The 62,134-nt window shown below is 33.1% G+C and overlaps 6 protein-coding genes and 2 pseudogenes across 10 annotated transcripts; 4 read left to right on the top strand and 4 right to left on the bottom strand.

Moving 5' to 3' along the window:
• The first annotated feature begins 15,876 nt into the window (after window positions 1-15,876).
• On the top strand, window positions 15,877-18,518 carry LOC100807767 (L-type lectin-domain containing receptor kinase VIII.2). Its single transcript, XM_003544228.5, has one exon. The coding sequence runs from the start codon at window positions 15,952-15,954 to the stop codon at window positions 17,998-18,000; it is 2,049 nt and encodes a 682-aa protein (XP_003544276.2). The 5' UTR covers window positions 15,877-15,951; the 3' UTR covers window positions 18,001-18,518.
• Window positions 18,519-22,142: 3,624 nt separating this feature from the next.
• On the bottom strand, window positions 22,143-23,055 carry LOC100777832 (uncharacterized). Its single transcript, XM_003544810.4, has one exon. The coding sequence runs from the start codon at window positions 22,676-22,678 to the stop codon at window positions 22,304-22,306; it is 375 nt and encodes a 124-aa protein (XP_003544858.1). The 5' UTR covers window positions 22,679-23,055; the 3' UTR covers window positions 22,143-22,303.
• A 6,928-nt stretch (window positions 23,056-29,983) lies between these two features.
• On the bottom strand, window positions 29,984-32,424 carry LOC100807237 (UNC93-like protein 1; annotated as a pseudogene).
• Window positions 32,425-33,600: 1,176 nt separating this feature from the next.
• On the top strand, window positions 33,601-43,986 carry LOC100806706 (endonuclease MutS2-like; annotated as a pseudogene).
• On the top strand, window positions 42,596-43,199 carry LOC102665770 (uncharacterized). The gene is made up of 2 exons (XM_006596837.1): window positions 42,596-42,818; window positions 43,045-43,199. Exons 1-2 carry the CDS (start codon window positions 42,596-42,598, stop codon window positions 43,197-43,199), a joined length of 378 nt encoding a protein of 125 aa, XP_006596900.1.
• Window positions 43,987-48,109: 4,123 nt separating the features above from the next.
• Window positions 48,110-49,922, bottom strand: LOC100806179 (uncharacterized). Its single transcript, XM_006596348.4, has 2 exons — window positions 49,440-49,922; window positions 48,110-48,987 (listed from the first exon to the last, which is right to left on the bottom strand). The coding sequence occupies exons 1-2, from the start codon at window positions 49,599-49,601 to the stop codon at window positions 48,397-48,399; spliced, it is 753 nt and encodes a 250-aa protein (XP_006596411.3). The 5' UTR covers window positions 49,602-49,922; the 3' UTR covers window positions 48,110-48,396.
• Window positions 49,923-53,791: 3,869 nt separating this feature from the next.
• LOC100527772 (uncharacterized) lies at window positions 53,792-55,733 on the bottom strand. The gene is made up of 3 exons (NM_001250236.2): window positions 55,515-55,733; window positions 55,171-55,308; window positions 53,792-54,186 (listed from the first exon to the last, which is right to left on the bottom strand). Exons 1-3 carry the CDS (start codon window positions 55,690-55,692, stop codon window positions 54,038-54,040), a joined length of 465 nt encoding a protein of 154 aa, NP_001237165.1. The 5' UTR covers window positions 55,693-55,733; the 3' UTR covers window positions 53,792-54,037.
• A 2,063-nt stretch (window positions 55,734-57,796) lies between these two features.
• On the top strand, window positions 57,797-60,874 carry LOC100776767 (uncharacterized). Of its 5 annotated transcripts, none has more exons than XR_005888237.1 (3): window positions 57,797-58,095; window positions 58,812-60,450; window positions 60,535-60,874. XR_005888237.1 is itself a non-coding variant. In XM_041008948.1 (2 exons), exon 2 carries the CDS (start codon window positions 58,885-58,887, stop codon window positions 59,320-59,322), a length of 438 nt encoding a protein of 145 aa, XP_040864882.1. In that variant the 5' UTR covers window positions 57,797-58,095; window positions 58,812-58,884; the 3' UTR covers window positions 59,323-60,874. The 5 variants fall into 5 exon arrangements, 1 of the variants encoding a protein (XP_040864882.1); XR_005888239.1 differs by having other exon boundaries at window positions 60,532-60,874; XR_005888238.1 differs by having other exon boundaries at window positions 58,812-60,454.
• The last annotated feature ends 1,260 nt before the right edge of the window (window positions 60,875-62,134 follow it).

The following is a 62,134-nucleotide window of genomic DNA, read 5'->3' as shown; positions in this document are numbered from 1 at the left end:
CGCAATTGAACCCACCCCAATGGCTATAAATACAAGTGTATAACCTTAGAATAAAAAGAATAGATTGAAAGGCTGATTCAATCAATTTGAGTTATTGAGATCCTTATTGAAGATTCATCCAATCTAAAATGAATAGAATTATTTTGTTTAATAGTGATAACACGTGATTTATAATATACTTCTTTCTATAAAAGGTTTGTAATGTGTAATTTTTTTTTTTATAAAAAAACACTGATTAAGACTAAGAGGTGTTATGCACTCTTTCTCAAATGTTACAAAAAGGCCTGTAAGCATTGTTAAATAATAATACTACATACTATAAAAAATATTGCTTTCTAAAATAATATAACACTATAATTATGTAATTTAATTTACTTTTTTATACATTGTAAAATTTGATGAAGATTTTATAGTATTATATTAATAAGTTAATTAATAAATTATTAAAATTCCATACCATACCAAAACAAAACAAAAAATATTAATTTAGCTTAGCTTAAATTTAACATTGCATTCAAATCAAATAATAACCAGTCCCTCTCATTGGCCTAGTGATTCTCCTATATCTGCTTTGCATTATCAAGGTGTGAGTTCAAACAGGACATTAAAACAAAAATCAAATCAACATATGTTGATTTTATATTATTTTGTTTCAGGTTACTTTCTATATAAAAGCCAAACAAAAAGAAAAAACTAAAAAAACAAGAGTGCCCCATGAATGCTATTAATTTCTAGGGTATTGCTATTTGCACTACCAATTTTACTTTTACTAGCAGCACTACTCAATAGGTGCACTTTAGCCATATCCTAAAATTGCCCTTTGACAAATTGCACAGCGAAAACTTGGGAAAGATGATTTTCATCCTTTCACATTTTAGTTCTAAAGGTCTCATGGAGTTGTATGCAATGATTGACTGATCTCTAGAAGAAATCCATCCTTGCCCTATTGTGTAAATCAACAAAACTAAGACATTTCAAAGAGATAATTGCTTTGATGCATGGATTAACGGCAACAACAAGTTCTAATAAAGATGATAACTCCATTTAGTCATGTTTTTAATTGATGAGATTTATGTTAGCTTCTGAATTTAATCAAAATTTTATTTGTTATTACATGACTAGGCGTGTATCATATAAACATAAAAACAAAGCAAACATAAAAGGCTAAAAATAAGTTCATAGAACATAAAAATAGGTTCATAGAAAAAGCATCATAAGTCGAATACATAATAATAAAAACAATAATAATACAAAATGACAAATGTCCTCAAGTGCCCTTGCGACCACCTTTTCTTCCACCTTTGTTGGCTTTCTACGGTAGCATCCCTCCTCAGCTAAGCTACATCCAGCTACACGGCCCTCATGTGCCATCAACATAAGTTGTTGTATGACCTGATGATTATTTGCGCCTTTAGGTGCAACTTTCATATCCAATAGTCTCTACGTGGATGTTGACATTATCTAGAATCGATCCTACACAAATATTTAACAATACAATTAGTAATGATCTTTTCATTAAAAATAAAACAAAATGATGAAAATATTGTTTGCATCACCTAACGGGAGTAATCAACTCCAGATACATAATCTAGCATCTGACCACCACTAGGCTATGGCTGAGGTTAGGGTGGAATACGTACAAGACTATGTGGTGGTTCTCCCTCCTATGGCGGAATCATGTGTGGATGTGAATGTTTGTAATGCTAAGGTAGGTAATCAGGAGTGTAGGCCCATGGAGCCTCATGTGGAACAACCTTGCCCATCACCACCACATGTTGCTCCCACTCAGCCCATGCCTCACAACACTTCTCATATACAGTAGGGCACTTAAAGGTGGGTCCAAGGGAATCTTCTTTATGTACCCGAACTGCCTCAAAACCCTTTTCATAGATACGATCATATGCATGTCCAACCTCTAATGTAGCCATAGTATAATGTCTAATCCTCGAAAGGTCTAAGGTCTTTGTGTGATGCATATGGGGACCAAACAACATCAGTCATCTGTAGCCGATCCAACAATGCCTTGGTCCCATCAACCTTGCTGGTACCCCTCAAGGTAAACCACCTAGCCCTAGCAGTTTCTCGTAGTCATAATCCAACACCTTCTCACTACAAGGAATGGTCGACAGATGCTTAAACACTCATGCCTATAAAACATGAAATATAATTTTAGCATCAAGTAGTACAAAGAAAAGCAATTATGTCTACAAAAAAAAATTGTTCTTACCATGAGTAGACTCATATAACTTCTCATCTACTTGTTGTTATACTTGCAAGCATATGACAGTTGACCAGCAGAGTTGCCCCCCCAAGAGTAGTGATTCAGACCACTAAGGTACTACAGGTAACAGATGTGTACAAGCATTGAGCTTTTCTTGAAAAATATGGTATGGCCGAGCAAATATAGCAAATATGCCTTGGCAACCTAGATGAACAACTCATAAGCAACATAGTGCGATACAACTTCTCTAACAAAGCTAGAGCCATCGTGTTGCCTGATGACATCGTAACATCTACCTCTTGGTCTGTCATAATGCCAAGCTCTAACCTCAATATCCCTTTGATCTCCTTCCTTGTGTAGGTTGAGTTCATGTGATCAAGGAAACGACCTGTGATAAGAAGATGTAGAAGATGTGACACATCATCGACGATGATGGTCATCTCTCCAATTGGAAGGTGAAAGAAGGATGTCTCATTATGTCATTTCTTGATAAAGGCGTTGGTTACACCTTTATTCATAGACGTGTACCGTGTCTCATACATGCCCTTCATCCCTGACCTATCCATGTACCTCTTCACCATCACCTAGGTAGGGTAGGCAATAACATTGCCACCATGCTTGACCAACTTCAGCTCGTCTTTGGGCTGACCAATCCATACATGCCCAGTTGTGTGGTCCTTATAAAATCGAAGCAAAGTCAAATCCATAAGGCCTCCTTCAATTGGGGTTCGATGACACTGTTAGCAGGTGGTATATGTGCCTTTGCCTTTGGTTGTGCATGTGCATCTATATGTGGCTCTACTTGGTGTTGCTATTGTCAAGCCAACTTTGCATCACGATGTGTTGACGTAGTCACAAGTCATCTTCGTGCCTCAACATCTGAGACGTAAGCAGTAAACTTCATGTGAGCCATTAAAAAAACAAATTAAAATTAAAATTTGACGCATAAAATATTAATTAACAGTAAATTAAATAATTTTAAAAAATTAGCACAAAAAAATATGATTCCATTGTATTATTCATCAAATTTCACAAGTGGAATCATATTTTCATTGTGTTTTTTGTTTTGAAAAACTATACAATGGAAGTATGATTTTGTTGTGTTCTGGATTTTGAAACACAACGAAATCATATTTTTGGTGTTATTTAAAAAAAAACACACAACGAAAATGTGATTTTGTAGTGTTATAGGTTCAAAAACACAACAAAGTCGTATTTTCATTGTACATAAAAAATGAAATAAAATTAAGGTGTTCGAATTTTGAAGGGTTAGGGAAGAGAACAAAGATGAGGTAGGGAGAAGAAGGAAAGGGAAAGGGTGGGGGGTTTGGGCAGAGAAGACAAGGGAAGAAGGAAGAGGAATGAGGGAGAGATGGGAGTTTGGGCAAAGAAGAAGAGGGAAGGGGAAAGGGTTGTTGGATCAAGTGGTCTCGTAATAATTAAGAAGGGGAGGTTGAATTAATTATTAATGTGCCTTGACTAATTAAAATCTATCCTTCTTAATGTTACTAGATTTAATTAGACTTTTACTGCAAAGTTAAGAAAGTAAAGAACAATAATTGAAACTTAACCAAAAGTAAAAGTGATAATTAAAAGTGCACAGCGGAAATTAAAAGTGTAGGGAAGAAGAAGACAAACACAAGAATTTTATACTGGTTCGGTAACAACCCGTGCCTACATCCAGTCCTCAAGCAACCTGCGGTCCTTGAGATTTCTTTTCAACCTTGTAAAATCCTTTACAAGCAAAGATCCACAAGGGATGTACCCTCCGTTGTTCTCTTTGAACAACCAAGTGGATGTATCCTCCACTTGAACTGATCCACAAGAGATGTACCCTCTCTTATTCTCAGTTACAACAACCCAAGTAGATGTACCCTCTACTTGTATCACAAAGGATGTACCCTCCAATGTGTTAAGAAAAAGTTCTCAGACGGTTAGTCCTTTGAATCTTTGTAAAGGGGAAACAAAAGATATCTCAGGCAGTTAGTCCTTTGAAATCTTTTGTTTAAGGGAAAGGGAAGAATCAAAAGAATTCTCAGACTGTGTCCTTTTGAATTCTTTGAAAAGGGAGAAAGGAGACACAAAAGAATTTAGGCGGTTAGTCCTTTGTTCTTTTGGAAAAGGGAGAAGAGAGACATAAAAAGAATTCAGGCGATTAGTCCTTGTTGAATTCTTTTTAGCAAAGGGAGAAGAGAATGAAAAGATATAGCACACTTTTGTTTTCTGCAGAAGAACAAGGTTTGGAAAACAGAAAACTTAGAAAGCTTTTTGGCAAAGGAAGAAGAAGAAAGATGAGAAGCAAAGGTTTCAAGATATCTCAAAAGTTGTTCAAAGAAGTTCAAAAAAGTTGTAAAAGTTATTTGAATGCAAGTCAAGGTCTTGTTTTTATAGACTCTTCATGTCTGGTCAAGAAAACCATTGGAAGAGTTATAACCTTGAGAAAATCTTGAGAAAACCATTGGAAGAGTTACATCTCTTGACTTTTTATTCAGAACTTGTCACTGGTAATCGATTACCAAAACCATGTAATCGATTACACAATGCATTTTATGAAAAGATGTGACTCTTCACAATTGAATTTGAATTTTAACGTTCAGATACACTGGTAATCGATTACCAATATATTGTAATCGATTACATCATTTAAAAAAATATTTGGAACGTTGCAAATTCAATTAAAATCTTTTAAAATCAAACTTTACCACTGGTAATCGATTACAGGAAACTGGTAATCGATTAGCAGAGAGTAAATACTCTGGTAACTTAGAAAAATTTGAGAAAACTTTTCTTGTAAAACAAAACTATGCTATGTTTGGTTTTTGAAAAATCTTTTTCAATACTTCCCTTGTGAAGTATTGACTAGTTGCTTTTTGGTTTCTTCTCTTGAATCTTGAATTAATCTTCTCTTGAATCTTGATTCTTCTTCATGTCTTTTCTTTAATCTTGATCTTGAACTTGTTGACTCAATCTTGACATCATTCTTTTGGGCTTCTTTTTGTCATCATCAAAACTTCTTGAATCATACTTGATTCATCATCATGAAGCTTGCTTCTACAAGGATAGGGGTGGGGAGAATCTGCCTTAGGTGTAGTTTTGTCCTTTCACTACCATTTTTTAAAAAAAAAAAAAATAGTAATGTCAATATCAAGTTAGGTAGTGGAAAAACAATTTCCTAATTTCTATCCAAATCTTGTCCATGAGATTAATGCCCAACAAGCCATGGGCTCGTTAACTTCTAGGAGTGATATAGGATCAAACTTGTTGGACATAGTTTAGTTTTCAAATTGTATCAATTTTTTTTAGGTGTAATTCATGAATTGGTTTTCAATTTATATATATGATCTCTAGATTTTTTTCTTGTTATTTTAGGAGGACTAGAATCTTGAATGCCTTTTAAATTTATAAATTATATAAAAAAATATTGTGCAAAGATTAAATGCATTTTGTAGAATGGTTTTACCTAGAAGTTTTATTTTTGTTTTTATTTACCCCCTATTCTAAATTATTTTCAAAAATTTAATATTAATGTTATTATTTGTTTCCTTTGTGTGTTATTTTTGTTAGAGATCACAAATAGTCTCCCTAAAATAACAAATTGATCGAACACTTACTTCTCTGCCAAAGGGTCACTAGCTATGCCAAATGGTTCTTTTGTCGACAATTTATATGCTTCTTTCGTGTACATGAGGCCAAATAGGAGAGGTATCTGCAAAAGACACTCTAACGCTCAAGTAAGGATTCGGTTCAAAGCTATTAATAATATCAAGTGAATACTCAAAAGTGAAGTCAATCCTTTTACCTGGGGGGATCCTCCTCTTATATACTGACCTAACTGGGCCTTGGGTTTATGGGGATGCATGTTCCAATTACCAACTAGATAATATGTCTTTTAGTTTTGTTTAGGTGCTTTTGACCAAATAATTACCTTTTAAGTGGATTTATTGACTATAATCTTGGCCAAATGACACTCATCACTTATGTATATTGAAGGATACTCAACTTCATAGGGATATGTTACACTAGATGCTTACATAAGCGTCTTTTAATTCTGTCTGGATACTTACCTATTATATAATCTTTAATGCTATATACTCAAAACTCAAATGACTAATAATAAAACTAAAATGATTCAATGTGAATTAATTGATCACCTGATAGTATTTGATTCCTTTGTGTGACTACTGTACTTGCCCTTTAACTGTCAAAGAGTCTGAAATATATAAGATAAAAAGTTAGTGACAAATGATAGCATGCATGAATACCGAAGTTTTGAAAATAATTTAAAATACGCGGCCAAAAAACAAAAGTAAAATCATTATTTCTTGACCAACCCAAAAATTATATATATATATATATATATATATATATATATATATATATATATATATATATATTAAAAACGATAAAATTAAAAAGCATTCAACAATTCTAGTCATACATGAATTACACCAAAAACCACCATGATATGAAATAATTTGAAAATTAAACTACATCGATCCAACAAGTCAGTTTCCATATCATTCCTAGACGAGTGTTGCTAGGTGCACCCAGCATTATTGTTGGTGCACCCAGCAAAGCTCTTAAATGGCAAAATTGCCCCTGCTTGTTTTCCTTCTTATGGATCAAGGTGATCTGTACGTTGATCCATAAGACACTTACGGATCAAGTTGATCCGTAAGTGTCTTACGGATCAACGTACGGATCACCTTGATCCGTAAGAAGAAAAACAATTTATTAATTAGTTTGTTATATATAGAAATCTATTTTTTTAGTTGAGATTCTTGTAATTGAAAACGATTATGCAATACATGAATTCAAACAGTACATTAACTTCAACATAGTCGAACGAAATTAAATTTCCATAAAATACTACAACTAACTAAGTCATGTTAATTTTGCGACAAGGACAACTCGTCTTCCATTTGCGGTAAAGGTTTACTGAAAACATCTAAAATTTCTATTGGCCCAATCTTTTTCCAGTAGTTAGACTCAATGAGCACCTTCATCACGTCCTCGTTGGTTTTGAGTTCAATTATTTCAAATTTTATAACTTTTTCTGAATACTCATGGTGACTTGGTTTCCGAAAAAACAATCGCGTTACCATTTGTGTTTCATCAACACCATAAGGGGGAATCCCACGAGGCGCAATTTGTTTGATCAAATCCTTCAGTTCATCCATGGTACATCCGGTGGGAATGTCAAAGTTTTTGGGATTTTTTCCTGTGAACGAGTAACCTACAAACTCATTTTGGCGTGACATGTTCCACCTCCCATTGCAATATAGCAGGGCATCATGAGTAGGGGTCATAATAGTTTCAAGTAAGTTTAAAATACCATCTAGGGTTCTAGCAATGCTACATAATAACTCAATCGGACCAACAAACGAAAATTCATGATTACACATTAACATTGTGTTAACATCAGCGTCATCTTTCAGTTGCATACATTGAAACCGAAATTGATTACCTGCATACGTGAAAGGTTGCCGGTAGTAAATTTCATCCAAAAATTGCTTGTCGGTTAGCTTAAGGGTATTGTGTATTCTGGTTTTTAACGTTTGAAAATCACACCCGTTAGGTACTCGAATGGAAACTGGAGTGGAAGCTTGGAAGGAAACACCATTGTCGTTGTGAACAATGGATCCATTTGGAAAAATAAAACCTAATGTGGAGTTCACAACTGTCTGACTGCTTGTCTCTCCCAAGAATGCCATAGTCTTTTGTAAGACTTGGGTTGATACTGAAACTTGTGTTTTCTTACAAGGTTAGGTTGTGCCATATATATAGATGAGTTTTAATATTAGTGCTGCATTTTTTAAAGATTGAAAATACGCATGCACATGCTTTCTGTATGTGTTGTCAACTACACGAATGACATGACATGCTTTAGCTTGCATCAGATCTGCATGTGTAGTCATGCTGTGCAGGGTCCTTTCACGCGCTTTATGTTAATGCAGACAACAATTTATCAAACACGGTTTTCCACAATGTGTAGTCAAGTCAGATAACGATATATCATACATGCTTTTTTAGAATTAAGTAATAATTTTGTTGTGGACGTAACAAATAAATTACATGTTCAAAACGATCAGGCATTTATAAATTACATGTTCAATCATCATTTAAGTCAACATAGTCTCTCTTGAACATCATGAAGCTCTTGTAATGCTGCATTCTGCTAATATATGGATTTGGCCATGACTTCGCCTGCGGATGACAATTGCTAGACCATAACAATGATACAGGCGGTAAGGGACAACGTTCTTTTAAATAAACCTGTTGTGTATGCGAAAAAAATGTTAACTCAATCCTACAAAAGTCATTGCATAATCATAAAAAAAAACACTTCATATCTACAATGTATCTCACCAAAATGATTGTCATATACATGACCGATACAAATTATACGATGCAATGAAGAATTTGTCAGTGGTTGACTTCTAAGGGGAAAGAATGTCATGCTTTGTTGTTTAGACAAGGATACAACGATTACGTTATACCTTGATGCAATGACATGTCCCATGTCCGTTATATCCATCCACTTATCCGTTGTCACCTGAATAAAACAAATATACACGTCAAACTTAATTTCAAACTAAAGTCTTAAAAATCAAATTCATAAATTACATAACTTAATTTCACTGCATTCATCAATGCTTGGTCTCTGTCAGTGACAATAACTCCAGGGAGGGCATCACGCTTTAAAAAAAGGCCTCGGAAGCGTTGTAAAGCTCATACCAAATTATTAACGCGTTCACCCTCCACATATGCAAAACCGGCAAAGAATGTCATCCTAGTCGGTGTCATCCCAACAAAATCGAGCAATGGGAGTCTATACCGGTTTGTTTTATAGGTGTTGTCTATCAAAAACACCAAATTGCATGCGTTGACTAACTTCACTGAATCAGGGTGACACCAAAAGATATCACGAACCACGTCTTCATCCTTTATTCTGTGCCAATAAATATATTGATCACGTTCAAGAAGCTTCATCAGATGTTGCATTTCAAGATCGCTTCCTCTTATGGAAGAACGGAATGTACTTCTTGCATTGTATATCTGTTTAATAGTCGTACAACTATTGGCATTGTGTTCCTTCAGAGTTAGCAGAATGTTTCTTGGCTTCACCATGGACTTCGTCATATCAACAATAATTGTTTTTTCAGCTTTAGTCAATCGCCCCGCATATGGATGTCCAACTAATGACTTGGCCAATTCATGATTATGCACTCCACAAATCAACTTCACCATCCAGCCTTCTCCTCCAGCCACTGGCTTGCAACGAAGCTTGAAGGGACACCCACATTTCCTAGTCCCAGTGTCTCTTCTGATAAATTCTTTTTTCCTACACTTATACTCGTCACTCCATTCACAGCCAATTAACACAAACGTACTCCTTCCTCTACTACCTGTGTTTGTGTCCGACCTTAAAATCACCGCCACAAATCCGTTTTCATGAGCCACGGATAGAGCCCATCGCAAAACATCCTCTCGGCACTCAAACACCTACAAAATCCACATAATTTAAGTTTTCTACCAGTATTCATTTTATTAAATATGTGACAAGCATTAACATTATAACCTGAGAAGTCTTGAACGCATCCGAACAATCAACATGTGGTTCATTCGCACCATATGATTTTGCATTTTCATAATCCATATCCGCTCGTTCAGACATTATTTCATACATCCACTCATCTTCATCCATCTAACCAAATCAAACAAAAAATGACCATACAAAACAATTAGTAATTTAAAATAAAAAAGGAAAATAAATGAAAAAACAGATGCAAAAATGCAAAAACAGATGCAAAAACAGCAAATACCAAAAATAATACACTTATGGATCAAGTTGATCCGGAACTTACGGATCAAGTTGATCTGTAAAAAGATTACGGATCAACTTGATCCGGAAGCCATCCGTACGTCCGCGACGAACAAACGTCATCTGCGTACCTTGTTTGCCGTCACCGACCACCGCAAAGCTTGACGCTGGAAACTTCACCTTCACCGCTGCACTCAACCTTGCTACCCCCTCGAACCAGAGACAATGCCGCAGGAAAAAGTGAAAAACGAGAAGAAAGCTTTTTAAAAATGGAGTAAGAAGCTGTTCCGGAAAAAAAATGTCATTTTTAAGGAAGAAAGGTGATAGGGGCAATTTTAGCATTTCAAATTTTTGCTGGGTGCACCAGCAAAAATGCTGGGTGCACCTAGCAACACTCTTCCTAGACGGTGGGTCGAGCCCATGAGACGGTGGGTCGAGCCCATGACTTATTCGACACTAATCTCAGTTTGTCGTTTGCCTACCTTACAATCATCTTAATTTTTAAAATTAAAGGCCTTCCATCCTCATCATCTATAGTCTGATGGGAAGTGTTTGATATGTAATAAATTGAAGAGCTAAAGGAACTAGATTTAATTATGTTATAAGTATTTAAAATTTAATAAGTTAGTTGTATTTAAATATATATCTTGACAAGTGCTTATAAAATTTAATAAGTTATTTATAATTTATTATTTTAAATTTTTTAAATGAGACAATATGTCATAAGTGCTTTTATATATATATATATATATATATATATAACACAAAAATATTAAAAGCAAAAAATCCTAGTCACAATTTATCTATTTATAATTTTTAAATACAAAAGTTAAAGTATCATAAACTTTTTTATCCTTGGTTAGAAAATATGAATATTTTTCAATTCACTTGATCAAAAGATTAATTTTATTTGTAGTGGATGATTATCACTAATCTAAAAGAATTAATAATTATAATTTGATTTTTGTAGGAGTTAATAGTATATATATATATATATATATATATATATATATATATATATATATATATATATATATATATTTGGACAAAAAAATAAATGAAATAAAATATTTAATTTGAAGGAAGAAAGGAAAATAAATGTTCAAATTATACGATTAAATAACATGAAAAAAATGATTAGCTGATGTAATTGATTAATTCTTTTAAATGTGAAATTGAAAGTTATAAATGTTACTAAATTTGCAGGTGACATCATCTTCATTGAATTAATGAATTATTGTAGAAGCACGTTTCCCTAAAACCGTAAACGTCAACAGGAAAAATTAAAAAACAAAGAAAAAGCGATCGAGTCAACTTTCTCGTTGCATTTCATACATCTTAATATTACTATAGTGAAAGGAAATCAAAATGGCATAAAAAAATAAAATAAAACTGAAATAGAGAGAAAGACACCTCGTAGAACAAATACATTTGGTGAAGGTTTTAAAAAAATGATCTCTAAGCACAATTGTTGTCCTACTCATAATAACCTTGTCATAATTGGTGTTTGCATCAATGCCATCTCCATTAGCTTGTTTGCAAATTTCTATAATACGAGAATGGTAACAAACCGCAACCACATGGATTCATTTGACCAGGTTCTATTATTAAATTCTCAATTTCATCTTCTATTACTATTAATTTATCAATTAATTACATAGATTATTGACTACACCGATCAATCAGCAGATACCATAAAATAATAAGCAGATGGTGTTCTGCTTCTTTGTTAATTTGATCCACAATTAATTTTTCTCAATTATTATCATGCACATTTGATAGTTTTTTTTTATCGGCAAACGTTATTTATTATTTACTTTTGTTGTATTATAATTGTCGTGAAAAAAATGTTCCAAAAAAATTATTATTTTAGGTTTTAACGTATCCTTAATTATTCTTTTTCTATTTATATTCTTATAATATTAATTGTGGATAAAAAAATTTATAAATAAATTAATCATAATATCTATTATTTTTCATCTATTTTTTTTATATGTGTAAATCAAACTAAGATGATAATTATGTTGAGATGGAGAAAATAGGTTGTTAGTTTTTATTTAGAGCAGGAATCAAACCTATCATTTTTTTCTCCTTCTCTTTCTTTTTAACCTTTCAATCAAGCTTATATTTCCATGCGGGTGTCACGTTGAATAATATTCCTTAGACTCATGTTAAAACTTGTTTGATCTAACTATATATATATATATATAAATTATGGTCTTGCTGTCATTTTCGTTCGAGTTACGAAAATGGTATGATGGTCCAAATACAAAACGAGTGATGCTTTATTTGCAAATAGAATATTTGTTTACATGTGAGTGTGACAGTACATGCACTAATAAGATAATAAGTGAAACAAATCAGAACAGTTAGATCATTAAATCAGAGAAATTTTAGTATTACTCTTGCCAAGTTAAGAATATATTTAGAAGATATAAGATTGATTTGATGATAATTTTTCAAAAACAAAAATTAATAATTAATATTTATTAATAAAAAGCTAAAAATATATTTGAATAAGATATATGTGATTCAATGTGTGGGATAAATTTATAATTTACTTTTAGAAAAAATGGCATCCATGATAGCTATACATGGTCATAATGTAGTATGTATTGCTTATTTGAAATAAAAATATTAAAAGAGACATTTTACAATAAAAAAAATCACTCAAAAGAAAGACATTATTATTGATATTTAACAAGTTCATTCGTTTGAAAAATTAGCCAATCTTTTTAAAAAGTTGGTGTTAAGTAAAACATTTGAGCAACAAATATACAAGATGGACGACCTTCAACGTCTTAAAAGATAATTATCTCCGAAGGAAGAAAGAAATAAATACATTTTATATTCTTCTTTTTTTGTGATGATGTTGTTCCATTGGATTTTTTTAGGAGAATCCCATTGAATTTTATTGACAAGATTTTTAATGAAATAATATATGATAATGTATTAACCAAAGATGTAGTCTTTTTTCTTCATTAGATTTTTGTTTCACAATATTAATTTAGCAAGATTTGAATGAGACCCGTTACAAAAGTAGACATCTAAGAAAGATTATTATTTATGTTTTATCATTAATTTATTTATAAATTTTTTGTCCATAATTAATATTATAAGGAATATAATAAGTGAAAAATAATTAATGTTGCATTAAAAATAAAATAATAATAATTATTCTTGTTATACGACAATTATTATAAGGAGTATATAATTAAATTATTAAGTTATGTAATAATTATTTTAAAATTTATATTTATGATTTTTAATGGGTTGATAATGGTAGCATAAAAACTTTAATCAGATTATAAATTTTATTTTCTTTAGTATTTACTGCAAGGTCAGAATTCATGCTGAGAGAAGGTCCACCTTTGATTTGATGAATTACACCCGATGTCGTAAACAAGTGATCTGAATTTAAGAATGTGTTCCTTAGTCGGTTTGTGATAATTCTTTTGAAGAGATTTTCTTGCATTGTCTCTACCTTTTGAAGAGATGGCCCACCTTTGATTGAATCGACGATATTTTCTTACATTCTCTTAAATTTGAATACTTTATACACCATTACATTAAATACTTAAAAGAAAAAATTTATCATCCATATTAATTATATCTTACTTGAAAAGAATGAGAGTCTATAAGTAAATATAGCCTAAAGAAAAAGAATGAGAGTCTATAAGTATTTGTAGAGTTCTTTTAGTCGTTATTGTTTTTAGTTTTTGAAGAAAGTATGAAAACTAGCTTTTTGTATTTTTATGCTTTGGTTAACAAAATATTTCATTAAATTACATTTTTTAATGTACCTTTTAATCAATTTTTTTTTTAAAATTCGAACAAACGACCCTTAGTTCGTTTGTAAACTTTGATGTAATTCTTAATCGATAGGGATAAGTTCTGACATCTACACTAATGATAATCAAATTTGAGTTCACGTTAATAACTTTTTTCTTGAGGATGCACGTTAATCACATAAGTAAATCAAAAGTGTTGAAATAACATGAAGAATGGTTAGCTGATGTAAGTGAATAGTTCTTTTATTCTTTTAATATATTTCAAGTAAAATCAAAAGTTCTCCTAAAAAAAGTAAAATTGGAAGTTAAATGTTCTTAAATGAGATTGTATTATTGTAGAAGGCTCGTTTCCTAAAATGGTAAACGTCAACAGGAAAAATAAAAGAAAAGACGGAACAAGCGAGTCAACTTTCTCGTTGCGTAGCATACATCTTACTTCTCTAAAAAGAAAGCCCTTCAACTTACTATATTGAAAGGAAAACAAAATGCACTCGGTGTAAATTTAATACGTATAATAAGTTGGTTAACTTCATAATTATTCTAAAAATCACATTTATTATAATTTTGGATCATTATAATATTAATGAAAAATATCTTGTAAGTTTATTGATAATTATTTTAAAAATCTCTTCCATCAACTATATATTTTTTTTATCAAGATTGTTGGAACTTGAATATTTTGTTTAAGAAGACCATTCACAATGTGATTTCGACCGATGTGTTAATATTTATTCAAAATTTTTATAATATTCATGATTTTAAAACCCAATTGATTATTTTTATCGAGACCAATCCAACACATTCTAAAAGTTAATATGTTCTTAAATTGATTCAAAATCACGAATCATTCGAAAATCAATAAAACCCAATGGCTTAATCAATTTTATCGGTTTCACTTAAAATTGTTTTTTTAACTTTCAAAATGATGCCCTTTTGATTTAACAAAAATTATTTGATATTGGTAAACTTAAATATTAAGTTGGATTAAATTTGTTATATATTATAATATTTTTAAGTGAACTTTAATTTTTATTATTATCAATTTATATATATTATGTTATTTTTTGTTAAATATTATTAAAATATTAAAAAAATTATTTTATTAAAACCCATTCCACCTCAGTTTAACTCCAATTAAACTATTAACTCTTAAATCTCGAACCAGTGTCTGCTGGATTGGATCACCAGTACAGTTTTGAGAGAACGTTAATAAAAGACAGCAACAAAACCGCATATGCAAGTAGCAGCCTTATTTTGACGTGGTTCTATAATTGAATTCTCTATTCCATTCATCTGCTATTCTCCTAATCAATCAATTATATTGATTATTGACTACATCAATCAGATCCCGTAAAACAATAACCAGACGGCACTCTGCTTGTTAGTTTGATCCACAATTATATTTCTCAATTATTATCATGATGATGCACATATCACAGTGAAGAATATTCCATAGACACGTGTTAAATCTTCTTTGATTTAACTTTATATTATCTAAAATAAAATGCTGTGATCTGGCTTTCATTTTCATTCATATGGGTTACGGAATTTGGTATGGTTGAGCCAAAAACAAAACGTGAGTGGACCAGCCATTCTGAGGAACCAATTTTGCACCTCATATATCTCTATTGTCATATCATGCCCCACATAGCAGGTTGCATTGCTTCCCTAATGTGAGTGATATTAATCAAACTTACGTTGATTACCCTCCGTCATTGTCCTCTTCAAATAATTTATATCACATAATTTCAATTATTTTATCATCTTTTAAATCTAAGTGAGTTAAGTCCAAGTCATAATCTAGTCAGATTTGCTTTCTACTGTTTTGGTTTATTAACCTGCTTAAATATATTTTATTTTGGTTTAAACATTTATTATTATTCTTCATCTATTAAGTAATGATATGACAAACTAACGAATATTACATTATCACTTGACAAAGTTAGACTAACGGTAAATATTAAAATTAAAAGTTTGAAAATGTAGTAAAATAAAAAAATAATTTTTAGATAGTAATATATATATAAGCCTAATTAACCATTGGCACCTAATTCAATCATCTTCTTAGCTTTATCATGTGGCATTACTACCACCAATATTAGCACCAGCTGAATATGATTGGAATTTCGTTTGTTCTCTGTCATGCTGCTATGGCTTCCTTATCGAATATCTTACTGATGTTTTGTTTGTTCAATCTTCTAGCATACCCAGTTTCAGTTCATTCAGCTGGTGAAGTTCCAATTAATGTGACAAAGCACTTTTCCTTCTATAACTTCAGCTTCAGCAACAACCCCAGATTAGTCCATGATGTGAAGCTCCTAGGCAGTGCCAAGTTCTCAAATGAAAAGGGTGCTCTTCAAATCCCCAATGAATCAGAAGATATAAGACACCAAGCTGGTAGAGGCATCTATTCCTTCCCAATTCGCCTGCTAGATCCAAGCACCAAGACTCCAGCTTCATTTCAAACCACTTTCTCTTTCCAAATGAACAATTCCACTGCCTCTGAGCAAGCTGCTTATGGAGGAAGTGGCCTCACTTTCATCATTGTCCCTGATGAGTTCACCGTTGGAAGGTCGGGACCGTGGCTTGGCATGCTCAATGATGCTTGTGAGAATGACTACAAGGCAGTGGCAGTGGAGTTCGACACAAGAAAGAACCCGGAGTTTGGAGATCCAAATGACAACCATGTTGGCATCAACTTAGGTACCATAGTGTCTACTAAAGTCATCAATGTTTCTGATGTTGGATTGTCCCTTAAGGATGGTTCTGTTTACCGCGCTTGGATCACCTATGATGGTCCTCAAAGAAGAATGGACATTCGTCTTGGAAAGGCAAACCAAGAGGATTATCCTTCCAAGCCCATGTTCTCAGAATCTATGGATCTCTCTCCTTATCTAAATGAGTACATGTTTGTGGGGTTCTCAGCTTCCACAGGTAACCATACACAAATCCACAACTTACTCTCTTGGAACTTCACTTCCACAAGCCAAGCTTTTCTTCACTTGCCTTCATCTGAATCCTGCCAGGGTAAGATCTTACTTGAGAATAGCACTGCTGCCACAGAACCAACAAATTCACAGAAGTCTTCTAAGAATGAACCACCGCGAAGCTTTTTGATTTTTGTGGCAGCTGTGGCATTGGCTCTGGCTCTTTTCCTTGGCTTTTACTTCATCAGCAAGCACAGGAGAAATGCTGCCAAGTTGAACACTTCAGTGGAGACAGAGCTTCACATGCCAAGGCCTCCAAACAAACCACGGCGCTTTGCCTTTTCTCAACTTTCAACTGCAACTCGGTCATTCAGTGAGATAGAGTTGCTCGGCAGTGATAATAGAGGAGAGTACTACAGAGGGAAGCTTTCTGGTGGCAGTCAGGTGGCCGTGAAAAGGTTCTCAGCTCAGTTTCTCAGCACACATGGATCAGACAAGAAGCGTTTGTTGAAGGAAATCAAAGGCATTAGCCATGTTCGCCACCCGAATTTGCTTCCTGTTAGAGGGTGGTGTCAAGACAACCATGAAATCATGGTGGCCTATGACTTTGTCCCCAACGGCAGCCTAGATAAATGGCTATTTGGGGCCGGTGTTCTTCCGTGGACTCGGCGGTTCAAAGTTATTAAGGATGTGGCTGATGGCTTGAGCTTCCTCCATACCAAGCAACTAGCCCACAAGAACTTGAAATGCAGCAGTGTGTTTCTAGATGTCAATTTCAGAGCTGTTTTGGGTGATTTTGGGTTTGTGTTGATGGGTGCAGAATCAAAACACTTTGAGTCACAAGTGTGCCAAGGTGCTGATGTGTTTGAATTTGGTGTCCTTGTGTTGGAAGTGATAGCTGGAAGGGTAAGGGATGAGAAAGAGGAGGGAAATCCAGAAGAGAGGAACCTACTGGGTTATGCTTGGAACTTGCATCAGATTGATGAAAAGGTGAAGCTGGTGGACAAAAGGATGGGATCATTGATCAACCTGGAGCAGGCAATTCGCGCTCTTGAAATTGGGTTGCTTTGCACTCTAAATGAGAACAAAGGAAGGCCCTCAATGGAACAAGTGGTGGATTTTCTTCTCAACATGGATAAGCCTATTCCTGAGCTGCCAAGAACTCGCCCTGTTGCCTTGTTCCCCTATAATAGCGCCAACACGGGACTTTGCAATGCATATTCTTGCACTTTTTAAGTGGAGCCATGAGGTTGCTGAATGATTATGTGGGAGATGTATGAATAAATGTGAAAAAGACCATTTTTAGGCCTGCAACAACGGATTGATTTTCCAAATGCTGTAAGTGCTTAAAATGCTGTGTGTCTGTGAAGATGGTTGATAAATATTGTATTGTATTAGCCTTGGGGATTCATTTTCAGTATGCTTTAGCATCACAGCCTCGATGTAGGATTATTTGTAATTCTGTTTAGGATCCACTTGTTATATGGAAAGTGAAAGATGGTTGATAATGCTAAAAAGGGAAAGTAGAGTCAATCTTATTATTATTGTTATTATTATTTATATAGGTTAAATTATATGAAGCACAGCTCAATTGTTCCCTTCTCGGGGCATTTTCTTTTATTTTTGCCCCCCTCCCCTCCCCAAATTTTTTCAGCCCCAAAGCTATTACTCCAATTATTTCTGTTTCTGGTTTATGCATGAAATTATATTTGGGATAGAATCATGTGTAATAAACAAGACTGGTTGATTTGGAATACTCTAGTGATCATTCTATCATAGTGATATAGCATATGGGTTCGTGCCAAATAGCAGGAATAAAATATAAATAAATATTGTTTGTTAACATGTCATTATAACATTAAAAGAATGCACTGAGAGCTATGCTCTCTGAGTTAGTTCATCTTTCTCCTTTGCATTTTAGTGATTTCTTTCTTTCATTTTTGTAGAATGTGTTGGCAATAAAAGGGTGTATAATGCAAATTGCAATATATTATGCTTATATTGATAACATTCCAACCAGATGGAAGGAACTTCTGCAAGGGTGAACATATATTATTTTTGGTGGTTGACTGGTGGTTTCATCTAGCATTTAAATTGCATGTGTTCAAGTTTTAGAATATTGTGTAAATGAAATGCTTGTTGTGAGATGCTGTTGCATGTTTTCGGTTTTTGATTTGGCTATAATGATTATTTTATTTAGTTCTGCTGTGGTCCTATAATATTGTGTTGATTAGGGTGAAGGGATTATTGTATTTATTTGTTTTTGTCATTTACATATCATTTACATTATTATTAATTTTTCTTGGTTGTATATATGTGTAAATTTTGTGTTGAAGTGCACCATGGTGGATAGTTTGTGAAGTCCCCTGTAATGTACCATGGGGGGCAATGCTGTGTATGGGAGTGTGATTAAGATTTTTGGTCTTACTGGTAGTGTCTTGCTGGAATTAAGGAGTTGGCATATGCGACAATTGACACTATGTGGTATAACATAGGTGGGAAGAGGTTGGATATTGGCTATGAAAAGGATAGTGCTGCTAAAATCAGTTTTGGTGAGACTGAAAATGATGCAAATACTGATTTCGATATTTTTTACAATGTTAACCAGAAAGCAGGGTTGGGAGGGAAAGAAAAAGCTAAAAGTGAAAGAGGTTTTAGAAGGACAAGAGGGAAAAGGAAGGGAAATTCTACGAGTATATAAAAGGGAAAGAAGTGCAGGAAGATGAGAACAAGGGGAAGGGAAACCAGTGCAGGAAGAATAGAAGGGGAAAGGAAAAAATAACAAAAAAAAGAGAAAGACGTAGAGAAGGGAAAATCAAATGAGAAGGTTAATGATGATGTCATGAAGCTGTTCAGAAACAATCAAGGGAAAGGGGGAGGCCTACAAAACAAAACAAAAGGTTCTATGTACACCATTTGAAGATAGTGACATGAGTCAAAAGGGATGATAGTGACTCAGATTAGGGAATGAACATGAATGGACCATGTCGAATGGGCACTTCTAGAGCTTGAATCTGACTCCTCTTGCGGAATGCACTTTAGAAATAAAACCGTGCACACACAATAGTGGATTACTAAAGAAGTTATTAATAAAATATAATGATAAAAGCTTTTTGGTGGGGTCCATTGGAAAACAACAAAAGAGAGTTGTTCCATTGTAGAGATTTATTACTTAGAGTTACTTGTATTGGGAAAAGTATTGTAAGTTGCTGTAATGTGGATGCTCCAAGAAAACAACGGTTGCTAGTTATGATAAAATCAAAATACATATACAACACAATTTAAGTTAATTACAATTTTAACTATTAATTTTTTAATCAGCGTTTGTAAGTGAACTTTAGCCTCTAAAATGTACTCCACTTACTTCAGAGTAGCCAAATCTGCAAAGTTTATGATGATGACAAGTTCAATGTTGAAGTTGAGTATTTATCTGAAGAGTTGCACAGTGGGGGAAACATGGCTTGTTCCAAATGCCAAAAAAGATTGATTACAAATAGGAATTATGCACCTTTTGTCTTGTTTGCATCAAGGGAAGACTTCAACGATGCTATCAAGGCATATATCTAGTACAAAGTGGTAGATATTTTCAAATTCAGAAAAAGGACAACATTAGAGTAAGGGTTGTCTGCCAGGTTGGGAGTGAGTGGATGGCATTCTGTGCCAAGTTACCACCATAGGACACGTGGCAGTTCAGGAAACTTGTGGACACACAATTGGAGTAAGGAGTACAAAGTCTAATTGATCAGTGCAAATTGGTTGAGTAGAGGTGATTTTGTAAGGAAGAATATATGAATGCAAAATACTTGAGTAGAAGTTAAGACTACGAGCATTTGTCAATGTGTCTCTTAGATGCTTTCTAATGCACTCAAACCAAGTAAGGAATAAGGATATACCGTTTGCAGAAACTTTGAGTGTCACGGTTTCAATGAAAAGCTTAGTGAAACCGTACCTCTTCAAATGACATAAATAGAAGATGATTCCTCTGATGAGGTTGAACTTGAGTTCAACAATTGCTACCATAACTGATGGAAGTCCAAATAATCATAAAGAATCAGGATTTTCGTTTGAGTCCGGAAAAGTGAAATAGTATTTGATTTCACAAAATGTGTCATTCTAATGAATTGATCTATATTTTTTTGGGTTTATAGATATTACCGTGAAAATTGAGTTCGGAGAGGGAAGGAAATGGATTTAGTTTAACTTCAGCTTATTGGTAATAATTAGCATTGATTATGGGATTACAAATTGTTTCAACATTTCTTATTAGTAGACTATGAAAATTAAGAGAATGGAAAGGCAAAAAAGTTATTCAGCCTCACTTTTTATGTTAAGACAAGATTTTCCTCCTTAATAACGCATTGATGTTTTGCCTACACAATAAGCTTGTTGCTTCATCAGTACATACTTAAAAGTAGGGTCTGCAGACGCATCTTAGAACTTGTGAACAATAAATTTTCTCACATGAAAGCTGATCATTTTATGCCCCAAACAAAAGTCAATACGCTCAAAGGACGTGTCCACACTCCACATATTCTTTCACAAGTAACTCGGTTTTTATAACCACCAATTAGAAAAGCAAAAGGGATACTGATCTACAATGGCAGGCTTTTCATTTAAACAATGTACAAATATAAAATTCATAAGCTAATCATATGCAAGTAGGCCAGCTCAATTTCGCAACAATGTAGTCTATCTCAAGTACATTAAACATTGTTAAGGAAATGGAATCTGACAACTACTCTGCAAATAGTATATTCTTACTAGTTTTGAGTGCGCATTAGGAAGCATGTAGGAGACACTTACATTGACAAATGCTCGTACCTACTACTCAAGTATTTTGCATTCATTCTGCCTTAGAGAATTACTAAACAGTCAGATAATTTAGATTTACCATTCACATTTTTGCAGTAATTCTAACATGCACCCTTCAAGTTAGGATGCATTCATGTAGCTTATATGTGTCTTCTGACCCTTCAAAGTTTGTTCCGATCGAGAGGAACCATTACATGAAGACTGGATGACTCATATTTTAAGTCTAACTTAAAATATATATCTAAAACGTGAGCCATTGGATCTTCATCTAACTACAACTCTGATTCATGAATGTGCAAATACAGGGAATCGATTCCCACTTGAACTCATCTTTCTACAGCTTCTGATGACTAACATAATGCAGCAAACATGAAGCACAACAAATAAGAGTCTAAGTTTGATATTATATAAGATTTAAATATTCTTAAGCTGCCAAAAAACTAAAATTCATCCTGATATGACTTTTAAAGTTATTATAATCTCCAACATTCTTAATTATACCACAGTCACAAATAGAAAGCAAGCGTGTTCCAATTAAATTCATAAAATAAACCACACCAACATCATGAATCAAGAAAGTTGTGAAATTACAATAATAAGAATAATCATACATACAATACAAGAATGGCCGTTTGATCAATTTACAAAAAGAACCCTCAAAGAATCCCAAAGAACCAAAACCATAACACCCTCTGATCATGGTAGATACATAAAGAAACCCAATTATCTAAAAAAGACCGAACAACACGGAGAACCCCAACACAATGAGCCAAACAATGTGCACCAAAAGCAGAGCTTGCCCAGGAATCGGCGCCGAGCCACCATTCCCGACTTCACAGAACCCCAATTTCGCAACCTCCACGCCTGCGCACGCCGCCTCTGCGCAACCGCACCAGTACGTCACGCCGTCCGCGCCGCAAACGGGGTCGGCGCGGAAGCACTTTGCCGGGCACGAAGACGGCGTCGTTTTGCCGCACAGGCTGTCCGACGGCAGCCGCAGCACGCCGGGGTCCTCGAGATCCGCCGCCGCCGCGACGGGGAGGATCACGCAGAGCGCGGCGACGGCGATCGCGACGACGAGGAATCGTGAGGATTTCGGCATCGTTGGTTTCTGAGATCGCGAGCTACGAGGGCTCGCCGTGGCGTACTTGAGGACCCAGTTGGGGAAAGTTTCGGGATTTGGAGGATGGGGAAGAAGAGGGTTGGGGAATTGGAATGTGGATTGAAACCCTAATTGAGGAAATTTGGGGGGTTTTGTTTACCGTGTTGGCGACGAAAAAGGAAAGGAAAGGAAGAAACTAGAAAGAATCTTTGTTGTTGTCGCCGTTGGTTGGAGAATGAGCCTAGTCTTTTCCGTTTCTTCTTTTTAACGGACGAAAATCGATTTACACCTAATTTAGGGAAATTTTGAAATTTGGAATTGTGTTAATGCAAATTACGTGTGTTTGGACGAATTTCGCAAGGTCATCAATTATATGGAATTTACACCTAATAGGTTCGTGACTTCATGTTATGCAAAATAAAATGTGGAAGCTTCCTTTCCTTTTCTTTTTCTTTTTTAAGGAAAGAAAAGTATGTAATTAAAAAATCAGAATTACTTTTTTGGTGTGCCATGTGCATGGTAGTTAAAAGATGCTGAAGGAAGAAGTTGTATAAATGAGCCACTTTTTTTTTTTTGGGAAAAAATGTAAATTATATTAAACCCAAAATGATACAATAATAAATGAGGCATATCCCGCAGTTAAAAAAAATCAAAAGTCTCCTTAATACAAGAAGACATATATCAAGATGCTAAAACAAATGCAACAGGTGCACTTATCTATACATAAGAAACTTAATCTTGCTAATAACTTCTATGACAGAAAATTGATAATCTTCAAAAATCAGCTTGTTCCTAGACAGCCAAATGCAGTAGACTGTAATTGCTATAGCCAGACAACGTAATTTTCCTTGAACACCTGATGTGGATCTGCCCCTAATTAAAGAGTCAGTAATGCGCTGTAAAGAAGTGAAACGCCTGCGAAAAGGAGCCAAATCACGAATGTGAGTCCAAACTTGGAGAGATTTCCTGCAAGAAAAGAATAAATGAGCATTTGACTCAGGCTCATTTGAACATAAAGGGCAGAGGGAACCCTTGTTCAAAAAAGCAACTTTGTCAAGAGTAAGCAGCCGATTCCTTTTAGCAAGCCACAAAATGAAAGACATCTTAGGGGGGATTGCTGAGTTCCATATAACAGAACACCAACTAACAGTAGGCTTGACACCTCTAATGTATTCATAGACTTTGTCAACAAGCAATTGTTCATTGGTGCTCCAAGATTGATCCTCTTTTTGGCCTCTTCCGTACTTAACTCTTTAGAGATAATAAAGTCCCTTATTTGAATGATTTTCTTTATCAAAACTGAATCTGATGAAGAAGAATTGTAATTCCACACATCGCTCCCTCTGAAATAGTAATGGTGAACCCACCGAACCCATAGAGAATCTTTCTTACAATAAAAGTCCCACAGGATACAGAAAAGAAGCGCAAGGTTCCAGTCCTTGAGATTAAAAAGGCCTAAACCCCCTTCTTTTTTCGGAGAACAAACTACTGACCAAGCAATCAAGGGCTTGTGTTTGCCAATATCCGCTTTGCCCCACAGAAAATTACGGCACGAAACGTTGATCCGGTCCAGAACAGATTGCGGCAAAGGAAAAATCCCCATCCAGAAATTCACAATTCCCTGAATAACCGCTCTGATCAACTCTAACTTACCTGCATAAGATAAAGACTTTTTGCTTCATCCCTGAATCAGGCCAGTAATCTTAGAAAGCAAGGGAGCATAATGACATACATTTAATCTAGATGATAAAAGGGGAACACCTAAGTATCTGAAAGGGAAGTCACCCAAGTTAAATCCAGTAAGCTGCTGAATATGAGAAAGCTCATGAGGCCTAATACCGGCTGAGTATATGGCAGATTTATCAGAGCTGATGGAAAGTCCTGAAACCCTACAGAAGTGTTGAAGCTTGGCAAACATAGTTGACACAGAAGGGATATCTCCTCTAGATAGAAGCATAATATCATCTGCAAAAGCCAAATGAGATAGCTGAATACTTGCACAGTTGGGATGAAATTTAAAATTGGCATCTTCCTTAAGGCTGCTCATATCTCTGGAAAAGTACTCCAAACAGAGCACAAACAGATAAGGGGAGAGAGGATCCCCTTGTCTAAGACCCCGCTGCCCTTTGAAGTGACCATAAATGGATCCATTGACTGCCACACTAAAGGAAGTGGAAGAAACACATTCCATGATCCAAGTACAGAACTGGGCTGGAAAGCCAATGGACTTAAGCATCCAATCCAAGAATTCCCAAGAAATGGAATCATAAGCTTTATGCAAGTCAATTTTCAGGAGGCATCTCGGAGAGGATCTTTTCCGAGCATATTTGCGCAAAATCTCTTGAACTAGGAAGATGTTGTCCATCATCTTTCTGTTCTTAATGAAAGCAGTTTGAGTTTCCCCAATAATAGTCTCAAGCACTGGGGCTATGCGGTTAGCCAGAATTTTAGATACAATCTTGTATAACAAATTACAGCAAGATATGGGTCTAAAATGGTTAACCTGGGAGGCCTGATCATGCTTAGGAATAAGCGCAATAATAGCATGGTTGAGCTGCTTTAGAATTTTTCCAGTTGTAAAGAATTCATTAACCGCTGCAAAGATATCATCACCAATGATATTCCAAGCCTTCTTGAAGAATAAAACATTGAAACCATCTGGCCTAGGAGCTTTATGATTATCCCTCACAGAAATAACATTCCAAACCTCTTGCTTAGAAGTAGGACAAAGTAAGGCCGCAAAGCAATCGGTGGGAACCTTAGGACCCCTGTTGCAGATCGAAATGGAAGGAGTTTGGGTTAGCTCATGAGCACTAAACAAATTCCTAAAGTGATTCACAAAAGCAAGGGCAATTTCATCTTGGGAGGAAGTGTTATGCCCATCCTCTAGCCTTATGGCAGCAATAAATCGACTGTGTCTGTTGCGCTTGATTAAAGCATGAAAGAATTTGGAGCATTTATTAGCCTGCAGGAGATATTTGTTTTTGATGAGCTGAGCAAATTTCATAGACTCCGTTTTTCTAAGCATAATGGTTTGCCCTCTAGTGCGGTTTGCCAGAGCAAGAAGGGAAGGATCCTGAGGATTTTGCTTTAGAGAATTAAGCACATTGTTATATTCAGCCTCAGCTAGCTCTACTCGGTTGGAGATGTTGCTGAACTCCTGCTTAAAAAGATTCTTCAAGGGAGCTTTAAGAGCTTTCAATTTCTTACAGACCTTGAACATGCTACAACCATGAATATTTTGCTTCCAGCCATCTGCAACAATTCTTAAGAAATTTGGATGATCCACAATAGTATTGTTGAATTTAAATGGAGAATTACCTCTAGGCACTACCAACTCAGTGGTGACAACTAGAGGAGTATGGTCTGAGATAGAAATAAACTCCATAACTTCACAACCAGAATTTCCAAAGGAATTGAACCAGGCCTGGTTACATAAAGCTATGTCCAATTTGCTCCACACCCTGCCATTAGTCCACGTGTACAAGGGGCCATGAGTGTTGATGCTCCCCAACCCCAGGTCAGAATAACAATCAACAAAATCTTGCAACTCATAAGCATTGAGCTCAGCTCCATTGAAACGGTCGGTGGGAGACAGAATGGAGTTAAAGTCACCAATGAGGAGCCAGGGGCAATTCATATTAACATTGATACTATTCAGATTCATCCAAAGAGATCTTCTTGCCATAATGGAGTGAAGACCATAGATGAAAGAAACCTGAAGGCGCTTGGTAGTGGTTTTACAATCAATAGCACAATGAATCAATTGGGCATTTGACTCTAAAACAGAAAGATGAATCTTATCTTGCTTCCAGAGGATAAGAATTCTGCCAGCATTATGAGAAGCAAAGTTATGGGTGAAGTGCCAGTCACTAAACTTTCTTCTCATGATTTCCTCAACTGAAGCCTTATTCAACTTTGTTTCCAACACAGCCATGACGTTAATTTCCTTGCAGCGAAGGAAGTTCTGCATCGCATGATGCTTCAGAGGCAAATTAAAGCCTCTGATGTTCCAAGAGGCAATGATCATGGATTCGGACGGGAGGAAGCCTCCTCGACCCTAGTTACAACTTTATGATTTCTTCCTCTTTGAACATCAGCTTGCATATCCTCAATACGGGTTGTCTTTATGAGTGACACTTTTTTACCTTTTTTCTGGTGTTTTGTTTTCACCTGAACAAACCCCTCTTCTATAGGATCATCCAACTCAGTGTTCCCTGTTTCTTTGAGGTCAGAAGAATTCTGAAGGACAGGAACATGATTTGCAACCAGAACATGTTTTCTGTGAGGAGGGACAGACAGATTAGTCTAGACATTCTTCGGATTATCAGAGGGGCCTGTTGTATTGGTATGTGGGGGCATTGCTGAATCACCCACTTGTGGCTGGTCCAAGGTGGGGTAGGCTGTGATGAGAACATGCTTATTTGCAGTGAAAGTTTTACAATTAGTGAGGCGGTGCCCAATCATCTTGCAGTGAGTGCAAAAAGAAGGTCTATTTTCATACTCAATCTTTTGCACAAAAGTCTTCCCTGTAGGAAGTCTAAATCGCACTTCATCGATGAGCTCCAAAGAAGCATCAACCTCAACTAAAGCTCTAGCAAAAGAAATAGACCCCTTAGAAGCAGTAAGATGGTCAGATCGAATGGGCGAACCAATCTTGGACAGGATTTTCCCTAAGGCTTGAGGGTTCCAAAGCTCCAGAGGTAGATTTCTGAGTTTAACCCAGACAAGGATCTTGCTGAGCTGTTCATTGCCAAAGTCAAAGAATGCTGGCATAACCTTCAGCAGTAGGGGTCTTTGAAATATGAAGTAAGGGCCTACAGAGAGGACTTGGTTCAGATCGTCCTTAGACTCAAATTTAAACACCAGCCAACCACTTTCATGAGCTGAGTATGAAAACTTGACTCCCCATTTTTGGCAACAATCCAGCAGAGCTTTCTTTCCTTGGAATCGACCAGCCACATAGCCAATAAGGCTATGTCCCCAAGCCTCTTCCAGGGGTTGCAAATCTGTTTCTTCCAACAGCACTTCATCATCAGAGGGTGGAGGGGAGAACTTCATTCCAAAACCTTTGGAAGGACTTCTATTATCTTTGAATAGATTAACCCAAGGAGTGGGAGCCTTATTGTCATCTAACTGCGGTGATGACTTAGAGCCACAGGAGTGAGATGAGTCATCATCAGTGGTTGAATCATTGTCCCCTAAGGTGCAAGAAACCTCTGGGGGAAGATTCAGATTCAGCACTGCATTGCGACAAATTATCAAACACTTGGTGTGTGACATCATCAGTTTTTGCAGAGCTTGTCCCTATCTTTTTTACGAGCACCTTGTCTACAAGATTATCCTGTGAAGCAGTATAAGCATTCTGATTTGCTTGGACAACATCCAAGCAACCAGCCAGACCAGAAGTAGCAGATGTTTGGGATTTACCTGAACCTGAGGTAGTACCCTTCACCATAATTTGCTTTGCAGCTGAGTGCGATTGATGACCCTTGTTCTTCCCCATCAAGAGCAGTTCAAACTGGCAACTATTTCATAGCCCAAGATGAGAAAAAGTGATAGGGCACGCGATTGGAAAACACAAGGAAAAACTTTAGAGACCGAGGCAGTTAAAACTTCCTAGGATCAAAGAAGGAACCCCAGCGTTTGTAGATAGCAAAAACCCACTCCGTCGGTAGCCAAGCCACTGGACAACACCCAAGGACGGAAGGAACCTTGAGCCACGTATTTTATCATATTTTCGGGTGAATAGATAATTAAGTGTACATTTTTTTAGTTTTTAATTGTGAATGACTGTTCTGTCAAAAAAAAGTTGTGGATGACAGTTTGGAATTTGGATGATGAACAATGATTAATTGTTTATTTTGGGATGGACAAAAAATAACCAAAAGATTGAATTAAATGAAAGTGTAAAAATTGTGTATGATGAACTTCTTTCTTAAAATTATTTACAATGTACATTGAAACCAGGCTTGTTATTTCCACTTTCGGAAATTACATAAAATTATCATGAATTTGGAAAAGAAAAAACATGTTTAATTGATTTTTTTTCCAATTATATATCGTTAATATATTTTGACGCCTTTATCTTCAACCAAAATATATAAATAAAGAGTTTCTCTGTTTTAAGAAGTCGATTGAAATATACTTTTGACACTTTATTTTATTTTGAAAATAGGTTTTGCTTTTTGTATCTTTTAAAAGAATTTTGGTCCTTCTTTATCTTTTAATTTAAGTCATTGTTATCCTTCTGTCAACGTAAAAACAACATTGGTTTTTTTTTTTCCTAGAGAAGAAATAACGTGGTTAATTGCCATTAAATTAAAGGACCAGAATGAATTGAAATATATCAAAACAATTGATTTATCATAGTTCCTCAGATCAAACGCCTAAAACGTTACCTTACAACCAAGAAATCAATCCAACAAAAAGAAAAAATCAACAAAAATCAATTCATCATTCATCGTTGCCCTCCCCCAATGCTAAAGCAGTTTGTAATTTGATTTAAAGTTAACTTTTCACAATAAAATTGATTATGATTATGCAATCTTTTCACATATGATTGATGTGGATATTCAATAAATTAAAGGTACAACGTGAATATCTAATGAACGTACATTTAATAAGAAAAATGGTGCGATAGGCAAAGAAAAAAAAAGGTAAAAGGAAATGAAAAAAATGAATGTATATTTGTATAAAAAAATAATAAATATATTGTCAATATAAATTTTTTTACAATATTAAGAAATCATAAATTATTATTATATGATTTTTAAAATAATTATTATAAAAATTAATAATCTTACTGCATTAACCATTTAAAAAAACTTTTAAAATATCAATATATTATTTATTTATATTAAAAAAAATTAATAAAATATTTATTCTATATATAATAATGCAATCGATCTGAAACAGTTATGAATCAAAGCTTCGATCGGTGTCTCTAACTTGTTATACAAGGAGTGATATATTCTAGAAACTCCATCATAGGATATGTAAACACCTAGTATTTGACAATTCTCTATTTCTTTCTGTGTACATATGTAAACAATCCCGGGTGTCAAGCAACATTTTCCTTCTAAAAACAAGTTCCACAATTTCATGAACACATTCATATGGACATTTCTGTTTGTTTCAAAAACTGAACATTAGTGACTAGGGAAAGTACAAGGCAACAAGAAGACAACAAACTTTATATATATATATACTTTATATATATATATATATATATATATATATATATATATATATATATATATATTGTTATTATCTAGCTTTATTGTCATTGATCTTTCAGAGCCATCATGACCAAAACAAACAATAATGGTAGCTTATTGTTGTGAGCACCCAATTCACAATCAATTGGGACATGAAAGACACCTTGTGTTCATCTACTAGCCAAGCAACCGCAGCCCCCGCACTTTGTATTCCTTTAAAGAACCCATTGTACCTTTATATATAAGTTTCAAACAATAGTTAATTAATTGGTTTCCAATTTTACAACCACGATCAACATGACTAATATTAACTACTTACTTCTTTTCATTGACCAAATGCTAGAAATTAGAAAATAAAGCACAGAGTAGAAAGAATTAAGCAACTAAGATCATAACGTCATGCACAATTAACCTCTGCAGCTTTGGAGATCGCATGTTCACTATGATAAAAAAATTTTATATATATATATATATATATATATATATATATATATATATATAAAGGATAATTATAATTTCATGAGTTAACTTCTAAGATTAAGTTAGGTGAAAATTCAAATTTTAAAACAATATCAAAATTTATCTTAATATTTATTATTGAATCTATTATATCATTTGTGGTCGATCACATGAATTAATGGTTGAATTCTCGAAATGAAAGAGATAGTTTTGAAAATTCCGCGTGATATAACTAAAATGACATTTATAAGTGGAGGGTAACTTCTACCTCATCATAACCTTAAATTGAATGACATTAATAACACAAATATCAATAATATTTCATGAAAATAACGGTATTCTTGAACTTATAGACACCACACTTGTGCAAAAATTAGTCTAAATTGATTTACCTGCTTAGAATCATCAGCCAGGGCTCCAATAACCCAATAGACCAAGCTCTGGAACATGGCATCCAGCAACCCAAAGCTAAAGTACAAGACAAAAGGCCCAGCAAAGTGAGACCCTGAGTGCTTAAAATCCAACTTTTCAGGCAAATCATTAATTGGAGGAATACCTAAGCTGATTAGCAAGTCCACCCCCCCAAATCACAGTCCCAAGAACACCAACCACTACAACTCCCACCATCCCCCAAACCCTTCTCCTCTCAAAAATAAAATCCATAACATATTAGATTTTATCTTAAAACCAAAATCCCAATACCATCTTAGAGTGTATAATGTGAGAGACCTAACTCAACCCCAAAAATTAGTTTAAGGGGTGGGAGTTATCCCTCACTTATATATTTTAATATGAGATTACTTTTAACCGATGTGGGACTTGTATTATTTCCAACAATATCCAATCCCAACCAAGCCTAACATCTGAGCCCCCCCAGTAGAACACACTGTTCAACCCTCTAGTCCTCAAATTAAACAGTGGTAAGGGTAAAAAAAATTGCTGGACCAAGCAGCTGGAACCATAAGAAGCACTTTCCAATTGGAAAACAACTTGAGAACCTCCACACACTCGGTGGAAACATTGGAGTACAACATGTTGGTGCACCTGCTACCATCATCACGAAGAACCTTGCATGCAGGCAAGATGGCTAATGACAAAAGGGTCCCCAGTAATATGAAGCACATGAAGCCTATGTAGGTTCCAATATTGACAGAAGCAGCCTCACTACGATGGTAGTTCAAGATGAAAGGAATCAAGCCATGCACCAATGACTCCACCCATGTTGAAGATGCTCCAAAAAATAGATATGTAAGTGCCTTTCGTGGGTAATCAGAGAGGAATAGAGATCATAGGCACAAGTCAAATAGAGAGAAAAGTGTTTGGAGATAGCATAAAATTAATTGATTAAAAGATGATAAAATAAGATATAGATACTCCTATTTATATAGATCAAGTTTAATGGCTATGCATTATCATTGTAAAAAGTTTCATACTATTAACCAATAGTTATTGTAAAACTAAACCTGATTATCATATATGATGATTTAAGATTAAATGACAATGAAAAATATCTTTTATAATCCTTCCAGTGTTATACTATTTACTCTTATGGATCTTATAATCGGACTAACTATTCTTAAGAAACTTGTTAAGAGAATAACTAATCACATAATCTAATACCTTTTCCATTGGTTGGAGGATAAGATGTCATTATAGCACCTTGTTCAGCCCATAAGAGGCCTGCTCCTACGCCGAGGAGAGTGCCGACGATAACGGGGAAGGCTTGGTGGTGGTGACGGTTGTAGACTTGTAGTAGAGGAAGGAGGATGTGTAGAGGACTTTCCAATTAATGCATGATTATCTTGTCCAGAGTATCTTTCTTATTAAGTAATTCATCGATGTGTTCATGTTATGTAGTTAGTATATATGTAGAATGCTAGGCATGCAATCATCATGCATGCATATTCTTTATGTGAGAGAGGAGTTTTCTCATACAAGAACATAGTATTCCATCATTTAATCATTCATTCTATCTGATGTCAGCTCACGTGAATACTTACAAGTTTTTTTGTGGGTATAACTGCGTAAGTCTATGTACTATACTATTGAAATCCGCATACACTCCATTAGTCCATTATATATTTGTTATTAGATTTAAAATACCTTTAGACGATATTTTAATTAAATTAGACGTTGTAATTTTAATTAATGTTATTTTATTAAAATTCAATAACTATTTTATTAAAATAATGTTCATTAAAATGTTTCATTTAATACTAAAATTCATTTAATAAGAGGATGTTAGCCTTAAGATTTGATCTTGTTAACATTTGGAGTATAATATTAGATCTTTGTGTGAAAGAACTATTAAGATTTATCTTTATTTAAAAAAATTATATCCAAATCTTGTAGGACTTACAAAAATGATTTAAGATTTCAAAATAAAATGTAGTGTTGGAATAAAAATTAGAAAAACACTTGAAAGTAATATAATACCATGGGATTCACTAAAAAAAGTAATTAAGATCTTAAAATAAGATATTTTATTGAAGATGATAATAGTAATATGATCCTACCTCCTTGAAATGTTAGGAAGTAATTAAAATTTTAATTATAAGGATTTATTTAACATTTTCCTAATATCAACTACAATTATATATGAGGGTGAAGTTTAATGAGAAATTGGTCTCATTAATTAATCCAATAGACCTCTTGAATAACAAATAATGAATCTTTAGGTACATTCATATCACAATGTTAGATGATTGAGTGTTTAGTTCACAAGATCACGAATTTAAAATAGCATTTCTGAAAAATAGATTTTTCTAATGACCCTACTCCTTTCCTTCTCACCAATATCTTGAATGAAAACTCTGAGCAACATAATTTTTGCTGATAAAACAGACACAAAAATTCTCCATAACCATGTGAATATAGTGGACGATTTAGGGTAAAAAAAAAGGCAAAAATTAGGAACTCAAAACCAAGAGTGACAAGCAAGAAAATTAATTGTTGAATGTATAAAAAGTGTTAAATTAATCCTACAAATAAATTAATAATAAATTGATCTAAAAAATATAATTTATTATCAAATTAATCATTAAATATTATAATTTAATGATAAAAAGATACTATAAATTTAATGACTAAAAATAATTGCAGTTTTTGCTTGAGAGATTGACTTAAATTTAAATTTTTTATTTTTATGAAGATATATGTAATCTCTCTTTCTACCAAAATGAATATTTATTAAAAAAATATTTATCACTTTTATATTTGATTCCTAAAACTGGTTACGTTAACCAACCAAGCACTGTTGATGTAATCTTCGAAGCTCCAACTGTTGTGGTGTTGCCTCCTCTGCTCCTCATCAGCAACAACACTTTGCAATCTTCAGAACCCAATTGTTAGAAGAATTACCCATATCATAAAAATGCTATCTTTCGCCATAACCACACATGCTTTCCTCGTTATTACCATTAACAAATGAAAGCAGAGACATATGCAAAGGCAAAGGCAAAGGGTGTCACTTTCACTTTCAGCTTCCATTCACCATGACAGCTTGAGAGTGCTCGAATGGGACAAGCTTTGCGACTTGGTCGCTTCCTTCGCTTGCACTTCCTTGGGCCGTCAAGCCCTCAAGGTCCCTTTTTTGTTCTGCCTTTTCTCATTGAGATTTGTATAAAGGAATGATGAAATGATATTATGTTTGATAAAATGATGTAAAATAGAACTTTCATAGAATGTGTTTTATTTTGTTCCGTATAATTGGTTGGAGTTTGAGACCAAGTGTTCATTTGATTTCTGTGTGTTTGGGTGAGAGTTTGCAAAATCGATTTTTGAATTAAAATTGTTTCTGAATAAAATTGATTTTGGAGTTAAGCGATTTATGTTTGGGTGTTTTAATCCTAAAAGTTAAAAGAAAACTCGATAAACACAAAACTATTTAAAGTTGCTTTAACTCAAAATCAACTAACTCATGATCAATTCTTCAATGTGGGACCAAACATGTGAACATTTGTGCTAGATGATATCTCAACGTGATTTTGGATGATACAACGTGAAACCAAACACATAAAGTTGGAAAGAATTGATTTTGATAAAGTTGATTATGCATTTGAAATGTGTTTAAATTAACCTCAATAACATATTTTACATTGAAATGTGTGCAGTGTAAGAAAGTAATTCCCGGTGTTAAACAAATAGGCTATCTAAATAATGAAATTATAGCTTTATTGTATTTTACTCCATTTGTTTCATTCAATTACATTCCACTCACTGTTACTCTGTTAGACATGTAAACATAGTCTTATTCCATATTATGCTGTGGGATATTCATGTGACAGGACCAACTATGGTCTCTGAATCAAACTTTTGAGGAAAGTCTTGCACTTCTTGAGGAAACCAATGCTGCCGTTGAAATGAACAAGCATGGGAGTCTCAGATTGCACTTGGGGCACCTTGATGCTATGCTAGTCCGAAATTAGAGTGTAAAAAATTGTTCTTTTTATAATAATATCGGACAATTGGATACAAGACAGTTTTTCATGTTTCTGTTTCCTTTCATGCCTAGTTGTTGATTCAAGGTTCTTGTAGGTCAAAACTGCCATTCAACAAGCCAGAAGAAGTATACCGGTGAGTGGCTATGAGGCATGGGCTATTGTGGCTCTTCTGCAGTGTGCTGAGACCTTGCCGGGTGATCTCAAGGCTGCAATTAAGGAAGACAAAGATTGGCATAATCGTTTCATGCCACTTACAGAAGTGGTAAATGGTGAAATGAGATTTTGAATGTGTCATTTCGTATGATTAATTTTATTATGTTTCTGGCTTTCTTTACCCACCTAAACATGCTTGCAGATAATGGAGTTTGTCATCAATCGATCTTTAATTAAAGCGATAGAGCAAGTTGTTGATGAAGATGGTTCTATTAAGGACTCTGCGGTCTGTTTCTTATCTCATTCAATTTCCTTTTTCTAACTCTGCATATTGTGACAGTGAATAGCAACTCATTTTATTTGGCTTGAGATGGCATTTATTATATCTTAAATTTTCATTCTTCAGTACATAGCATTCAATGAGAGAGAATACTTCAGAGATGTATCTCTCCTTTCTTGCTGCCATACAGCTGACTGTTACAGACTAGTCCTAGTTGGGATATTTTTGTAATGCATGCTAAATATCATGTTTTTTTTTTCTTCCTTTTGTAGTTATATTTTTTTTATTTATTATTATTTTACAATTAATTCTATCATACACTAAATATGTAAGATGCTAGATTAGTAAATACTCCCTGCCTTATATTTTGACTTAGTAGGTTGCTCCTATGGATATCTATTTGGTCAGACATACTATATAAGTTGTTAGTTTAATTTAAAAGAGTTCATTGTATACATTCCATTATTTAGAATTATTTGTTTCCTATGTTCAGGTACAACAGTTAATAGAGAGCATAATCAGGAGTGAAAAGAGTGAGACATCAATCCTCGTAAGATTCACTAGACTCTAGAAGTATTTCTTTTCCTCCTGTGTGTTTCTTTCTCTATTGATTTTGTGATAATTCGAACAGGAAGTGAATAACTTGATGGCAGGTTGTGTGTAAGAGTAGATTCTGGACAGAAGACAAGTATTAAGGGTCTATTGTTGTCCAGGTGCATAAAATTTGTCGACATAGCTTTGATTATTCATTGTTCATGAATAATGTTTGTCAATGAAGCTAGTAGGTAGGCATAGAATTCCTTTTCTTAATGATGGTATTTATTGGAAGTGGATCCGGAGTCGGAAGTACTATAGAGCCACTGTCTGCTGTTCCTTTAAATGATGAGTTGCAGCGAGCAAGAAGTTTGGTGGTAAAGGCTGAAGCAGATGTGCTTTTGACATTAACCAAAAAGGTTACAACCATGATCTGATAAACATTCTTCAGGTCATGTTCTTTTCTTCTCTTATGATGTCATAATTCGTGTGCAGATGCAGCTGGACCTTGAAGATATTGAAAACACATTGAACAGTTTGGTTGAACTAGATGTGGTAAATACCCTGTAATATTTTTGAAGAGAAGTGGATCACCATTTCTTGTTTCATCTCTCTGTATTCCTCCCTATGTACTTGTTCACCTGTGAGATTTGCTTTTGTTGCCTTTCAAGCAGTTTGTTTTACTGGTTTTCCTTTCAATGGTCATCTTCTTGAGAGTTTGCTTATTTCTCATTTCGTGAATAAAAAAATCATTCACAATTTTTTATTAGAGTTGTAGTTTAATCAACTGAGGTAACTAGCTGTAGCTCCACAAAATTGAAATATACATCACTGGTTGATTAAAAAAATGTCATTAAGTCATGGCGATATAAGTTAAAGGAAAAAGTCTCCCACAAAGGGTCTGGGTTGCTGTTTTCCTCTCCCTAGTTACACTTTAGATTAAATCACTTGAATAAATAAGGTAAGTTGATAAGCATAATTAAATTCAGCAAGTGTATTACAATATTTGGCTGGTAAATTACCTATATTGAATTTGAACAAAAATTATGCATCTGGCACACTTTTTATTGCATCTAGCATCAAAAGAGCTAAAATGGAATTGACTATGCATATAATTACCCTTTTTGCTACCATATAAAACATAAACCATGGTATTGGTGTAAATTTGGGATTTAGTATCCCTACAGAACCCACTTAGTTGCTTACAAATTAAAGAACTTGCTTTGGTAGGTGACCTCCGTTAACAGTTTATATTTGACATCATGATAATCTTGCTTTGTGCAAAAGATGGTCAGTAATGTGGTTCCTATGCAGATTAATGCCCGAGCTACTTATGGTCTTTCATTTGGATGGTCAAGTCCTCATATATTTCTGCCAGATAGGGGTAGCTCTTCTACTGCAGAAGCATTCTTACCAAGGAAGGAAAATCCCTATGGACCATTACCCAGCAAAAGGGAATGGATGTTATATCTTCTAAAAGCTTATCCTCCTTTATTGCTCCAGAGACATAAGGAGAAATTGAGGAAGGCCAAAAAGGATGTCAATATTGCTGCTTCAGTTAAGTCACAGATGACATGTGTTGAATTTGAAGGTGGAGGAAGATGGATAAAGAGAAAATAATCTAGAGAATTTAGAGAATGAAACGTCTTTCATATTCAAAAGAAAGTAGTACATAGTTTCTGCATGTCATTCATATATGTAGACTCTTGATAGACACTAAATGCATTTAAACATGAGATGCAAGAAAAAACTATTTCCTAAGTACATTAAATTCCATTATTTTGAACAACACATAACTACTGTTTTCTTAACTATTAATTTGTACCCTCTATTTTCTGCTTTATTTGGGGATGGATAGGAGAGTGGTTGCTTTTCCTGGGCTGGGAATGTTTGATAAAAAGACTTCTGCGTTGCTTGTCAGTAATACTGTGCCCTTTTCAATCAAGAGATGCTTAAAGAATAAAGCTTCCTGACTGTTGCTTATACTGATCAATTACTTCCTTTTACCTCTTATTTTCTTCCCATGGGAAAGCATCAGGAGAAAACTGGACAAAAAGAATATATCATAATGGGGAGAAACATTACTTGGGGGGTTAGGAAGTTGGGCTAGGGTTCTTTCATTGAAACCACCGTATATCATATTTCATCTTATTTTTCTAGACATTTGATATGCCATTTGAAACTTTTACGGCTTTTCTTTACTGCTGTTTACCATGCATTTGATGATCATCCATGATAAAGCACTTCTGGTATTCAGAATGCTGCACTGGACAATGCTCAGCCAGTACCTGTTGATTTTTCGGTATCTCAGAAAACTCGTGTTATAGTTATAACTGGCCCTAATACTGGCAGTAAAACCATATGTTTGAAGACCGTAGGATTGGCAGCTATGATGGCAAAATCAGGTGTGCTCATTGTTTCACTGTGCACATGAAATCATTCAGAGATGGAATAATTGTCTTTATAATCTCCTCATAGTAACTTATTCTTGACAATGGAATCTTCATTTAATTTCTTAGTCTACCATTGTTATTCATGAATAAGCTATTTAGGATTGATTACTGAAGCCATATATTTGCATTAAATAATTTTTCTGCTTACACTTTAAGTACTTGAATTTTTATGCTCTGAACCTGTAATGTTGCAGGTCTCTATGTTCTTGCTTCTGAATCTGCGCAAATTCCTTGGTTTGATTTTGTTTTTGCTGACATTGGTGATGAGCAGTCCTTATCACAATCTTTGTCTACGTTCTCTGGCCACTTGAAACAGATAAGTGTAGGGAATAATGTTTTGATTGTGTAGAATGTAAATGCTGAAGGCACCTTTCAATTTCTTTTGTAGCTTTTCTTTTATGCCTTGATGCATGATAGGGCTGTGATGAAATTTAGTAACTTACAAACATTTCAGTTTGGTTTTATCAGTACATTTTAGATAGAGTTTATCAGGTTATGGTTAAGAGTGACATAGTTTTCCTTTATTATTTTTATAATATAAAAGAAAATTCTTATTTCTTCTTTAATTTTATCTTGCAGAATATTAAATCACAGTCAACAAGCCAGTCGCTAGTGCTACTAGATGAGGCATGTATCTTATGATTTTGATTAACAGTTTAAGTATGTAATGTCATATATGTGTGTGATGATTAGTACTTTTTTTGCAATTGTTAGGTTGGTGGAGGAACAAACCCCCTTGAAGGAGCAGCATTAGGAATGGCATTATTGAAATCTTTTGCACAAGACATTTGTTTGTTGACTATGGCTACAACTCATCATGATGAATTGAAAACACTAAAATACAGGTAGTCATTGGTGAAAACAACTTTTTAAATAATAATAATAAAGAAAAAACTTTGATTTTTTATGTACTATGTGAAAATATCTTCTCTGGTAAAATAGAGAAAAGTTAAAAAAAAAGAAATTAAGAAATAGAATGAAAATTATTTAAAATCAATTATGTTTATAGTCTAATTGGCATGTACCCATGTTTTCAAGGTCACAAATACCTAAATTTGATCCGTTGTCACTGCAACTTTTACACTATCAACAAATAAGAAATTCCACATTATTAAAGTAACTAAGGTCACTGGTAATAAAAGTTTCTAAACAAGTAGCACCTTTATAGTTCACTGATAATTTTAAACTTGTGTACGGATGGATCAAAATTAAATTAAATCCATTGTTCTGATGTTTAATTTCTATGTATCTTTTCTTTTAATTCATTAAAAATATATTACTCCTTTTTACTATTTTCTCATGAAAAGTACAACACTGTATCCCCTAGTTTTGCTTTGACATTAATGAGTTTTATTCATGAGCAGTGATGAGGCCTTTGAAAATGCATGTATGGAGTTTGATGAAGTGAATTTGAAGCCAACTTACAAGTTTCTTTGGGGTGTACCAGGTAAGAACTCTTTGACTGCTGAATAATAAAAACTAATACAATTTTGTTGATGCCTTCACTTTCGTTCAAATACCCTGTTTTATCTTTGATTTGTCTCCTTCCTTTGTGTTTATTTGTGCTCATCTGAAGCATCTAAAAGAGAGATAAATCTTGGAATATTACAATCCCAAAAAGATGGTTCAGTATGAAGTGCTAAGCCTAAAAAGCAACCCCTTTTTAAGGTTTGAATGGCTAGGAATATCACGTTCAAATGGAATTATACATTTACATTTTTGCATTGCAAATTATGGTCCTTCTAACTGAAATAAAATAAAGGGTTTTGTCAGTGCATACATACCATAAGAAGGTACCATTCATTCGCTAGTAAATTTTTTATTGCAATACTTTCTTACATAATGTAGTCTTAATAGGTGGGTTGTGACAATTATTAGCTATTTTTTTTTCCTCTTATCCAAACAAAAGTATAAATTTATTTTGAATACAATTATCTGATTGTTTCACAATCTGAATTTGGGATATGAATGAGGGGAGGGATTCTATGGCAATGTTATCAAAACTGAACTCGTCGTTGTTATGATGAAGGCACTAGTTCCTAATTCAATAGTAAATGAGATATGGTCAAACTAATGATAATTAAAAGGGAGATCAATTGCATGAAGTTCCCACACCTAGTTCTTTTTTTTTTTGGGGGGGGGGGGGGGGGGATGGTGGTGTTTCTGGGGAGTGTAGATGCACATAATAGTCTTACCCCCATCAAGTGAAGAGTTGTTTCTATTATTTGAACCCATGGTCTCAAGATCATAAGGAAGAAATTTTATTGATATGCCATAGCGTGCCTCAAAACCGATGATAATTAGATATACTTTTTGCAATAATGTAATATATTAAGCAATAAACTAACATGAATTCATAAGAAGAAATCAAGTTAGGTTAGATTTTAAATTAACTTAAAAGGACCATATTATATACCTTACAAGGGAGAAAAACAATAGCTAGAGTCGAATTGAGAAATAAATGCAAGTAAATATCATTAGTAAAAAAATACATATTAATTTTAAATACTCTTTATATTATAAAGAATTTGCACAGCAAATAACAATTGTTAAGGGAGCAATGGTAAAAAAAACATGGTCAAAAGTCAAAACGTCTCCAATCCTGAACCAACTCAATGGAAGAAATTTAGTGTTTTTGGTGGAATAAAGGTTGAAGTGATCATCAATTAAACCATGAGTGGTTCATTTGCATCTGGTTTAGTGATTCAATTGATGGTTTTTAAACTGAAGTTTTAATTGCTCATCAATTAAACGATGACCACTTTGTAAAATTCAGGATGGTTTGCACCTAATTCAGTGGTTCAATGATTGATTTTTGAACTGATGATTTTAGAGACTGGACCAAACCAGCTGATGGACCAGTATCTGGTTTAACCAGTCCTGTTCAGTTTCTTTTAGCTAAGTTCACAGTATATTCTGTGAGAGCATTGTATTAAATTTTAGGTTCTTAACAGCAAATTGCATATTTCATGGATCATTTTAAATGATAGTCAGATGTAGTAGACACTTAATTTATATACTCAAAATGAGATTTTAATTGTAGGGCACTCAAATGCAATAAATATAGCTGAGAGGTTGGGACTACCATCTGTTGTTGTAGATACTGCTTGTAAGTTATATGGTTCTGCTAGTGCAGAGATAGATGAGGTTTTTGTACTTTGTAATATACTTAATTGTATTCATTATTTGTTAATGGTGGTGCATGGCGTCCTCAGAACATATTTATATTATTGTTTCAAACTTTTAGTGATGAATAGACCATTGATTTTATGCCTTGACTAAAGCGGATATTTTAAATAAATTGACAAGTAATACATTTGTGGTAGTTTTTCAAGGATATCATATAAAAGTTGGAATTATACAGGCTCTGTGCCTCCATCTATTTTGCACCTAATAATCAAATCTAATTCTTTTCTATTTATTACAAATATTTCAATTGTTTCAACATAGTTAATTTTTAATGTAGGTTAATACAAGATTACCAAGACCTATTGGATGAAGCACGTCATTATCTGAGGTGAGACACTTTGCTCTACAAAAGTTAAATACATTGCGTGCTTTATCCCCCATATGTTTGCATTTCACGTAAAATTTAAAGAGAGGTCATTTCATGATGATAATATAGGAATTTATTTCTATATCTAACAGATAATGGATTGTTAATCCATTCAAGGAAAAATGGATCATGTAATCATATTTGCATATTGCTTTTTATTCTTGATAGTTACTATTTTCTATAGTTATTTTCAGGATGCCCAATACCTGTTACAAGGCTTCCATCCGTGTTTTAATAATTGAAGAGTATTTTTTGTTAGACTGAGCACCTATAAAATTTGTGAAGCTGTGTTGTCTTCTATGCAATGGATACCTTGTTTAAACTAGCGAGGATTCATTTATCAGAGCATTGAACCAACCATATATTTAGTGACAAAGTAATGATTAGGAAAAAATGCAAGAGTTTGTGCTGTATATTACTCCTAGATAATCCATTCCATGAATAAATTTTATTTTGAAAACATTATCCAAATAAACTTGCAAGAATGAGGAAGGTGGGAAAGAAATTTTATTATGTCATCTTCCCATTACTTGTAGTATGATGACTAATTGTGTAAAAATTCTTTATAATTGACTTAATTTTCTCAATTGTCTCATGCCACCCGGATACTGAAGTTCTTCTTTTTCTTGGCTGGTACTAATTAATTATTGCAGATAATTATTAATAAGATCCACCATAACTTTGGAGCATCTGTAAATTTTTCATTGGGATTTCTTTTGCTTTTGTTTGTAATTGTTGGCACTCCAGAGGACTTCACAATAGTCTATTGAACACCAGAAGGAAGATCATGGAATATAGTACTAATCTAAGATTTAAGAAGATGAGAGATGTATCCGAGGCTGCAGTGATGGCAGGATCCGTCCTTCACAAGAAAGTGAGGGAATTGGATGCATCAGCTAAGCAACCTTCACAGATCAATAAAACCATTAGCAGCTCTAATTTATCAGCAACCAACAAAAGCCTAACTGTAGCAGAGAACAAAAAACCTACTATTGCTGATAAAAGTGCATCTTCTGTAAAAGCTTTTAATCAATCAAGATCAGGTATATGCAAAGATAATGAAACTTGAGGGAATCAAAAGGAAACCAAACTGTGTTGAGATAATATGTTTTCATGTTTAATCTCTTGCTTCTGAATTAGTGTACAGTTCATTTGTTTTTTCCTAACCTGCTGAAAGCGCACACTAAAGTTGTGCTGTCTAGTCTTATAACTAGGAATAATATCATAGGAATATTGATGCAGTTGTCATTCACGTTATTGATGTTGCAGATAAGTCTGGGCCTCCCAAGGTTGGTGATATGGTGCATGTCTCTTCCCTTGGGAAAAAGGTGACTGTTTTAAAAGTGGATTTATCCAAAGGAGAAATTGTAGTTCAAGCTGGAAACATGAAGTTGAAGCTGAAACTAACTGACATTCAAAGATAATAGAAGTAGGGAAATCATGGCCATGGTCAGAAATGAGTAAGTGTTTTCTTTGTTTACAAGATCTTATGTTGTACCTTTTTTTCTAACTGCAGAATGTAATAATAACCCAGCACTACATGAAAATCCATATTTTCTATTTTCATAGAAATTGTGAAGCATCAAGTTTCAAGAATTAAAAGTTGATTATATATATTACAAATCTGCGAATTGTGTTGTGCCCCTAGTTATAGATGGTCCTTCCTCCATCTCTGTGACGAACCGACATTCTCAAATGCTTAAGTTGTTAAGTGAAGAAACATGAATAGTTTTATATTGAATCTCTAATGCGCTCCCTCACACAAGAGCCCGTTGGGATTAAGGAATGGATAATGCACAAGCCCACCTATCTTGTACTAAATTTTAACTTTTTTAATATTTTTTTAATTAGGATTAAAGCAGTTAACACTAGACCACTTGGCCATTGAGACTTTGATAGTATGTCATGGACCAACTATCCCCAAAAGATTAAGGTATAGATGAAGACATATGAATGATTTTATATTACATCTCTAACATCCCTTACCCTCTGGAACTTCAAAATATCTTTCTAACTTATTTGTTTGCCCTAGAAAAGGGAAAATGTGCATTGAAACTGCTATCATATGACAATGACATGAGATAAAACAAAGCTTGGGGGGGCACTTTCAGTTTCAGAAACTAAAGTTCCTAGACTTCTCTGGATTTGTCAAGAACTACAGTTTTGCAATGTCATCAGCAATACAAATGGTTGGCGTGCTAATTGTGCAAGGTACATTTTTCTTGGTGATGCATATAAAATTACCTGAAATGCAATTTAAGCAACTTAAACTGTTAGCAAATTGAAATAAAGAAACATTACCCTTTTATGGCTTTGTCTCCTTGTCAGAATAAATTAAAACTGCGAAAAGAAGAGGAAAAAAACAAGCGATTCAGTTAAAGAAAGTTATGGGCAACTGATGGTGCTTGCTTAGTGGAAAGAACAATGACAGGTATTCATAGAAAACAAGAAAGGTTTATGTATTCTACCCTTTGTTTCTTTTCACTTCATATAGAAATGAACCCTCCTTTGAGAATTGGTTAGGTGCCCTTTACTTTTGGTACACTATGTCATATGATTACTTAATTGTGCTAATTTGTTTGTATTATGTATTTTAGGCCTTTTGACACTGTTGGAGGTGGAATATCCCTGCACCCTCTTCAAGAATATACTAACGAATTCCTATAATGTCCATGAATTCCTTTAGTTAAAAAAACACCTTCCACCTTCTACCCTCCACCCCCTAAAAATCAATTAATGAAAAAGGAGCTTGGCGTGACGTAGAAATACTATGACTCTGAGTGTGGCAAAGACACTACAACTTGTTTGTTGTATAAAACTTGTTTACTTTTTTTTTTTCTAACAGTTTTGTATAGCGTGTTTGGTTCTGTGTCAAAATGTATGAGACATACACTTAGTGTGTTTGGTATAACGTGTACTTCTTACGTTTTCACATCAATCTTAAAAAATGCAAAAATGTTGAATTCAAAACTTCCACCAAAGTTGGTGGAACTTTAATCATCAAGCACTAATGGGTAGTTAAAAGGAAATTGACGAGTGAGAAGGAGCTTACTAGGTTTTGCAGGTGCTAAATGGCATTTCGTGTTGCAAGTATTACTGTATTATAATTTTTCGGTTGCAAATTGCAATCTTGGAATCTTACTGTTATCTTTTCATTCTGGTAAGATTATAATCAGATTATTTTTCTACAAAGCTCAAGACACTTTTTGTTAAGGTTTTTTTTATTTTAAAAAAATTGTAATAGGAGTGGCGTCAATACTTTTCCCATAAACCAATGAGCATGCAAGAAGTGTAGTATCATACTTTAGTGGAACTAGCATTTTCTTTTGAATTTGCATTATGTTTTGACTTGGCTTCCTAACAAATATTGCACTGAACGAGGTATTCCCACTTTGCATCACACACCACTAGTGAAATTTGCTTTTGTACTAGTCGTTGTACTTTGTGGCATTGTTTATTTGTTCTACATCATACACCACTAATGTTGACGTGCACAGATTCTACTAAACTTTCAAGCTGTTAGCAATATAGACTATAGTTTCAATTTTTTTAATTTGCAAACCTTTGTTGATTATTCTAAATTATACAACGTTACGTGCTATAGTAGCAAGCAGCAACTCCCCACAATATAAAGTTGTGGCATAATATACATTCAGTAAATGTTATATGTATTTTAATATTAATTAGTCACGTGAAAATTGATCCCGCTTCCAAAGTGCAAGAACGAAAGAAAAAAAATAGTACAAAAGCCAGAATATTTTATTCACAATATTATGAATGAGAAATGATAGTTTATATAAATTTCCTTAACATAGTCCTAAATTTACTTATATGAATATTCTCTTCTTTTTAAATGCCATGGAAAGCTCTTTTGTCTTAGGACTTGATAGAGAAAAGGTCCTATCAAATCATTAATCATGAATAATTATGTCCTACATTCCTATTCATCACATCATTCATTTTATCATATACTTCTCTCTTTTTATTCTTATCTATCACTTAAATTACAATAATTATTATGAAATTTTTGCGTGGTACTCGAATTAAATTGGAATTATACGGAAAAAGAATACATCAGTTTTAGCCTGAGTTTACATCTATGGCTAAAGGACAAGGGTGGAGATGCTATTCTTTGCGTCATTTGATGAGAAATTGAGTCTTCTTTGGTAATGAACATTTGGTGTTGACAATATGCACTTTGTCCGTGTGAAAGCTAAAAACCATTGACCCACAAAAGAACAGAAATTGAGCTACAAAATTGTTCAAAATGAAGAATAGAAATTGGATTATTCATCGTTAGTGCAGTAGAGCAATTTGTCTTTAAAAGTAACACTTTTTTTAATATTTTACAGGTGCATTTAAATATAATTATAATTTATTAGTAAAAGCATATAAAAGAGATAAGTAGATATTTTTATTATTTATCATGAATATTATATTATATTAAATAAAAATAAATTGAAGAGTTAAAATTTTTAAAATTGAGAAAGAAACTATGGAAATAAATTATTAAAAATCAAAATACATTATTTTCATTTTTTTATCCGTGGGAATTCAAGAAAATGTTAGAGGTTTACAATAATTCACACATTATTTTTCAACCAATTGAGTTAGACCCCTCGACTCATTTTCATTAATATAGTGTATCAAAATTCAAAATTTTTTTAAAAAATCAAATTAAGATTAATGAAAATTACAATAATATTAAAATTCTAAATAAGAAATATGTTTGTTCATATATATGCAATGTCTCAAGATTTAAAATTTAACTCAAATTAAAAATTAAATATAAGAAGTATATTTGAAAAAAATAAAAAACATTTAATCTAGAAAAATTCATGTGGCTAATGATTCTTAAAAATGCTTGCATTGAAGAATAAGATTTTTAATTTTATAATTTAGAATTGAATTAAATTGTATGAAAAATGAAAAGTGAAAAAAATAAAATAATACCCACTCTTAATTTAAATTAAAATAGTGTTCTATTTTTTTTTCATTTTCAATCAAAAGTAAATATTTTTTTATTTTATTATTTCACACAATTCTTTTAACTTTATATTCCACATCTTAAGTTTGAGTGTGAACATGATCATTTTGTTTTTTTTAATCAAACTAATATAATTTACTTTAAATTTTGAGGAAAAAACTATGCACTTACGATCTAAAATTATTTTACTTTGTTATCTAATCATAAAATATTATTTCTGAAAAATTTATTAATTTTTACAAAATTATCTTAAAAATCACACAGATGATTTATAATTAAAAAATAGTTTAAAATTATTTTATACTATTATCATCGTTAACTCTTAAAATTAAGTTTGTGTACGTAGTTTATAAAAGTTTACTGATATGAGATTCGTTATATGTCATCAGTATGATTCCTACATTTTTAGTAGTATACAATCGACAGAAATAACTTGCCTACTTAAAAAATAGCATTAATGAAATATAACTTACCTTATATTGACAAATTTTCAGAAACTAGTTTGAAACCTTAGAAATTTAAAAGTTGAAAACGATTGACGTGATAATATCAAAGTTTAATTTTTATGCCAATTGTAGACGTCCGGATTGGGTTATTTTTACGCGCTTTTTAAATTGAAAGTTTCTGGCAACATATCACAAAATTAATATTATGTGTGCTATTATATACTATTTTTTTTAACATACATCTTTTAATTTTTTGTTGTTATTTTTAAGGAAAAAATATTTCCTATATTTTAACAAACACAAAATATTTCCTGTGTATCTTCCTCTCTGTTGCTTATATGAGGATGAGAGTTATGTGAGAGATTATAAGTCAAAATGAAATAGGAGCTTCTTGTTTTTTAATATTAAATGTAATTTTGTATTTATTATTTTCTATGCAAACTTTTAAAACAAAATGATATTGTTTAATTAAAAATGAAAGAAATAAAAACCTCAACATAAACGGAACGTGTTGTGCATTTGTGCTTGTGCAAACATATCCATCTATCAAGTGAAACAGACCAAAGTGAAAAAAGATACAAATTTCTTCCTCTATGAGTCTTGTACCAATTACAAGTTTAAATGCAATCCAATTCAACTTTAGTTGAATTTGAATCTTCATTTCTATTATCAAATACATTGGAAGCTGCATTGTTACACATATTTTACTAGCCTACAAGCTAACCAATACAATCAGCCAAAGGTTAATTATGTACCAACCCCACAAACAAAATAAGTTATGCACAAATAATATAGATTAGTTTTATAATGTTATTTAATCACAAATTATCATCACAAAAAATTATTATATATGATAAATTTTTTATTTATTTTTACAATAAATAAATATGTTAAAGTTATATGAATAATGATTTATAATTGATTGACATTCTCAAAGTTTAAATTTACATGTGCATGGCCATTAGCCCATTACATTTAATAAGTTAATTAACCTATTCTAATTACCTATGAAGCATCAACATGGACAAGGACACCAGACATGACACGGACACGGACACGTGAACTTCTGTAATGTCGAAAATATAGAACGTAATACGGGAGTCGTGTCGGTGTCGAACACTGACACGGACACGTGTCGAACACCAAACACGACAAAAGACTGGAATGTCCGTGCTTCATAGCTAATTACTAATTGGCCTTTCCAATTTCCACATCAACATTGTGTTTGTTCAATTCAGCAGATTCAACACTATGAGTGTCAGAAACTCCAGCACATCCACACTCAAATGTAACATCCAAGAAGTATAGCATGAAAACAAGGGCAACGCAAGAGAAGAACACTGGAATGGGTCCAAAGAGCCACATGAAGAGAGGGAAAGAGAAGTAGAAGGCACGCAAGCCGAGGGACCAGAAGTAACTGCCTCGGTTCACAGTGTTGGCAACATACTCAGCTGTGAGCATTTGGTGCCTAAGGTTTGGAGACACTTTCTTGAAGGGCACGTTGATTAAGATGCTTGCATGGCTATAGTATCTTATGGATTGCACATTCAACAAAAACGCCAACAAGAAACACACCAATATGGAAAAGAACTTTATGGACAAACCAAGCTCACTCCTGTCCCCAAACACCTCATAAACCACGGTTTTTCTCTCATTGCCACTGCTCATTAACACAGCAATGAGAGAACTCAACATTATAGCTGTTGAAGCCAAAAGGGTTGATGCCATTATGTTGTTCCTCAAAGATTGCACTGCTAGAACCCCATTCTTGGACACATCCTACACATCACATGATCCAAAATCAATGTTAGTACTCACAAATATAGAATTTAATTAGAAGAACGCACTCATAGTGTAAAAATCATTTAATTAAAATATACTGAGAGGCTAAAGATATTTTACATAATCGGTGTTAATCTCATACTATCATATTGATTGAAAGTTATTAATTTTTACAATAAATACTTTAAAAATGATAACTAAAGACATGTTTGTTCCTTATTCAGAATTCACGCTTATAACAAAATCACGTCAAAGATAACACAAAAGTAACTATTGGTTGCGTCGAAAATTCACGTCCATCGGTGTTGAATGTGTTTCCAAACACGCCATAAGTGTTATGTTATTGGTTTGAACCCAGAAACATAAATGTTAAAATTAATCAGAACCCATGAATCAAAATCCAAACTTTTTGGCATTTAATTAATGTGACGACATATATACATACATACCTCCATCATGGCTTGGACCCATAAACGGCGATTGATTGCATTGACACCAATGACTGTTTTGGTGGGGTGTTTCATGATTTGGTGGAGGAGCCAGAAATGGTAAGCCAACATCACAAGGAAGCCACTTGGGACTAATATGAGATCAAGGACTTTCTTTTCCATTTAATAGCAATGTGTTTTAACCAAAAGGAAATTGCACAAAAGAGATAAAAATATGCACAAAATGGATTTTCGAGATTGAATCTGATCTCCTTTCTCTCTTCTTCCTTTTTGTGGCCTATTGTTATCCAAATATGTGGAAAGATGAAAAGTGTTGGAAGATTGAAGGAAGGAAGAGAGGCCAAGTGCAACACGGGTGTTGCCGTGTGTGTATGGGAAAAGAGTGAAATTGGTATAGATCAATGTCTTTGCACCAAACGTGCAGGGATTTATATGCACGCACAATGTATGAGTTTTTTTTTTTTGTTTTTTTATAATCCATATCGATTGATTGATGGTCCGTATGATTTTTTTTTAATATTTTTTTTGAAATTTAAAAATATATTTAATTTAGTAGTTATAAAAGATATTGAAATCAAAATTTAAAATATGATAAGATTGTTAGTTTAAGATAATGATTGAAATCAAATTTAAATATATATTTGATTTAGTAGTTATAAAAAATATTGAAACCAAAATTTAAAATTTAAAATATGATAAGATTGTTAGTTTAAGATAATGATTGAAATCAAATTTAAAAATACATTAAATTTTTGTTAATTATAAAAAATATGGAAACCAAAATTTAAAATATGATAAGATTGGTTGTTTAAGGCAATGATTGAAATTAAATTTAAAAATATATTCAATTCTATAGTTAATTTAAAATTTAAAATATGATAAGATTTTCAATTTACGATAATTATTGAAATCAAATTTAAAAATATATTAAATTTTTTAGTTATAAGAAATATGGAAACCAAAATTTAGAATATGATAACATTATTAGTTTAAGGTAATGATAGAAATTAAATTTAAAAATATATTTGATTTTATAATTATAAAAAATATTGAAACCAAAATTTTTAAAATTTAAAGTATGATAAGATTGTCAGTTTAAGATAATGATTGAAATCAAATCAAAAAATATATTTGATGTTGTAGTGATAAAAAATATTGAAACTAAAATTTAAAATTTAAAATATGATAAGATTGTTAGTTTAAGATAATGATTGAAATCAAATTTAAAAATATATTAAACTTGATAGTTATAAAAAATATTGAAACCAAAATTTAAGATTTAAAATTTATTTATGAATCCATATGTTTTAATTTTTTTAAAATTATTTTTTTTAGAAATTTTTTATTTATTTAATTTATTTACAAAATTTGATAATTAAAAAAATTTGATATTTAATTGAATGATGTATTTAGATGTTTATTATAATTATTAAAAATTAAATAAATATGATATATAATTGAATGATGTATTTAGATGTTTTTTATAATAATTAATAATTAAATAAATTTGATAGTTTTTTACATATGTAAATACTTATTAAACCTATGATTTTTATTTATAATTTGTATATGTAAATTGTGAATGTATGTATACATGATTTTGATGATGTCAAAGAAGAATCTAACAAGGCTGCTTCAAATGATAAGCATTTGCTTCAAGAATAATTCAAGATTGCTTCAACAAACAAAGCCTTGTTTCAAGATTCACTAAAGACCAAGCCTTGCCTTAAAACAATGTGCTTTCAAGACATGCAAGGCTCTGGTAATCGATTACCAGGAAGTGTAATCGATTACCAGAAGACAGGGTTGAGAAATAGCTGTTGAAAAAGGTTTTGAATTTGAATTTTCAACATGTAATCGATTACCATATGTCTGTAATCGATTACCAGCAACGAAACTTTGGAAATTCAAATTCAAAAGTCATAACCCTTCAAATTATAACTGTGTAATCGATTACACAAACATTGTAGTCGATTACCAGTGGAAAGTTTTCAGAAAATCTGCCAACAGTCACATCTTTTCATTAGATTTGGAAATGGTCATCAAAGGCCTATAAATAGGTGACTTGGGCACGAATTTTAGAGAGAGTTTTGATTGATCAAAATGTTTTATCCTCTCAAAAGATTAAGAGAGTTTGGCTTGGCAAAAATGTCTTATCCTCTCAAAAGACAATGAGAGAGATTCCAAAAAGAACTTCATTGTCAAATGCTCTCTCAAAAGAAATCCTTGGCCAAACACTTGCAAAATCTATAAGGATTTTTACATGATCTTCATTGTAATATTCTTCTTTTGAAGAGAGAATTCTTCTTCCATTCTTCTTATTCAATGAGATTGGTTAAGAGATTGTGAGTCTCTTGTTGTAAAGCATCTGAACACAAGGGATGGGTTGTCCCTGTGTGGTTCAGACTTTGTAAAGGATTTTACAAAGATAGTGGAAATCTCAAGTGGGTTGCTTGAGTACTGGACGTAGGCACAGGTTGTGGCCGAACCAGTATAAAACTGTGTTTGCATTCTCTCTTCCCTTATCTTATTTATTTTGTTGCAATCAATTGTGTCTTGCATGTTTAAAGAACATTGTTAAATTGATTGTTGTTGCTTCTTCTGTATTCTAAGCCTATCCCTCTTAAGATTATTGAGGCCACAAGGTCCAACATAAACAAATTAATTATTATATAAAAATAGTCATCACAAAATTTATCATGTAAATTTACATATACATTAAATATAAATTAGAAATTTTATTATTATATATAGCGACACTAGTTGTTTATAATATAATATATCTATTAGCTCAGTTGCGTTGAGTGTTCTATTAATAATGTAGGTGACACAAGTTCAACGATGAAAACCGACCAAAAATCATTGTATACTCCTAACAAACCCAATTGATATATATCACCGGAGACTAAATACGCTTTCCAACCGCCCTTAACGGAAGCAAATTACACTAAGTGACGGAAATTTTACGGAAAAAAATGGCGTTGCAAAAATGAAAAAATTATGCTGCTAATTATAACCGAAAATAGGATATTTTTGGCATTTTTGAAAATTGCCCTAGCTGCCCCAAGCAATTCCCTTGGGTTAAGAGGCATTGTTGTTTTTTATTAGCTCATTACTTTTTGCACTTCGTTTTTTCCAACACTCCCTTATAATTTTTCATCACATTTTATTTTAACAATAATTTTTTGATTTGGGTAAGCTTATCCAAAAACATTTTTAGGAGAAGAAAATGAAAAAAAAAAAAACAAACTTTTCCATAAACTAAAATGCATAAGCTAATTCTTAGAATTTTTCTCATATAACTTCTCCAAAAGATGAAATAGTTTTTACAAATAAAATTAATGGAGAATTAATTTTAACTTTGAAAAAATTCATTTCATTTTTTTTCTTATTTTCTTCTCTAGAAGTGCTTTTACTGGAGCTCACTCAAACATGCCCTATATATAAGTTAATTTGAGCTTATAGAAAAATTTAATATTTTTTCTTCTTATTTTCTTCTCCAAGAAGTGTTTCTAGATAAACTTATCTAAACAAACCCATATACAATGTTGGTTTGCTTGTTCCAAATTTTAGTTTTCATAAGTGAAGAATTAACATTCCAGAAGCTTATGTCTCTTGCATCTTGCTATTTAGTCTTGTGTCAAAGTGGAGGTACAGATCAGATAAAAGAGAAAAAATAAAGAAATATCGTCTCATCTTGAAAGCAAGTTACAGGCAACGTATAGAGAAATGAAGTTTGAAAGTAGCTAACTAAAGAAATAGACAGCAATAAAAACAAAATTGTGAAACACTTCGGAAAACAGAGAGAGGGCACTAAAAAAAAAGTTTGCGCATCTTAAAATTTTATCATCTATTTTCTAAAAATATTCAAATTTTAACACTTCCTTCGTTTAATTTCTAATCCTGTCCTTCCTAACATGATTTAGTATTTCAATATAAAACACACACCTACTTTATTTATCAGCTGGAATCCTTGGAAAAGAATTTTGTTTAATGTATCAGAAGGGGAAGCATTTGCCAAGTGATGCTAATGTTCTAAGGGGTGAGGTGAGAATAGTGAAGTTTCATCTAACGAGTGACAACGATACTTGCTCTAATTTCTTTCAAGAAAAACATTCATTAGAGTTATTACTTATTATAAAAACTAGTAATCTTAACAAATTATAGTACATTGTATCTCTTCCTAGTTCCTATACATCTAAAAAATTGAAGTGAAAGAATGGAAGAAACTAGTTGCAGGCTCAAAAAACAAGTTTCCCTTTGTAATTATGTGTTCCGTAACTAGAAATAATCTAGTAATTTACAATGAATATGCAAATTTACACATTTTCACAAGCCTCTTCTCTCGGTTGAAAGCTGTAACTCTACCATACACTAGGTAATATCACATCAGAAAAATTGGTATGTCAGACACAAACTAAATGGGAGCCGCATCTTCTGAAAAAAGATGGTGCAATGAACTCACGTAGATAACACATACACTATATGATTAGTGAGCTTAAAATTTAACCAATAATCGTACGCAACTTGTGACTGAACACAAACTAATTGCAAGAAATTGAGAAATCTGAATGAGACATTCCTCGTAGGCTAAATATTCAGTGCTCCAAAACTTTGATCCGGTCGAGATAGGTATTCATGCGATGAGTATGATCGGCAGAGAATCGATCACCAAGCATGAGTTTGTACTGCTCAAATTTTGACTCCTCACACTTCAAGGCAGCATTTTTACAAGCCCTTATACTTCCTGAACCAAAAGGTAACATTTCATATCAGGATTTACAATTATATGTACAACATGATATATTCAAGTGAAAGAAACGATGGAAATCGTGAATATGGCCAACAGCTAGATGCAATCAAATTGATTGAAAAAGTCAAAAGATTTTTGGAGTTTCATTTATATTACTGTAAACATAATGTTCTATAATCAACCCAATATAAAGCATGATACAGTCATGCATCAATGATTTAGTAAATTCCTTATTCCTCCTAATCCTAACTGGGAATTAAGAAAAGCAATGTGTAACTATATCTACATATTACAGAACACATTCAATTTCACGCATATATCAAATTCCTGCAAACCAATTTCCCTCCAAAAGCTTCACTCCCTCTTTACAGGAAGTCTCATCCAAAAACTCAATTTTCTTTCTACAGTCTTACAAGGCACATGTATTTTGTTTTCACTATTTTACAAACTCTATTGGTACCCTGAAGAGTTGACTTTCATTTGTTGGTTTTGTATCATGTTATTTGATAATAAATTTCATCATAAATGATAACCCCATAGCAAGACGGGGTCAATGTATACTACTTTATGAAACATGAAGGCATTCTATTGTAATGTAATGATAAACTCAAGTTGGCAGCATAATAAACATGGGCTTTCTGACAAAAGTAGTGTCCTGCATAACACGATTTGATGATCCCAAATACTAAAACGAAATCTGGACCAATATTCTTTTTGTATGAACACAACACAAATCCCTTGAGATACTAAAATCTATCTAAGGGACTGATCTCTCCTAATAGATTTTTTCAGTACACACAAACCTGAGGATCAAACTCAATAACAACAAGGAAGCAATAGCAGTATAGCACAATGCAAAATTACCATAATTTCTCAATATATATTTTTTTAAAATTCCAATATATTCCCAGAGGAATTCACAAAAACACAATTAAAAACTAAAAGAACCAATGAAGCAGTAATTCTATTTTTCTTTACCAGATAAATCCAGCAAGTTAAACATGACCGGGCAGTTTCCAATATTTGTGACCATTGTAATGGCAGCCCATACTTTCTGATACTCCTCCCTTGATGCCCTAATTATACACACATTAGTGATTGGATTCACGTACTTAACTGCAAACACACACACACACACACACAAATTGTTAATAAAGGTTTCATAAAACGGTCCGCGACCATGATTTGGGCGACTGTAAATGGAACCGCATCAGCCACATTTTCCGCGACATAAACAAACGCCACAAAACCGCAACGCGATTGCGACCGATATTTAAAAGAAATTGCATAAACATCAAGAAATTAAACACGTTACTACTAACCCTGGAACGATCCCAATGATGAAGCCAAACCACACTCCCCAAAATTCACCAATATGCTGTCTCTTACAGCTTTTGACACATTAAACTGTGTAATTATAACAGACGCATCCCCAACTTTGTCTCTATTAGGGTTCAGAAAAACCTCCATCACCATGTATCTGTTTCTGAACCCCACCATGATCCTTCGCGCACGCTCAAACAAATCCTAGATTCGAATTCTCAGAACAAAATCCATCGGTGCGAGGAAGAAAACTAGAAACCCTAGAAGATAAGATCCGATTGCGAAATACGGGTCGGGTCTTTTGTGGGCTTCGAGTCCGCAGGCCCAATAGTGCGACGTGGGCCAGGTGTGGCCCAGTGGCGCGTTCGCATGTAGTAGTACTGTGTACGGCGAGAAATCGCACGTGCTTACGCGTGTTGAGTTGCGATACGACAAAGAACGAAATCTTCGCGGTGCGACCTTGTTTATCTCTCCTCCTAATACGGTTCGTGTTGAAAAAAATTTCAAGACTTTGTGATGCGTTTACCATTAGAATAGGTTGTTCACGCCTGAACCAGTGTTTTCAAGACCTGATTTTTTTGTTGTTTTTTTTCATGTTGTTTCTATTATTAAAATAACAATGCATAATATAACTATTTTAATATTTAATAATGATATTTATAATTTTAAAGGGCACATAAGAACAACAAAGAAATTAAATTCAAGTTTTCAATAGCCAAATAGTTATATACCAATTTTACCCTCATTCATCATCGTTAGATATATAATTAAATAATTGGATGGTTCAGATTATAAAATAGTAACTGAGTTAAAAAATATATATATTAAAATGAAGTAGTTGAGTTAAAAAATATATCAAAATAAAATTACGTGAGTAGACCATTTTAACCCTACCTTCAAAAGTAGTTGAGTTAAAAAGTTGTTTTCACTTTAGATAAGGGATCTAGATTTTAAACAACTTAAATCAAGTACTTATTTAACACCTAAACAACAACTTACTCAAAATCTAATGAATCAAATTGGGAATTTTCCAGATTTTTACATGAACAACTTAAATCAAGTGTTTTCATTGAGAAACGTTCATTCATTGAGGGTAGTGTTAGTAATGCATTTTCTTTTTGTATATGTTTAGGTGGATGATGAGATAACAGTTGCAACCGGAGGAAGAGAATTTACTGAGTGCATAGAAGAAAGATGATAAGATAATTGTTTTTTTAAAATATTATTTCGGGGTATAATAGACATTTTATGCATTGACATTAAAAAATATTTTATACTTTGAGTTATTGCAAAACCGTAGAATCGTCCGCAGAAACAAACTCAAAAAAAGAAAGCCATTTAATTACTATGTTTTTTACTTTGTTTCCGATTGTGTTATTGTGTTATTTTGAATTTTATTTTTTTACTTAATTAAATTTCTAATTTTTTTAAAATTAATATTTTGGTTTCATTTCACTTTAAACTTTTTGATATATATATATTTTAATTTTCTACAGATTAAATTTTGTATTTAAATTTATCAATCAAAATATTAAATTTCAATCCAAATAAAAAAAATCTTATTTAGATCCTACTTTTTCATATTTTAAATTTTATGATTTTTCTTCAAAAAAAAGAAATTATCATTTTTATCAAAATTTTACTAAATGTCTTAATTATAAACTTTAAAACTTTTTTATGTTCCAATAACTCGCATGTATTTAAGCAGAAAAAAGAATTTGGTAAAAATAAAACTAACGAGGAAATTGATTTTGTTTAATTTTAAAATAGAGAAACCTAATTAATTTGAAACAAATTGGAGATCGAAATTACATACAATTTAAATGAAAAGAATTAAAAATAAATTAAGACAAAAAAAACATAATAAATATTTTTAACTCATTTTAAAATAAGAAAAATGATAAGTTTTTAGTGTAAAAGTTTTTTAAAATAGGAAAAGCATAAGTTTCTATACTGTCAGACAGATATATTTCTTTGTGATTTTAAAGATAATTCTTATGAAAATTAATAAAATAATTATGCATAACGATTATTGGATAAGATATCTTAGATGATCTTTATACATACACTCACAAGTATAAATAATTGTTCTTTTTTAATTAATTAATACTTTTTTATAAAATAAAATAAAAAAACAATTGGTGGGTGGAGAAAAAACGTTGGACTTAGATCCGATAGTTAATCCAAAATTGAAGGAGACGCTGCCACCTGACAAGTCCCGACCCGACAGTGACATAATTTTGCATTTGGGTCACAATTTGCCCGAAATTTAACGCGCATTTCCCGTAGTTGGGTTTGTCCTACGTTGGTGTGTCCCACAAGTGCACAGTGTCCATCACTTCCTGTTCCTGGTTTCTATAAATACTCAAACCCATTCTTCCTCATTCCTTGCTTATTTTAATTTTTCTAGCTTTGCTTAGGTTCTGTTTTGCAGACAGAGAGAGAGAGAGAGAGTGTGTTTCAGAATTTAGAGAGAGAATTTTATTTTGTTTTTTTGGTTATCTTTTTTGGTTTCTCTTACAGCGTTTTTGTAGGTACTGAGGAAGAAAGTTTTGGCAGAATAACTTTGTTGGAGAGAATGTAAGTTCATTTTCCTTCATTTTCCCATCTGGGGTAGGGTCCCCACTTGTCATCCTAATTTCATCTTCTTTCCATTTAATCATGTTTGGGTAAAAACATTTTTTTTATTCATGTGATTTCGGTAATTTATTTATGAGACTAATTAATTAATTATTATTCATGGTGGGGGTGGATAAGAATCAGTATTGTTCATAGGGTGGTTTTAACTTTTATGTGCATGAGAATGATGTATGTGCAGTTGTGCACATATCTGTTCCCTCCACATGCTCACTTCTATAGTTTCCTGTCCCTAAATGTATTATTTATTCGTTAATTATTTACGTTTTGTGAATTAAAATTTTAATAAGAATCCATTTGAATTTGCTCTTTTTCAAACTGCTGAATTCTGTTTTTGGCTATGCTTGTCAAAAGCATGTTAAGTTTTTGTGTTTGGTTTTCCTGCTTTCTTAGGCTATTACACCAATGGAATAAGATCTAATCTAATTGATGAAAGCAGTTTTCTTATTTAACCCACCCATGTTATGTTAGAACCTTTTTCTGAAAGGGATTAAGTAGTTACATAAGAGTGTGAAATTTGTTTATGTTGAGGGAAATTACTTTATGAGATTAGTTTGGTTGTTTATAGAAGATGTAAGTCCTTACATTTCTTTAGAGCCAAGCAAGTCAGTTTCTGTTGAGTTTGATTGAATTATGTATTGTTGTGGTGGGCCCTGCAGAAAATTCAGGCAAGGCGTTGAAGTTGGAGAGTATTAGATTGGAAGCTTAGAAGTTTCTCTTTGGACCAAAGAAATGGAGGTATATGGCAATTCTATGGTTGCAGCTCCTTCAAATGTTATTTATCTGTCAAGTATTTTGGGCCAAGACAGCCCAATTACTGGTCACAGATGCAACTGGAAATGTGAAAATGAACATGTTTGTGGAAACATGTATCGCTGCAAGATAACAGGGCTGACTCACATCTGTGATAAAAACTGTAACCAGAGAATTCTGTATGATAACCATAGTTCACTTTGCCTAGCAAGTGGTCAAATTTTCCCCCTTACACCAGAAGAGGAACAAGCAGTGAGAGGTGTTCGCAGGAAGCTTGACACAGAGAATTCGCCCTCCGATAGCTGTGGTTTTAAGCGTAGACGAGATGCTCAATTTCATCCTTCTCCCTTCGAGAGATCTTTCTCTGCTGTCAGTCCTATCTGCAGCCAAGTTGGAGATGGCATGGATATGAAATAGATATCTATTATATAACTGCAAAGACACTTCTTTATCATTTCTCTTGTCCCTTTGAAGTTTTTTACGTTTTCTATCGGATGAGTATCGATAACAGAACTTGAACAATTATGGATTATTTATTGGTGGACATGATGTGTCCCCATCTTCTGTAGGAAGTCCTTATATTTCTAGTATTAATGTAATGTAGCCTTTAAAGTAGCTTGACTGTTGAATGGGGATCTGAGCAGGGTCTTTGTACACGACACATTTATGACGCTTGAATTTACTTCAGTTTTCTGCTAAACCTAGTGAGAAACTGACTGTCATAGCTGACTACGGAATGCATTCTGGCCTTTTACATTGCTTGAATTTAATTTGGATCTCAATGATGCATATATGAGCAATGTACTTAACTGTAATCCTTTTTTAGCTGACCATCAAGTTTCTAGTGTATCTGTAATCACAAAGCAGCCTATTAATATATTCATTACTAATTTACTATTACTACTGTCATGAACTTGTATTCCTTAATTCTGTATGAACAGCAAACACTTATTTTGTCCTTGATGATAAATCTATTTAGGGTCATATGAAAACCTTGATTTCTGTAGGCTCAGGTTCTCTCCAGTTTGTCATATGAACAGAGTTATTGGTATGCTATCTGGTGAATTGATTTTGGTTTTGCTGCTTGACTCTTCCTATTTCTGTTACAGGCTCAAGGGAGATGATCTAGTTCTCATTTTTGTTCTTCTTAATCATTTTCTGATATCTTTTTTTTTCTGTGATTTGATTGATGGTTGGCTGTCTGAGGTTAATGTAACTTGTGCAGGTTTTGAAGCATATGCTAGGAAGGAGCGTTCAGAACTTTATTTGTGTTGCATTACTAAATTAATTCTTATGATATAAAATTGTTCTATGTTTGAACATCAATTATTGATAAATATCTTCTCTTCTTGAATGAATGCAGGCATTGCAACTTCTGCTCGAGTTTTCCTTTGGTGAAGTTTGGAGAAGCCAACAGTTATGGGACTATAAAGAGTTTAAAGGCTAAGTAGGAAATCCTAACACTACAGGGTGTCAAGAATTGAGGCAAGAACATTTATGATACTGTACAGATACGGTAGAGACACACTATTCAAAGATGAAAAAGTAGGTATGCCTAATCTTAATTATTAATATACTTTGGAATTGTGGTTGATTTCCATTATGTGATTTATTTACTTGTGTTAGTAGATGTGAGGTGACAAGGGCAAATAAAGGGGGGCTTTATAAGGAAAGGATACTTATCAGCAGCAGCATCAATCTTTCAAACTTGCATAGTGCTCCTCTTTGTATTCAAGGATTGAAAATAATGACCTGGGATTGAAAATGAGTTCTCTCCTAAATGCCATGTTACTGTTTGCCGCTAAATTTTGTAATTGTAATATGTTCTTGGCAGATGTAATTATTCTTTTATCGGTTTATAGGCTGATGAAGGTTTTTATTATGATATTTGTTAAGCTAGAGGTTTGTAATGTTGCTTTCATTTTCTAACTTTTGGCATCCTTATTAAACAAAATTATGTAATTTGGCTTGTGATTGGATGTTACATGATGTCTCTCAACTTAGCTACTTTTTTATCTATAGGAAATAAAGAAAGATATTGGGCGGTTTATAATACAAATCTTAGCTCAATCAATTAAGTTACACTCCTTTGATTTCCAATTGAGTTACTGATATTTGTATCAGTATTATTAATTATAAATTATAAATCTTGGATAGCAGCACATGTAGAAGGCTATGTGATACCTTTATGCACTCGCTCTCCAAATTCATGAAGATCGCCCACTAACACTTGAGCCCTCCCAGTTGCTTCTATTGAGAAAAATTCAAACTCAAAATATAAGAGTTTATGCTACAAAGAAGGACAAACACAACATACAATCGAAGTATGAAGAAAACCTTATCTGATTTGACAACTCCAACCTTTTTTTAATTCTATTCCTTTTTAAAACAAAATGAACCATTTTATTTTTTATTACAAATCAGAATATCAATTAAAATAATTCAAAATTTCGTGGCAAAATGGTGTGGCATTGGATAGCAAATATGGCAATGTCACGTGTGTATTCATTAGACACGTCAACGAGAGTAGATGATAGGAACGTAATATGGGGTTTTTGGAAAGGTTATGGACTAAAATTAAAAAGTAAAATAAGAAGTAAATTGTTAATTACGAAACCTGATTACCGGTGGAGTAGAGAGAAATGTAAATTCTTTCTCGTAAGTATGGAATTTAAAACTAAAAAAAAATGTGATGAGATTATGAGAAATTGCAATTCTTTTTTATTACATGAGGTTATATTTTCTTTATTAGTATAAAAAAGAGGAGGGCGAGCCCTCGTGCAGCGGTAAAGTTGTGCCTTGGTGACTTGTTGGTCATGGGTTGATTTTTAAAAAAGCAAAAGAAAAATAGTAAAAGGATATAGTGAATAGTTTATTTTTTTGAAAAAATGGCATCAGTTCTATCTTGAAGATTTATGAAAAAAAATAAAAACAGTTAAATATATTGAAAGACAAGTAAAGAAAAAAAAATATATACAAAGGAATAATTATTTTTATTAATAGTTATAAATTACAAGGTTGTCTAAACCAAAAAAAAAACTAATACCAAAATTCCACAAACTTTATTCTGAAGTCTGTGACGTTAGCAATCAGGTGGGTGGAATCAGTCTCCTAACTGTAGTCTTCTTAGTTCCCATTGAAACGTTGATAATAATTTAGCGTATGTTTAAAGAAAATTTTGGTCAAATTCACTGTTGAAAAGTTTGTTCTTTTCTTCAAATGTCAATGT

This window comes from Glycine max, chromosome 14 (genome assembly GCF_000004515.6).
Source record: "Glycine max cultivar Williams 82 chromosome 14, Glycine_max_v4.0, whole genome shotgun sequence".
Lineage (NCBI taxonomy): Eukaryota > Viridiplantae > Streptophyta > Magnoliopsida > Fabales > Fabaceae > Glycine > Glycine max.
This window is presented reverse-complemented; position numbering and strand designations above follow the sequence as displayed.

What these genes read in the sequence shown, in the direction of transcription:
- LOC102665770 (XM_006596837.1), top strand. Translation starts at nt 42,596, where the DNA reads ATGAGAGATGTATCCGAGGCTGCAGTGATGGCAGGATCCGTCCTTCAC. An exon ending in TTTTAATCAATCAAGATCAG is followed by an intron (nt 42,819 to 43,044) that starts GTATATGCAAAG and finishes TTGATGTTGCAG; the next exon opens with ATAAGTCTGGGCCTCCCAAG.
- LOC100527772 (NM_001250236.2), bottom strand. Translation starts at nt 55,692, where the DNA reads ATGGTGGGGTTCAGAAACAGATACATGGTGATGGAGGTTTTTCTGAAC. An exon ending in ATCATTGGGATCGTTCCAGG is followed by an intron (nt 55,309 to 55,514) that starts GTTAGTAGTAAC and finishes GTGTGTTTGCAG; the next exon opens with TTAAGTACGTGAATCCAATC. An exon ending in TAACTTGCTGGATTTATCTG is followed by an intron (nt 54,187 to 55,170) that starts GTAAAGAAAAAT and finishes CTTTTGGTTCAG; the next exon opens with GAAGTATAAGGGCTTGTAAA.
- LOC100806179 (XM_006596348.4), bottom strand. Translation starts at nt 49,601, where the DNA reads ATGGAAAAGAAAGTCCTTGATCTCATATTAGTCCCAAGTGGCTTCCTT. An exon ending in GGGTCCAAGCCATGATGGAG is followed by an intron (nt 48,988 to 49,439) that starts GTATGTATGTAT and finishes TGTGATGTGTAG; the next exon opens with GATGTGTCCAAGAATGGGGT.
- LOC100777832 (XM_003544810.4), bottom strand. Translation starts at nt 22,678, where the DNA reads ATGCCGAAATCCTCACGATTCCTCGTCGTCGCGATCGCCGTCGCCGCG.
- LOC100807767 (XM_003544228.5), top strand. Translation starts at nt 15,952, where the DNA reads ATGATTGGAATTTCGTTTGTTCTCTGTCATGCTGCTATGGCTTCCTTA.
- LOC100776767 (XM_041008948.1), top strand. Translation starts at nt 58,885, where the DNA reads ATGGAGGTATATGGCAATTCTATGGTTGCAGCTCCTTCAAATGTTATT.